The sequence below is a fragment of the Bactrocera dorsalis genome, chromosome 3 (assembly GCF_023373825.1).
Source record: "Bactrocera dorsalis isolate Fly_Bdor chromosome 3, ASM2337382v1, whole genome shotgun sequence".
In the NCBI taxonomy this organism is placed as follows: Eukaryota; Metazoa; Arthropoda; class Insecta; order Diptera; family Tephritidae; genus Bactrocera; species Bactrocera dorsalis.
Genome location: NC_064305.1, coordinates 73409076 through 73481164, shown reverse-complemented (window position 1 = coordinate 73481164; position 72089 = coordinate 73409076). Strand labels below are relative to the sequence as shown.

The 72089-nt window shown below is 33.4% G+C and overlaps 1 long non-coding RNA gene across 2 annotated transcripts; it reads left to right on the top strand.

The window, feature by feature from the left end:
- Positions 1–25009: 25009 nt before the first annotated feature.
- On the top strand, positions 25010–71519 carry LOC125777320 (uncharacterized). Of its 2 annotated transcripts, XR_007422241.1 has the most exons (4): positions 25010–26349; positions 29636–29727; positions 60045–60178; positions 71277–71519. It is a non-coding gene; the product is annotated as an uncharacterized LOC125777320 (long non-coding RNA). The 2 variants fall into 2 exon arrangements; XR_007422240.1 differs by lacking the exon at positions 71277–71519 and having other exon boundaries at positions 25018–26349; positions 60045–60354.
- The last annotated feature ends 570 nt before the right edge of the window (positions 71520–72089 follow it).

Here is a 72089-nt window from a genome sequence, read left to right as displayed (position 1 = left end):
AGGATTGCTGAAACTGAACACTAAAATCGGGCTTATGTCAGAAATAAACTAACTGTTTTCAAATTTTCCATTCTTTTTTTCAAATATATATATTTTTTTTATCTCATAATTTGTTCAAAGAAAATTCTAAACTCGAACTTCCGGCAGGAATAAACAGGACCTGTTTCAAACATATTTTTGTACTTAAACACTAAATTCGAGTTTATGTCAGAAACAGACTCTTTAACCAGTTGGAGCACTTGGTGATCAAAAAAATAATTCTCTCTGAAGAAATTCAAAAATTATTTGAATGTGAACTTATGAATATTTTTAAATATTTCGGATTAAGCGATACTTTTGAGCGTTCAGTACATTTGTTCTGACTTATCTTGGAAGGAATTAGGCAAAACTTAATAAATCACCATTTCTTAATCAAAAAAATGTATAGTATATTAACCTAATTTATACTAGTTCTTCATAAAGATTTTTTTCGTTTCCAAAGTTGTCAGAATTATCGACCTTTCGTTACTGAAAGATTGCCGTTAAATAACATAATATCGCTCATTTGCTGCAAGACCGGCATAAGTCAAAAAAATCGATTCTCCAAAAAACGCGTTTAAAGTTTTCAACTGACTCCAGCCTTACACCTCTTCTCAAGCGGAGCATATAAGAGGTATTCATATGAATTTTTCACTCAACATGAAGTATGATATAACGAACAATTCTGCAGCATTAACTTCAAAATCACGTTTTTTGAATTATGCCGGTCTTGCAGCAAATGAGCGATATGCTTGATTTCAGATGTGGTCCCATAGATATATAATAGAACAGTGTTGCATTCAAAGGTGCGAGACATGGAAACAAGCATCATAGCACCAAATTCCTTCGAATTTCCTCAGAAAATCACTCATCGAGCGATTTGTGCCATATTCCAAAAATTTTTGCTTAACAAAAAACTTAATAATGTGCATGAAACGTGCGAGTCAAACACAAAGCTTTAAAAAAATTGGAATTTCCAACTTTGTCACACAAAACCACTTTTGATTGCATTAATTTTCCAAATGAACTGGTTCCGGCTTTTTAAATGGCATTTTCATATCGCTTGATTTGCCAACTAAAATACAAACGGAAAAGCGCACTAATACACATGCAAAGCCGTACATGTGTAGGTATTAAGTGGGATTTGTACATGCTTCATACGCATACATATAAAAGTACATACACAGATAAAAGCTTACAAATACATATACATAGATATCGAATTGGGGCAGGATATCGATACAAGCGACGCTGAGTGCTCGCAACCTGGCACAAATGTAGCAACGGCATGCTGCCAGCCAAAATCCACACAACTGCTTATGTGTGTTTGTATGTATATAGTTCTGCTTGTATAGGTAACTCCTATCGCCAACATTTCGTTGCATATTGATACATTTGTTTGTGGCACATCGGTTATTATCCTTGCGTAGCGGTTTGGCAAATGTTTTGCGCTGTAAAGTGCTTAGCGTTGAGGGATTTATGCGAACAACACAATGTATGAGTGAGCGGTGAGTGGTGAGCGCGGAGTGTTTAAATGGCTTTGAGGTTATTTGTAGCAACCAGCTGCTAACTGCAGCTAAATCATTGTTATTGTTGTTTTTTTCTAAATCACTGCTTGCATTAGTCACAAACGATTTGATTTGAGTGGAGGAGTTTTGGTGTTGAAAAAGGCTGCACTAAAAGTTGCCATTCTTCAAATTGAAAATATTCAATTTGTGTGTTCTGGTTGATCTAGATGACTGATTAGTTGTACATGTGACTGTATGTGTGTGTGTGTGTCACTGGCAGCGGTTTTGTTGTTGTTGCTTGCTGCTTACAATCTTTGCTTTGATTTTGCAACTTACTCATTGTTTGCTGTTTTTGACAGCTGACTTCAACTCTATGACATTGCGTTCTGTGAAGTTACTCATACGCCACGGCGTCCAGCTGCTTTGAGCGACAGCTACTGCTAAAGTACGGAATTTGTTGTTCTTATATATTTTATGGAAATTAATTTTACTATAAATTATTAAATCGAAATTTGTTTAGCTTGTACTTTGTCAGTGTGTGACGATTGTTTTGAATAACGCCTTAAAGTATGCTACAATTGGCTCTTGAATTTAGAAAATTCGAAAATCTTGACGTTTTAATTTAAATTCCTGCGCAGTATTGTTTAATTTGTAAATTTTTATGTGAATTTTGTGGCTTTGAGTGCCTAAATAATCGTATTTTTCTGTTATTTTGCTTTTATTAAACGCAATACTGCTTTGCTATTGCTACTAATAATATAAGTTAAGCAATTAAAGTAGCCTAAAATTAATTTTATGCAAAAATTGTTTTTATTTTGAATGATTATATTTATTTTTAGTTTTTATATTTGCTAAACCCTTAAAAATTAACAGAATTAAACTTCTAGTAAACTCCATTACGTTTGAGTAGTTGATATTATACAAAAAATTTATTATCTATAAAGATAAGACTGACTTCGTGTATTCTTTTTCTACGATTGTACTCTTCTGCTTGTTTCAAGCAAACTTTAAGCTGTTTCTTAAGGGGTTGTATCCAGTCAAGATAGAAAAAATATGATTTATTATCAAAAACTTTGGATTCCCTGATCTCGTAGTCGATTTGCAGGAGGTCCTTCAAGACAAGGTGTCTGGCGATGAGCAAGATTTTCGTGCCTACAATTTTCTGATAGCCAAAAGTGATTATTATTATAAGTGAATATAGGTAATAATCGAAGTACCAGTCAAAATCGGTTTTTTTTTTTTTATAATTTGTGGAAAACTTTATATTTCAAAGTTGCTTAAAAATTCTAAATTATTATCAAAAATCATCTTTCTTCGATTATTACCCGAAAAATATATCTAAGAATGTGGTTGAGACTTTCAAACCGTTTGCGGTCGGTAAACACGTTTCGGAAAAAATTTCGTCACCGATTCTGAAAACCGACCGCCGAAAAACGCGTTCAATGTTTCGAGAGCCAATTACATTACGTTAGAGATCCCTAAAATAAACGCTAGATAGATAAGCGAAGATTGCACCGCGACCTTAGGTCTATTGTGTCCAATTATACGCTAAATGTCACCGAAACTCTTTTCCAGATAAACTTGAAATTTGTGGGGAATATGCTGAAATATGTGCTTGTTAGCAAATAGATCTATATGACTAATCAAATCTAATTATGTTCTCTTGGCGACAGTTTCAGATAAATGGATTGTGTAATCTCTCTAGCAATTACCCCTTACTTTCGCTGTAGTTTGTCTATGTAAACTTAGTGGCAACGCTCTCTGACTGCCCAAAATATTTATTTCTTCTCTTTATTAACTTACGAGTATTATATTACTCACATACGAGTAGATATCAATGGAAATACTTTCAATCAAGTGGCAATAGCAAATATTTCGCAGTCATCCATTTATGAAAACTTGCAGCTTTTGGATCTCAGACGCGTAGAAATGTAGTCTTAAATTGGAAATTAATGTTTTTATTCTTGAACGCCGCGTAATGATCGATCAGCCCCAAACCGCGTTGAGAGCATCGAAAGCTTGCTTGGTCTTCTTTATACGGTCATTTAAGACAATCCTCCATTTACACATATAACACTGTCCAAATCACAAAAGGATTTAACATTTTCGCATACTATATTATCGACTTGAAAGTTTTGTGTGTACAGTCGGTGTTGATTTTTTGTGTGTTGACGATTTTGATTCTGAGACGATGTAGTTTCTTGTACAATAGCTATTTTTTTTTGCATTGTCAACGAAGACGTATGTCATATAAACACATATCGTCTGCATAGTCGAGGTATTCGTGCGGTCTATTTAGACGATCTCTCTGGTTTCATCCATAGCCTTTTTCTTTGCTATATCCAATATGATGTTAAACACGGCCTTGACGGACGCCCATCGCAGCTTTTATTTCGATTACAAAAATTATCTTATTATTATTAGCTATAATCAGTTTTTTGCTAACTTTTGGTTTAAGCTTACGAAAAAAATAAAAATAGGTGGCAACACTGAATAAATTGCTTTTCAAGTCAGATCACTGAACTCATAAGACCATGCATTTCCACGTTTTGTTGCAAAATTGTATTATTTAACAAATAATTTCGTAAGGTGGCAACCCCAAAACATATACATAGTTAAAAAACTAACTTTTAATGCAATCACATTCCTGAACACACATATTGCCCAATTTTAAACAATATTTGCGTTATTTAAAATTTGATGGGAAAATATGTACATGTGGCAACACTTTTACCATTCTTCCTAGTAAAACTTCTACAGCGTGAAAACTTCAAATTAAACCGAAAAGTCAAAACAATAGGTTATAATTGTTTAAGTTCAAAAGCATACCTTAATGAAAAAAAAAAAAATCTGGTGGCAACTCCAAAAAGTATATTTTTGAAAAAATAAATGTTTACATATAATAACATTCTTGACCACACTTATTGTGCAATTGTATGAAATATTTGTGCAATTTAATATTCAGTAGTAAATTACATGTGGCAACACTCTATATTATTCTTCCTAATAAACCTTCTACAGCGCTGAAATTTCAAATTAAACCAAAAAGTCAAAACAAAAGGTAATAATTGTTAAAGTTCAAAGACATAAATTATACTATTTTATATTATATACATATTTTTATGTATAAATACACCAAATATTTTTTTATATACAAAATTTAAGTTTAATCTTGAAATTATATATAGAAATTATTTTTCTGCCAAATTGAAAATTTTATTTACGAAAGTCTTGCCCGACGCACGTAATACACCAACACACACACACACATCCACATATGCACACTACCACCAGCATAGTAAATAATTTCAACATTTTTATCGCATCTGTTTTTATTGAAATTTTCATTTGCAACTTGAAAATCGTTTTATTTGCCACTAAATAGCCATTTATCTTCTGCAAACACGCAAGCACTCGGTCTTTTTTTCGCACGCAGCCCTCCCTCCGCTCAGCCGCCAGCGAAATTTTCGATTTTGCGCCAAATTATTACATTTTCGGCCACAAAACGGCAACTTTGCCGCCACATTTTCACGTGCTATAAAATATATTTGGCTTCAAAACATTTCTTGCTTTTCACTTTTTGTATGCTTTAACGTGCAGCATGCTGTGGCACATACTCTGGCCTCAGCTAGAGCTCGTATATCAAATTTTTTATCAACTCAATTGGTTTGCGCTTTGTGTTCTACCAGCTTTATTTCGCTTATTTGCTATGTTTTAAAGTTGCTCTTGTCACCGCGGGGATTGCCAGGAGCGCTATCACACCCGCTCTCGCTCTCTCTTTCACTCGTGCCGTGCAACCTTTGGTTAAATGCTTTTTCAACACCAAAAACAGCGTGAAACGTTATTGATTAGGCTTTGCTGGCGCCCGCAGCCAAACGAACGCACACACACACACACGCACATATAGAAAAGTACATACATACGTTGAAAAAGCAAAATATACACCGTTGTGACATTAGCACAGCTGCCGCCGCCCCAAACACCCGCTTTACATTTGTTTTTTATAAATTTTTTTCTGCTTCTTCTTTGCTGCTGCTACTAAATTGTTATTCATGTTGTTGTCGCTGTTGTTGCTTTTGGCAGCCAACTGGCAGCTGTTGCCAATATCAGTGGCGCGGCGTCAGCACCCACTCTACGCGCCAGCGGCACTCTAACTCACGCTCTATGTATATATCGCCGTCTGTCTGTTTATCTGTCTGGCAAGCGCGCCGCTACTGCTGTTGCTGCCATCACCGCCAACGCGTTTACGCCGTCAAACGTTTCATTCGAATCTGTCAGCTAACGAATTGATTTAGCTTTGATTTCGCCCGCAGCTGTGCCACGCTGCCTTCACCTCACCGTCCTCTCGCCCTTCGTTCTTCTATGCGGCGCACTTTTTACATGCAAAATATGCGCGTTGTTGTTGCTGTTGTTTTGTATTTCGCATAATGACTAAATTGAATTTTTAGAAAGGCTTTCGTGCGCACAGCGATTTTTATATTAAACTCCGTGCCTCTTTCTCCCTATCGCACCCAGTTCGCCTTCATTTCCGGCTTTTTCGCTGCAAAAATTAAAAGGAGCAAAATAAAATTAGAGTGCAAACATATGGCAATGTGGCACTACATTTTACTTTATTGACACATTTGTTGAGTTTTTTCGTTATCCATTAAAAAGTTTTTAAGTTTTTTGCTTAAATGCTGGCTGAAGCGGTCAATTTGCTTTTCATTAGGCGTTTTAAGCGATCCCAAGTAATTGAGTGATTGATTGCCGAATATTTATAAAGCAATAGGCTGTTAGTGTTTTGCGAGTTTTTGTTGTTGTGTTTGATATGTTACGAAATGACATTTTTCATAGAAAAATACAATATATTAAGAAATATATATTAATTACATTTTTGTTTAGGTAAGGTTAGCATTGAACAGTGTTGGTTAGGTTAAAATTTATCTGATAAAAACTATTACAGAGGATTACACCAGTAAGAGTTAGTTCAGCTCATTTATTAGACTGTCGAAAAGCCATCCTTATAAGAAATAGCCAAGACACTACTAGACACTTCAGAGGATGGAACCATTCAGATAGCATGACCAAGCCAGCGGAGCCGCTGTCTCTTAATTCGTTCAACCATGTCAATGTTGTCGAATAACTCATATACCTCATCGTTTCAACGACTGCGGCATTCGCGCAAAATGCGCAAAGAATCATACATCTTCCGCAGAACCTTTCTCTCAAAAGATCGTAACTTTGATTCATCAGATGTCATTGTCTTTGTCTGTGTCCATATAGCAAGATGAGGATAATGAGTGACTTATAGAGTTTGTTCTTTGTTCGTCGAGAGAGAACTTTACTTCTCAATTGCCTACTCAGTCCGAAGAAGCAACTGTTGGCAGTAATAATTCTGCGTTGGATTTCAAGGCTGACATTGTTTTTGGTGTTATCTTGTTATCTTAGCACCTTTTTGTCATTAATTTTATGATTTTTTAAACAAAACGCATATATGTATGTATATAAGGTTATGGCCAAGAGTTTAGTTTTAGTAATGATTTTGAGCAAGTGACTGCCACCGGTGATTCGAATATCGAGAGATAGTTCAGCAATAATGCGCCGAATATTCTCTTGCCAGGCATCAGTCGTCTCGAGCTTATCTGCGGCGAAAAAAGACTTCTCATAACATTACAAAAAACAGTCCAAAGCTATTAAATTGCACTATCTTGGAGGCCACACTTTCAATCAGTTGATTGTTTCGTTGGCTGAATGACATGTAGTACGACCTTGTTGGAACCATTTACAGTACCGAAAAAATCTTTAATATAGCTCTATAGCGATTCCCATTGACTGACTATAATATTATAAATGGCTGCATTTTTAATAAATATACACCAATGAAACCTTCTGTCTATAGGGCACGCCAAACAGTAACTATTTTTTAAATTTTATAGGGTCTTCACAAATGCATATGAATAATCTTTGCTCCAAATATACAGGTGTGTTTCTTAAAGCTCATCTAAAGGTGACCTTCATTGCTGGACAAATTTTTCTTCTGAAAATCAGTAACGGTGGCTATCTCGTTATAGGTCCATTCTTCGAAGTGCGACCCACTTGATGAAAAGCACTAATTATGGAGAAAGTATTGCCTCATTGAAAACCACACGTCTAAAAAAGGCAACCGCTTTAATGTGCTGAAAAGAGTCTTGCAGTTATTTTTATTCCTGAATATTCATTACTTCAAATGTCTTCGGAGTTCAAGTTGGCGCATAGTTCCAAAAATATCTTAACTTATCAACTAAAGCTATTTGATATTTCTCTGTACCCACACTTGCGGGTAAATACAGGTATGATGGTCTTTATTCTAGGTCTTGCACATACAGCAACGGTATTCAATAAAGCCTTTGTAGATTGTGCTATTCTTTGTTGTGGTAGAAGTAATTTAACTTCATCTACTCTAGGCATTATAATCTGTTTCTTATTATTTTATTTTATTATATTTATTCTAAAATTTTGTAATTTTTCAATAGAAAAATATATAATTCAAGTTCCAGATGCAAAATAATTGTACTATAGTAATACTTGGAGAGATGTTTTTAGATAATTTTTATGCCATAACATATACGTATAAAGAATTCTCGAAATAAGCAACATGCAATACTTACTTTGATACGGATGTGTGGAATAGTACCGGGTATTTCTGACAAGCTCAAACCGCTTCGTCGATCTATTAGAGTCTTATAATCCACTATATAGCAGTTTATAGGTACCATGAAGGGCCGTCGTTCTAAGCTGTACAAATGGGATTCTGCTAAGGATTGATCTTTTAACCTAACCGCGTCTTAAAATATTTAATATGTGGGAAATGAGTTCCAACTTTTCACTGCTGACACTTAAACTGAACAAACGCTGTATTAGAATTGAATGAAAATATACATCTGACAGATATGTTTACACTGCAATATTTACAGTTAATAAAATCACCATACTAAAGACTAGTGTGTTCTCAAAAAATTTACAGAATCTAAGTATCGAGTACGTACTGTAACAGAACTTCTTGGTAAGCAAAATAGTCACGGAAATTTTTTTAGGAGCATTGATTTTTACTTATGGAATTCTCTACTCGAAGAAACCCATGTTTGACCAGAAGCAAAGAGCATTTAAAAAAGACAGGAATTTACTTCAAGATGATCTATGATCTCGACCAGAACACTTCAGAAATTATTAAGAAAATATTAAGCGAACGGTAGAAGCAGATAATAAGCGTATTGCTTAAAAATCTTTCTTATGAGATTCATGATAATTTAAGCACTAGATGGATGTCGAGAGTCTCCATATTGTCATAGCACTTAAACCACTCTCCTTATTTAGGATTTGGGTTTTGGTAACGTGGACCATTCTCTTCATTCAGGACTTAGATTTCAATACTCTTGATCTTACTGCCTACAGTTTGGATATAGTTCCAAATGTTTTCCAAAAGATAAAAAGCAAATTTAATGGAATATATTTTCAATTTATTGTCCGAAAATGAAAATCTTTTCGTTCCATAGGGCACACAATAAATCTTTCGTACTCCCGTTAGCGATCATTAGAGGCTGGTGTGCGTAATACTTGACAGTTTTTAAGAATCAAAACTTTAAAAGTAGTTGCTCAGTCATTGATTTTCATAGATTTTTCTTAAGATGATAGTACTTATCGGTTTTTGATTAAAAATACCATAAAAAAAAAATCCTCCAACACAACTTCCGATTTCCATTAAAATATACTACAAGCAAATACACATATACTATATGCCTCAATACTCAAACTGTAAGCACATAATACCTCCCAGTTACACTGAGAAAAAAGACAGCGGCAAAAAATGCAAACCAAATTGACTCAAGCGCAACTAACGAGCAAAAATCACTGAGCCGCATTGCACACCCTAACACAGTTGCCATTGTGGCTGCGCGTTGCGGGAACAACTTTTCGACAAAAGTGAAAATAAATCATCGCTGAGCTAAAGAATCGCAAAAAAAACCACAAAAAAAAGAATGCACCGCACAAAAACAAATATATGATCAAGACACAAATTTAGCACAAAAGTTGCTCGGTTTTTAAGTTGAATGGTAAATATTTCATAGCAGCGGAAAGGAAACGCATAAACGTACCGTTAGATGGTGTGCGTGCATGTATGCGCCTGAAGTTGAGCTACCCGTAAGCGTATGACTTCATAGAAAACACAAGCAGAGCAGCAAAAAACAACAAAAAAACATAACAATGAAATGCAAAATAAGTGCAGTAAGGCACAACAAAAGCATGGCAACATGCGGGTGGCTGTCAACAACAACAATCACCACACAAAAATAAGTATGAAGTAGGAATATGTAGTCAGGATGCTGCTATCAGTGTTAGCAACAAGCCGCCGTGTCGTTGACTGGGTAAAGAAGTCACTGAGTCAAGCGACTAGCACGTAAATTCACGCTGACTCCGTTGTTACCCAAGGAGACACATGACTGGGGGACAGGCGGGTTGACTAAAGCTGCAAAGAAGCACATTTTTGTGGCAAAAGTAAGGAATTTTTGTAGAAGCAAGGCGTCTGGCAAAATATGTGGAAAGCATGGAGAATTAAGAGAGCGAAAAAAATATTTAAGAAATGCACAGTGGGTCATAAGCTGAAAATTTGTGGTTAAAATTTGGTTGAAATATTTTTTTTTTATTTTTTTGAATTCAAAAAAATTATATATATTTGAAAAAAATGTAAAAAAGTACAGTGGGTCAATCGCAGAAAATTTGTGGTTAAAAATTAGTTTAAATATTTTTTTTTTGGATTTTTTTGAATTGAAAAAAAATTATATTTGAAAAAATTATAATTTCTTTTAAAAATTATTACATCATCTCCCAATTCAAAGAACAAAAAAATAACGAAAAATTAAGAAAATATTAAGGATTTTTTTTTGTGGAAGCAAAGCGGATAGAAAAATATTTTGGAGAATTGGAGGAATAAAAAAGTGAAAAAATATTTAATAAATTTGCGGGCATTTAGTTGCCAGATGTTGGCAAAATTTAGTTAAAATATTTTTTTTCTTTTATTGAACTCAAAAAATATATTTGAAAAAAAAAAAATAAAATAAATAGATTATATCTTGTAGAAATAATAGGTTCAGGTCTCAATACAAAAAAAAATTTAAAAATTAAGAAAAAAGTCTCTGTTATCAATTTATGATGACATATGACAATATAACAAAAAATTTTCTTTAATCAAGTTTCTGCATAATTTTTTATACTAAAAAATGAATAATAATTTTTCAGTTAAATTGGATGTGAACATCATTAAATTTACTTCATATTTTCAAGTGACAAGCCCACTATGCACCCATTTGTACTTGGCGCCAACAAGCTGCATTTATCCCAAGAAAAGTGGGCAAAAAGCTAACAGCGGCTAACCTCCCACCGAAGAATGCAAATAGAAATGCAAGCAATTTTCTTGACGCGTCCTACCCAGTCCTTTACGCACATCGACCCTATTAAGAGCATTTTTGCACTTCATATTGCAAACAGTTGCTTGCCACCTCGTTGAGTGCGGCATTGTGCGTCGCGTCGGTGTTGCATATGAATAGAAAATATGTACAGCTGTCGCCATTCAAGCGGAGGTGCTTTATTTCTTCCAAGAAACCCATATGCAAGTAACTACATATATGACGCAGAAAAGTTGAAAAACAAGTAATTTATGCAAAAGTTATTCTTATTTAACCTTCGTTGCTATAGAAACCTATACAGGTTGTGGCAAATATGCATTTATCGTAAGGAATTAATTTCTATATAGTAATATATATTATACATATGTTTTTGTTTGCTTCGCATTACCTTTTTACCTGATTTTTTTCTCCACACAACCTTAAAAATTCACCAAAAATATTTTTTAATCACCTCATTATTCTCATGGAATTTTAAGCATATTCTCAACATGCTTTATAGGTTTTGTCAACGTTTATAAGAGAAAAAGGTCTAGTTCTAATATACACTGAAACACTAGGTGAGATTAGTTTATATGGCGAATTTCCAAGAAGAGCAAACGAATCTGAAAAAATCTTTGTTCTTTGGTCTGGTGCCTTGTACAATCAGCTTCACACTCACGGTAAACAGACCGGCAATGTTTCACGTAGTATTTTTTAGGCTCACATGGAATTATTTTCATCGTTAACTTCCAACATAGGTTAGGTTAGGTCAAAGGGTTGATTCAAAAACGATGCATCACACTTGTGTAGATATCTTTTGTGTTACGCATAAACTCTTAGAGCTGAATTACCTGATCCTCTTAGATGGACGAAGCGGTTTTAGCTTGACATAATTTTTTCCTAAAACTGTTAATAATCCAAACAATCCCAGTCACTGCGCTCTCGGTCAGAAGAAAGTCGCTTAAGTTCTAATTGTTGACCTGTACTTGTTGAGCTTCCAGGAGGTCCAAGGAACCAACGCCGACTCGCTTTAAACGGCTGAGACAGGGTTCCTGTTTAAGTTGAAAGAAGCTTGAAGCTATTGAAAATGAGGCCAGGCACTCTTTGATTAGTTTTGAGCGCACAATCAGCAAGTTAAAAACCCTTATAGCTTCTCGGCTAACGGAGTAAATGCACACCTCTCTGAAGATAGCAACACTTCGGAGCAGTACATCTATCGTTCCTTGATGGCAGCCATCTCCGCTCGAAAAATAGAAACTAGAGGTTATGGAGAGCTCTCAGCAGAAGACGTCACCCTTCCCCACTTTCCCTTTTAATTTTGATTCTTCTGTGAAAAAGCTTACTATACCCCTTCTCGCACAGTTTTGCCCCGCACACAAATATCTTGCAATTGTGTAAGCTGGGAAGGCACCGCCAGGCTATTGTTCGGCGATGCAGTGATCTATTTTGTAAGGAATGCAATTGGAGAATTTCAATGTGTTCCTGGGCGAGACTGTTCGTAAATCCGACTTCCCTAAATCCAAAAGCAGCCTTTGCCTACCCTACTGCCGGTCGTCACTCCCAAATACTCAGATGAGGGAATATCTCAGCCCTAAGTTGAACCAAATCCAAAAAAAAGAGCTTCGGTCCTGAAATCATAGCGCAAGTCTCAAGTGAGGTCGGGTCCGTAAGAAGTTTTCTCAGGTCGTAAATACCGCAACTCCTTTAGCATTACCCAATATAAATCAGATATAAATCACGAGAACCTTCCTTACTTCCCAAACCTGGTACAACTATCAATTACCAATACTTCTGTATATACCATAACTGAAACGATCATACTTCGAGTTTAAAGTTGGGTTAGATTGTTATATCATTGGATTTGCAGCGCACATAGTATAGTATTTATGTTAATACTCTTTTCCAGAATATTTTTATACATCTTGCAAATACCAACGTATAGAAATATTCAATGGAGAGGAAAATTCTAAGAGGTCTGTATCAGAGCCTTCGAAATATCTTCATTTTCATCACTTTTCTGCTAGCTGAACCTCTCTTGTGGATCTTTATTTACTACTTGCTATACTGTCTTAACTTAATTATGCCAGTTTATTGCATTTATACCAGTTGTTTGTTCGATTCATCAAATCAATTTCGAAGGTGATACAAATGGAGAGTAGCTAAAAATGGTGGGGTAATTGTATGATGCTGACTTTTATGAAATATTTTCACTAAAAAGAAATTATTTTTACTTAAAAAATAATAATTTTACTTCAAAAAAATATTATTTTACTAAGATTTCAATATATTTTGAAACTATCAAAAACAACAAATACTAATTACTTTAAAATCGATTTGGCCTCTTAGGCACATTCTATCAACCATTTTAAGCATTACCTAAGCACAGATCAGATTAAAAATTGAAAGCTTCTCACTTTCTTGAGTAAACATTTCATTAAAAGGGATGTCACGTGACAGAAACAGGCACATGCAACAGCGAAATGCCGTGAAATCTTCTTAATTTTCAAGCGCTTAGGGGCAAAACGCGAGTTGTTGCCACAGAACTTTGACGGAAAGACAAACAAAGAAAAATCAAAAAGAGAGAAACAAAAACACTTTTCAAACAAATTAGAGTTTGTGGAAGGAGAAAGAGTTAGGGTAGAGTGAAGTGATGGCACACCTAAAGCTTACAAAATGATGAGTTTTTATCATTTCTGAAATATGTGAAGCTTTGTAAATATTTACATACATAAATGCTTAAGCATGGATTAGTTTATCAAAATTGACATATGAATATGTACGTATTATATGTATGTATGTATATATGGTATATACGGTACATATACTTGTATGCATGTAGGTGTAAATATATGAAAATCCTTCCGAAATACAGCTCAAGGCAACTGAGTAAGCCTAAAATATGAACGCGAGTCAAAAGTGTAACTGTGTGACTGTATACTTAGTGCAAAATATGAATTATGTGCATAATGCATGCACAAAAGACAATGCGAATGAGGCCAGTGGCGTAGGCAGCTGAAGGCGACGACAATCAAACCCACTGCTTACATATGTACAAGGCCTGCCTCGGCTGGCCACAAGGACCACGCTCTCTGCCATTTAAATTGTGATCCCTTTCTTATGTCGTTTGCTGCTGTTTACGTCTTCAAGTCGCGTTGAAAGTGAAGTGCTCTTAGGCCGCTATGTGTGCGCTTTCTTCGCGCTGATGTCCTTTTTGCGAATTCAGATGCTTTTTGGTATCCGTGTGTGTATGTGTGTGACCATATGGGCATATATAATAAGCATATACATTTTTAAAACACGCTGTTGCTGATCAAATGACTATCAGCACAAAACTCAAGTATTTGCCTTTGGCTTTTCGTGGCTGCTTTTGTTGTTTCGCCCAGCAGATATATATTTTTGTATTTTTTGAACTTTTTTTTATTTATGTACAGTGTAAATGTGTTATATTCGTTTGTGAATCAAAGGCAAATAAATACAGTTGTATGTGTCTACAAAATCACGACCGGTTTAGCTGATTTTTTTTGTAGTTTTCCATTCTCTTTAGCAACTCATACTCAATGTTAGCCTGTTTGTGTGTCGTTGTGTGTGTGATAAAGACAAAAGCACTCTTGTGCTGCTTGTGAAGTCCTTCAATGTGCTCTTGGGCAAACAATATACGACGACATGTAGACAAGCCAAAAAAGAAATAACAACAACACAAATCCTACACAATAGCAATGAAGAGGCTTTTGTTTTAGCGAAGGCAAAAAGTAAAAATAAAAAATATGTAAAAAAAAGCTGCGAAAAGAAATCATAAAAAAGTGCAAAAATGGGACAGATGTTTAATTATTGTTGTAGTTGTGGCGCAGTGATGCAATTTTTGCCAAAAAATAAATACTTTTTTTAGCAAAACAAAATATTTTATTCTAAATTGCAATAAATTAAAATAATTAACTTCTACGTTTTTGCAAAAAAAGTAAAATAGTTTTAATATTAATTTCAAAAATAAATTACTTTTGAAATAAATTTTTTTAATAAAAAAAAAATTAAAAAAAATATATTTTGCAAAAAAATAATTTTTATTTGATAAAATAAAAAAATAAAATTAATAACTCATAAAATTAAGATAATTGAAATATTAATTAAATTCAAAAAATTTTAATATACTTTTTTTTAATTTTAAAAATAAAACTGAAAAAAAAAAATTTTGAAAAAAATAATTTTTATTTCATAAAAGAACGCAAAATCTTACCCAAATACAATTTAATTTTAAAAACAAAATTAAAATACTTTATATCATTTTCCTTCAAAAGTTTTTCTACGAAATAAATACCTACTTTACATATATTTAATAAAGAAATATAAAATGTTTTTTTTTATTTTTTTTTTAATAAAATAAATAGTTTTCAGAATCGTATTTTCCATGAAAACAAAACCAAAAGCATTTAATGTTTTTTTTTTTGAAAAACTAAAAACAAAATAATTTTTTTTTAAATTTTTTTTTAAGTTTTTTCATTAAATCAAACAAAATAATTTATTTGCAAAAAAAAAATATATTATATTGAAAAAAAAAAATTCTTAAAAAAATTTAATTTGTAAGAAAAAAAATAGATTTCTATTTCATAAAAAAAAAATCAATTAAACCCAAGTAATATACATTTTACTATTATAAACGCTTTAAAGCACGCTTTTCAAACTCAAACACCGCACCTTAGCCTACTTTAAGGCGCGCTATAGGCGAATTTCACTGCTAGTCACAAGCACATACACATACATATACATATATTAAACACAGCGCTCAGCCAGACACATGCCCAATGCATGCAACCTTGTTTGCCGTCGCTTGTCCTTGCGTTCCATTTCTTTCCAGTCCACTGCACATGCACAGCGCGTATCCTCCCAGCGTACGTCGGCCGTCCCGCCAGGCAGGCCAACCAGCCAGCTAGGCTGCGTCACAGTGCACGCTCGTTAGCCGAACAGCGTCGCTTTGGTTCGCTGACTTGGCACTTCGCTTAAATGCAATAGAACAAATATCGCGCAAAAAACGGTAATAATAATGGGAAAAAACTGCGCGAAAAGAGGACGGTTGACAGCTCAATGACGTTGAAGGACTTCATCGCTTAAAGGGCCGCTTTGCTAAAATGCTGCGTTAGCACAAATGATTATCGCGACTGCAGTCGGTTTATTAATGCATTTCGTGAAACGCATTCAGCACCGACTGCCACAGAACAACAATGCAAACGCATATCGAATGAAAAAAAAAAAAATAAATGAAAAAAAATTAAGGCAAAAAAACAATGAAAAAAGAGAAAATGTGCAATAAAAAGCCAGCGTATCAATAAAAAGGCATAACCGCGAAAGTCATGCTACCCTTATCACCAACAACAACTAGGCAGCTCGTTGCCGATGGTCCCATCCCTTTTAATTTCTTCTTTCGCTTTGGCTTTGCAATCTGCTCCTTCTTGTCCGCGCCTTACTTCTTGCTGTGGCTTCACTCGCATCCTTCTTTCATTGTTTTATTTTATGAGAATGTCTCGGTGTGTGTGTGTATGCTCAAAAAATTAATTATCGCATAATTTCATGGTTGATACGCATCTCGGGTGTTACGCCTCATTTGGCGGGCTTTTGTGTTCGCCTTGCACTCACTACTCAGTCCGGCGCAATTACTTTGCTGAAAAGGGTTCGCCGTCCTTTTTTATAAGAGATTTATGGTACGTTATTATTGTTATTTGAATTATATTCAATTGCTGCTTCTCCTAATCTGGGTTTGCTGTAGTTTTTTGCAATTTTCAAAAAAAATTCTTAGAACTGTTTAAATGATAGTCAGTGACTTGTATCGCTGTGTTTTTAGAGCAATCAGGTGATATTCTCTTGGTGATATTCTCTCGGCTTCAATTATACAAAACACCTTTCGCTCATCTAGAGCATGTTCACCAAAATGTTCCATGAAGATACGATAATTTTCGGCTCAGATTTTCTTCATATTAAAGTGAAGAAGAACTCTACTCTTGTATGCACAATATTCTTTACATTTTAGGGTCAACAAATCTATTTTGTTTATACTTCAGATGAATGGAATATACTGTAAAATGTGCACAAGAAGAATAGCTTTCCAACACATGTTCAGAAAATTGCAAAACTGGAAAAATTATCAAGTTACGCTATCACTGTCCAATCCGAGCGAATATAGTAATAGACTAACAATAAACATTTATTATATAAAGGGTGATTTTTTAAGAGCTTGATAACTTTTTTAAAAAAAAAAACGCATAAAATTTGCAAAATCTCATCGGTTCTTTATTTGAAACGTTAGATTGGTTCATGACATTTACTTTTTGAAGATAATTTCATTTAAATGTTGACCGCGGCTGCGTCTTAGGTGGTCCATTCGGAAAGTCCAATTTTGGGCAACTTTTTCGAGCATTTCGGCCGGAATAGCCCGAATTTCTTCGGAAATGTTGTCTTCCAAAGCTGGAATAGTTGCTGGCTTATTTCTGTAGACTTTAGACTTGACGTAGCCCCACAAAAAATAGTCTAAAGGCGTTAAATCGCATGATCTTGGTGGCCAACTTACGGGTCCATTTCTTGAGATGAATTGTTGTCCGAAGTTTTCCCTCAAAATGGCCATAGAATCGCGAGCTGTGTGGCATGTAGCGCCATCTTGTTGAAACCACATGTCAACCAAGTTCAGTTCTTCCATTTTTGGCAACAAAAAGTTTGTTAGCATCGAACGATAGCGATCGCCATTCACCGTAACGTTGCGTCCAACAGCATCTTTGAAAAAATACGGTCCAATGATTCCACCAGCGTACAAACCACACCAAACAGTGCATTTTTCGGGATGCATGGGCAGTTCTTGAACGGCTTCTGGTTGCTCTTCACCCCAAATGCGGCAATTTTGCTTATTTACGTAGCCATTCAACCAGAAATGAGCCTCATCGCTGAACAAAATTTGTCAGCGAAACACATTTCGAACCGAACACTGATTTTGGTAATAAAATTCAATGATTTGCAAGCGTTGCTCGTTAGTAAGTCTATTCATGATGAAATGTCAAAGCATACTGAGCATCTTTCTCTTTGACACCATGTCTGAAATCCCACGTGATCTGTCAAATACTAATGCATGAAAATCCTAACCTCAAAAAAATCACCCGTTACATAAAAACATTTATACGTAAATGATTTGAAGTTATCATACTAATAGTCCAATTTTATCTTTTCAGATTTGTTGAACCAACTGGCAACCCAGGTAAGCTGAAAAAATATTTATTTACAACAACTCGATTACTCACATAATTTGAACTTATTTCTATATTTTATATATGAGTATATTCTATTTGTAGTGTTTTTTTTACGTACATCTTTTTTGAGATCCGTCAACACTATTTTCATTAGCTTATTTAAAAGTGATATTTGCATATGACAGGTCTATTGATAAGTCCCGGCCTACCACAGTAAATCACAATTTTTGGCAAAACTATTTTTGCTTACTTAACATGGTTTTCTTCAAGTCTGATACACTGATTATATCCGCCAGCTTTTCGACAAAACTTTTTTGTAGTACGATTTGTCCTCTGTTTCAGCGATCACCTCTTCATTTGAGGAAAATGTCTTCTCAGCGAGCATTCTTTTGAGATATGAGAACAGGAAATACTCGTTGTGAGACAGATTTGGAGAATATGGAATGGAACCGGAAGCAATTTGAGGGCCAATTCATCGATATGAAGTGACTTGTGATACGGTACATTACCTTGGTGAAACCGCACCTTCTTTTTCTTCAAATGCTACCATTTTCGGTGATTTCGTGCCTCAAACGGTCCAATAACGTTATGTAATATTCGCTGTTAATGATCCTTCCTTCTTTAAAGCAATAAAAAAAATTATTGCATTCAATAAAAAATACTCCATGCGCATTCCAAAATACAGACTCCATAATCCCATCCGACTGTTACGTTTTTCCACACTTTGGAGTGGATTCATCGTGTGCCGTCCACTCGTATGACTGTCGGTTGGACTTCAGTAGGAACTGATGGAACCATATTCCACTGTCACATAACGACGCTTGAACATCTCCAAACACTGTTCCGAATTATTAACTCGTCATTGCTTTTGATCAAAGGTGAGCTCGCTCAGCACCCACTTAGAACAAAGCTCTTTCATATCCAAATATTCGTGAATAATAGAATATGATGTACACGTTCAGTTGATATCTCTAGAGTATCTTCTATCTCGAACAACTTCACTTTTTTGTCATGCAAAATTATTTTGTGGACTTCTGTTATGTTTCTCTCGCTGACAAACTCTTTTGGGCGTCCACTGTATTCACCGTCTTTGGTGCTCATTTCACCACGTTTGGACTTAACATACCAATCCTTGATGACTGATTTTCTTGGATGAATGTCCGGAAGCCTGTCATCAAGGAAAGTTTTTCAACTGTATCTTTTCCAAAAATCTAACTTTTCTCAACATGCGAAATTCCTTTTTATCCATTTTTTGGCAATAACCAAAGTTGCTATATGTAATTCACAAACTAATGATCCGACAGCTGCCAATTTCAAGTGACCTGTTAAATATTTAGTTAAGAGAATCACAGCAAGCATTGTTGATAGACTAGATAGTCCTGACCTGTGAAGATATTAATTGAGAGAAGGAGGGAAGCCAAAACAGAACATTTACTGAAACTAATTAATTATGCTTAATTGACTGTGTTTGAGCACAAATAGTATAAGTTAATTTACATCGAGTTTCTTAAGTTAAATACAACAATGTTCGCTAATTGTTCTTAATTCAAAATACACAGAGGGATTTTCTAATTATGCAACTGGCACTTAAAGGGTTACAAGGGTTTATGGGTTTCAAAAAATCGATTTTTTTACTTTCTTATTAAACTCTACAACAACTCTAGAATATTGTCCTAAATTTTCAATTTAATCCGTGTGATAGTTTCGGCGATACAACCTTGAGAACTTGTGCGCTCGAGGCTAGTTAGGCAAAAGGCGCTGTCTTTAAACGTGTTCTGCTCGAAACTGTGTTTTTGAAGTTGGTCAGCTGTCAAATACTATTAGTTTACGCTTAATTGAGTATGTTTGAACATCAATTAGGATGAGTCAATAAATAACTTAATTGCTTTCGAGAATTTACTACATAAATTTAGCCTCACTTAATGTACACATTCGTATTTGTGGAAGGCATGGAGAATAATAGTATGTTAATCGACTATATTTAAGAGCTGTCTCAAACGACTGAAATAAATGAGAGCAAAAATGCTTTTGAACAGTTCTTATTTATTGATCTTACACATATAAGCATTTTAATTTTAATGTAAACAATGTTTTATAGTATTAAAATTAATAAATTCGGATTTTTTTACTTTTGCATCTCGATGTACATATTTAAGTACATGTGTATGTACATAAGCGCTTTTGTGTTTACAAGTAAGCAAATATTTTCGGAAAAACTTTAAAACAGCAAATAATGTTTAATCCAATGTCTCTTCATGTGTATATTTGCAAATTTATCTGTGTACATACATATGTACATACATACGCATAAGTATTTGTGTTCACTGTCAGCACAATTGTTAACTCAATTTATATCAATTTTTAATTACTTTCTCAGCAATTACGAAATTGACGTTTGAATTCCAAAATAAATATGAATGTATGTACATATGTAAGTAAATATAGATTGTCCTTACTAACACAACAGAAGCACAGAAAATCGTATGTATGTACATATGTACATATACGCATTTGCTTGCGGTAAGCTAAAACGATTTGAGAGACCACATGATTGCTAACGGGAAATGAAAAAGCACATTTTAAGATTTTATTAAATCTTCGAGTTAAGCAACAATTAAATTAAACACTCCCAAGGATAAGCTGGTATTTGACTCAAGTTGCAGTTTAATCATTACATATGTATGTATGTAAGAATGTATGTTTGAAAGCATGTTTGTTTGTATTTGTGCTACGCATGAGTATAAACAGATATTTATTTGTCAACATGTGTGAGAATTATGTGCGAAACTGATTGCCGTAACTAAGATGCATAGATACATACATACATATGTACATATATACATATACATATGTATATATTTATAGATATTTCACAAATCAAGTGTGTGACAGCGCCAACAGCAGGAGCAAAAACATTTGGACAGCACATGTTGCTGACGTGCTGTTGTTGTAATGCTAATGGTGGAACGTGTATGTGTGCATATGTACATATGTATCTATGCATTTGTATACTGTATGTTGACCATAAAAGCAGCTAATAGTTAAATTTACGCAACATGCCAATTACCTGGCAGCGAAATTTAACAAACCCATTACGTAGGGTACTAGTTTGTAACTAGAATATTTTTGGCCAAAATCGTACCACTCAGAAGAGAAAGAGAACCAGAGCGGGTTTTTGAAAAGTTTCTGCAGAAAGAGAGCATTGTTACGGTGGCGAATAAGTATTTTCTCAGAAAAACATAGAGGACCTGAACAAAAACACAGATTAGAGCAGTTCTTAAGTGAACGTATTGAACAAGACTCTTATGAATCCAATGAGCAGAATCGGCTTTAGATCAGTATGAAACAAACCAAGTAATCCCCCATGGTCAAAATACACTTGTGCCAACGTTTTTTCTACTCCTCGGAACAGTTGTTAAAGTCAATTTCCGAAAAAGTTTTCAAGGCAAGTTGCTATTCATGTCTAATGTCTTCCATTGACTCAAAACGGTTTCCCCAATTACGGTGGTTGCGGCACGATACTTGTTGAAAATTTGGCGAAAAACTCACGAGGAATCAACACAGTAATCGACGGTGCATTATCGCGGTGCAAAACCGAGACTTATCGGACCAAAATTCTGGCTTTTTTAGAATATCTTCGCGCAAACGACGCATAACACTCCAATAGTATTCTTTGTTGACAGTTTGGCCGGTCGGAAGGAAGGCGGAGTGCACCAAACCTCGATAATCCAAGAAATCTGTCAATACAACCTTGATTTTTGGCTTTTTTTGCCGTGGTCTTTTCGGTTTCTGCTCACCTTTGCCACAATATTCGGCCGAACGACCGTGTGTTTCCGGTTCGTAAGCTTAGGTCCAAGATTCACCGTCAGTAATAATACGTTCCATGACTGCTTTTCAGACGGGAAGCTTTGTTTCACAGACATTAACCGGACGCTGTTTTTTGAAAAAATTTAGTGATTTTGAAACCAATCGTGTTTTTATATTTCTTAGACCCAATTTCTCTCAATTGGATTTTCATTGATTCTTCCCATATTCCATCGATGCCAGTAAGATCCCTGATTGTTAATCGTTGATTCTCAAGCACCAATTCTTAATTTTATTAACGTGTTGATCACCAATAAGTAAAAACACCAGTTTCTTGGATTGAAAAAATAAAATAAATATTTGCTGGTACCAGTTCCGCTTGTGATTCTTACTAGTTCTAAAGTAGTTTGTAACTAGTTGATATCACTGCAGGGTAAAAACATATGTTTATACCCTTACGTATATGATATCTAATATTGGTTTTTTCTGTCATGTTTTGAGATTGTTTAGCTGAATTTGCAATACGAAATTGGGTATAGCTTATCTTTGAGGAAAAACCCATAAAACCAAAAATATATTTGCATAACTCATGGGAAGACCGAAATACACAAAAATAATTTTATAAACCAATATGTACATACATACATATGTACATTTATGATATAATAATTGGCATGAATGGTGCATACGAGGGCGGTCCGATAGGTACATAGCGTTAGGGGTCGAGAAAAACTAATATCATACTCTCATAAAAGGCTACTATCAGAATTTCAGCCGATTGTAAGTGATAGTGTTGTTTTGAACGCGTTTGGAACAGGACGTATACGTAGATTAATGGAAAAAGTGCATTATTGGTCGGGCTTACGAATATTTTTTTATGCATACAATGACGCCTCTCCTTTGATGGTGACTATCAAAACATGATTTAACGAGTTTCTACGTAATCGCATGCCGGTTTTTGATAAACCAAACCCATGCCCCAAATTGGTAGTTGAGGATGACAAAAGTCCACTATCACGTCTTAGTAGACCGCCGATTACAGATGCACAAGATAGCTGGGACACTAGGCATCTTAAAAGACCCCCGTAAGTAATTGACGGCATGAAATAAAGCGCACGGTAAAGCTATCGGTGCAATTGGTGCCACCTTTGCTCGTTTCAGACGGGAAGGCTTATCATGAGATTAAGATATTTAAGCGGATTCCGAAAGAGATTTTCCAACTTTTCGTGACCATCAATGAAGCATGGATCTATTAGGCCCGAAAATAAATCAAGAAACGATCTGTACGGTAGACTTCACCCCGCGAAACTGCTCCGAAAAAGGAGAAGACTGTTTTATAGTCCGAACAAGTCATACATAGCTATCTAAAATTTTTTTGGAAAAACACTGCATCTCATATGATCGGCTTATTTATTACTCAAATTTTCCAAAGAAAATTTAAATATATGTATGCCCTTACGTAGCTTTCTGAAATGCAAATGAAAGATCGAGTTTATACACTTAGGGTGGTCCTTAAAAGTCAAATTAAATATTTTTTCCATCTTAGATGAACCTAAATTAATCTCCCTTTTGTATATGAGGCAATTATTTATTTATTTACTTGAAATTTCCTGTACATTGGTTGACAGTATGACTTAAACGTTGAGGTTTAGAACATTCAATTTCAAACTGTTCTGGAACATTAAGAACCACCCTAACGGACAAAAATGCCTTTTAGAATAATTGCAGAAAAATTACCGCAGATCAGTTGCAGTTGCAATGAAGCTCAAATGCTGTTGATTTCAAAGCAAAAATATTTCAGAAATTTATTAAACACACATACATACATAAATACATACATACACATGTATGTGCATATGTGCATACAAAACTAGTACAAACTTATATCCGCATATAATATAAGTAAGTACATATGTAAGTAAGTACATAGATACTTAGATAGATACTAACATACACATGCATCTACATACATACATACATACTTATGTAAGCACTCCAATCATGAAAAAACATGAATCGACAAAAGCCGTTGCAAATAAATCAAATTCATACACAGGAAGAAATGTTAAGAATGCATAAACGTAATGAAAACTCAGCCAAGAAGAAGGGCAGACATAAACGACAAACAAATAAAGAAAACAAAAACAACGTAAGACATGAAGCAACAAGCGAATCGACCGTTGGCAGTGGCGTAACCGAAGCATTGCGATTCGCTGCCGAGTAACGCAGCAGCGACGGCGACGTCAGCGCGCGATAACGACAACGCTGGCAGTGACACGCTGCGTCGTTTGTGCGTTTTCAATTTGAATGCCCATAGCGCACACACGCGCAAAGCAACCACAATCCAATCGCATATTCATACAGAACACTCGTACTCGCCCTGCACGAACGGAACAAAGAAGCGCAATAGTGAATGAGAATCGGAAACGAACATGACACGAATGGATAGTGGAAGATTCAGTGTGATGGCCCAGTAGGAAATGGGATGAAAAGTTGGTACTCAGGTTTCTTAGCAAACAAATTTATTACTATTATTTATTTTAATAAATCTAGGCTAGGCTAATTCCATTTTTTAAGCAGACTAGAGGAAAAGTGTATGTTTGTAATAATATTAGGGTCATAACGAGAATTTGTCAAAAATTTCACCACTTGACGAAAAATAAAACTATCCCTTGCCTTATTAGTCTTTCTACGTTTCTTATTTAAAGTCTCTGGTTTACCTGTATAGCGACCTCATAAAAGATGTGAAGAATCCTTCGATCTGTGAGGATACACAAGCCGACTGAGACGGATAATGGACTGATCAAAAGTTTCCTTCAATAAATTGATTGTGCCTATATGTAGCATATACTTCATGGAACCAAATATCGTCCACATCAACATCTCTCCTTCTTCCCATAAAGGTATGCTTTTCTCAGTGCCCTTTGTATGACGTCTCTAATTATACACATTAACGTGGTGTGAAACGAATCGATGGTTGTTCAAATTACCGAATCTGCTGAGCGCTTATATCCACCGAATATTGGACGCAGCGCGCTACGCGTCGCGCAAACGGAGTCATTATTTTGATAATCAATTTGCATCATTTTCAAAAGTTATTCCGGTATAAGTCTCTTATTATGAAATGCCAAATCAAACTGAGTATAAATCAAGTAATAACTGCCAAAAGAACAACTCCAAAAAAGGATTGCATTGGAAAACCCACTCTTCTAAAAGATCATTGATAATTTTATATAAATTTCACAAGTCATTCAACTTTTACATTAGTAACCTTGAACTTTAAATTTGAGATCCAAAAATACATAAATAGTTCCAGGCTGAAAATTTCAAGAAACACTTTCCGCTTAGTCATCAAATTTGACCAATTCATAGCGAAAAACGAAATAGAAATCAATTTGAATATTTCGACTTTTAACTCGTTAATTTTTATTAGGGAAAACTAGGGTTTTCCATTTGTCGTTTTCAGAGTAATACGACAAGTTTTAAGATTATTTAGCTGATGATCATATCCATTGTGAATAGCACACCCTATTGTTATTGCAATTCTCACTGGGTTCGTTGCGCTCGCACTTCGCAACGCCAGCGATAAAGGCAATCGCAACGCTGACTCCGACCGCGCCAGCGACGATGACGACGACACTATCGTTGCGTTCTGCGATAGCGAATAATGAGCTAAATTTTTCTCTGTACTTGTACTTTTGTTATTGTATTATTTTTGTGGATCACGGCTTTCCTTTGTGAATGAGAAAATAAAAGAGGAGTTTTTGTTTTTCGCTTGCGTTTCGAGTGCCAGCCACGAATTCTGTGGACAGTCGTGCGCGTGCAGCGGTGGCGAAAGGAATAATAAGTGCAATACTGTGAGCGTGGCGAGTGAATCACAACGAGAAATAATTTTGACATTGGCAAATGCCATTTGGGTTTTCGTGTGCCGCCGAAGGGAGGACATACATACATAAATAAATGCGCGATTAGTGTATAAAATGGGTGTTGAAATATTACAAAAACGAACATTAATTTTGTAGTGAAAATAAACACAGGCGTGTAAAATGCAACAACAACACTGATAAGCGTTTTCTGACGCGAGTGAGTAAAATTGTTGGAAAATAATCTAAAATGCAAAGCGATTGTGCAAAATATAGTAACAAATAACAAACAATGAAATCACACACGTGTGGGTATGTAAGCATGTATGTAGTTGTGTCTATTGTATGTTGGGGGAAAGGACAACCACGAAGGATATTCGCATATGTGCGCCTTGACACGCAAGCAACAGCAAAGTTCAAAATCAGTGGATACATGTATGTATGTTTACAAATATACACGCCCTTGACGACGACGACGACGGCGTTGACTTCGCAGGCTTCGTCATCGATAGCGCAACAGTGCGTCATGCAAGTAACGGTAATTAAAAAATCCTCAATGTATATTCCTAGCTGTAGTGTAGCAACAAACATATGTATGTATAGGTCATACACATATGTACATATCTATCCATACATACATATGCACAGGCGCTGCAGCCTGGCATCTTTAGTTGGCTGCGTGTGTCGGTTTAACGGTTACTCTGCGACATGCAGATACATGTGGCGCGCTACTACTGTGCCTGCTAAAAGTTCACGTACATGCATACTTGTATATCTGTATATATGTACATAAGCATGTATCGCATTCAAATTGTTGCCGCCGGCTGAGGTATCTGCGAGATACTTTTAATTGTCTTCAATAGAATTTAATTGAAAGGCGAGCGTGCTTGTACGCCGCCACATTCCAAATTTCCGCGACGAACTGTTGCTTTTCACAACATACAAGCATTCATATGTACCATACATATGTACATTACAACAACACAAGTGCTCAACCCGTATGATTACAGTTCTTTTCTCGCCGCGCCACTGTTTGGCGTTGACAACGTTCAAATGAAATTCAAATTGATTCCGAAATCGTTAAACGAATAAATTCATTTGCGTTGGCTTATGATGGCGAGGAGACGAGACTCGCTTTTTACACTTGCATGTACATACGTACAAATTAAACGAGTATATGTACATATACATGTTTGTGCCGTCGAGCGCTTGGCGAAAAAGGGGTTGCCTATTCCTCGCATTCGGTTTGTCGTTTTTGGTACAATTTTTATTATTTATCACAATTTCTATTTATCTATATTAACACATTTGTACTTCTAGTTGGCAGTATGTGCGTGTGTAAGTGTGCTTGTGTGCGTGCTTGCCCTAAATTGAAATGAATTGAAAAATTGTGAATTTTTGGCGGCTAACGTAATTGCCGCCGCTGAGCTATTTGATCACATTTGATTGTTTTGCTGGCATTTCATTTGGAAATGATAGATTTTTATTAACTAAATGAAAGTGTGAAAAACTGTTTGGCCAACGAACAGTTAATATTGTCATAGAAATTAATAGGGTGGTGAGAGATGATTGGGTGTTGGAGGGCATGTATTTTATGTACATACATAAGTACATATGTATATGTGTGAATAGTAGAAAATATTTTGGAAATATTATATTTTTAATTATTAAAAAGCAAATTAACTAGATTTAATAGAACAGCGCAAAAAAAAAATAAAATTAATAATTTCATAGTATGCATATTGGAAGCCATCGGAAACGAAAGCTAAAAGAACAAACATTGAGGGAAAAATAATTTACGGCCGATCTATGTTAGGAAAAAGGAGCCGGAGTGGCGTGGTTAAATTTTTAAGAGTTAAAAATTTTTTTGTAATTTGACATTTTGACTCGAAGATTTTTTATGTGAATTTTTCACATAAATTTTAAGGTTATGTGAAAGAAGTTTCTAAACAGAAGTTATAAATATTTTCATTATCTACAATTTTTTCATATAACCACTTTCCGTAGGACTCTTATTTTCGCCTGAAATTGAAATAAAGCGTTCCTAACCCTTAAAAATTTCGCCACGCCCATCTCCTTCCTATTGAAATCGCCTTGCCTGAAACCTCGTTTGGAATCGAACGGCTCAAAGAGGTTCTTTTCGATCCTGACGGAGCTTTTGGTATTCTCATAGTCAGTTTACATTACCGTATTAGTTTTTTGGAGATATCAAACTCAGAAAAAAAGCTACATAAATTCGTGCTGTCAAAAGCAGGTCTTCATTTTTATAGTTTGAGCTGAGCACACTTAAATTCCAATCGTCGGGCCTACCTTCGTCTGACCATATTCTACAAAGAAGTTGATGTTTGCTCCTTATCAGTTATTCGCTGCCATATTTGAATAGCTCGGCTCCCGCCGCTTTGTTGTTCTTTAGTCGGCTGATTGCTATTCAAACTTCTTCATGGTCGGGCAGTGGAACGTCTGCTCCCTCGTCATCGATTAGGGAATAGGGTTCGTCATCTCCTGGTGTCATGCTTTCACTGCCATTCAGCGGGTTTGAGAAGTTTTCCCTCCATAACTTCAGTATGTTTTGGGTATCAGTGACCATATCACCTCTGGGGGATCTACAAGAGTACGCTCCGCTCATGAAACCTTATTAAATTACACGTAGAAATTAAGAAGGGTTAATCAAAAATTTTACATGACTTCAAATAAAATTTTTACCAGGCTTTTATTTACTAAATTTTGAAATATCTGTCCAAAATGTTTTCTGAATTAATATTTTCTGCATTTTTGTCCACTGAAATTAAATTTTCTAACGATGACTTTGCTGGTATTACATAATTAACATTACTAGGGGACTCACAACTTCTCATAACGCATCGAACAATCATAAGCTCTTACATTTTTCCTTTGTTAAAAAAAATAATTATTTTAAATAGAATTTTTTCCAAATAGAAAACATTAATTTTTTTGTACAATAAAAAAATAAAAAATTATATATGTGTGTAATAAACCAAAAATTTATTTGTATGTATATAAGTTATATATATAAATAAAAAATCTATGTACATAACACCACATCTCAATTTCTTTGAAAATATTTCTTCAAATAAATACTTTCATTCTCATTAGAACGGATATTTGCGGTTATGCGCCCTGTAAAGCGATAACTAAATATTTCCATATCAATGCAAACGTTTGTATTTTCATAACATAAATTCTTTTTATAATTTCACGAAAGCTGAAACTGGCACATAAACTCCTAGCGTTCCACATTCGAAAATGTCGGTTCATTCAACGGCAGCTGGCCTTATCTATTTTATATTTGTACGCTCCACACCGCATTCGCTGATAAGACTTCAAACACAAAAAAAAAGCAAAAACAAAAGGGAAATGAAAAACGGTTAAACTTAACCTTTCGAATTGAATGCGTGACCATTTATAGTATACTTTGCTGGCGAAAAATGTGGAAGCGTGAAATAATTAAAGTCATTATAAATAAAATATATAAAGACGAGCTATTGAGGCTGGAAAGAATTTGTAGATGATTTTGTGGTTATTTTTAAAGATTTCGTTTGAATTATCTTTTCCGTAGAATATTTGCAAAATAACTATAAAAGAACTTATTTAAATAAAAAAAAAAATAATTATGAAATGTGATTACTTTTAAATTTCAAATGTTACATTATTTAATATACAATCATAAATAATAATTAATTATTTTCAAATTATAGTTACTTTTACTATTGTATACTATATAGTATATTCATTATTATTTACACTCTCTTACCCATACCCATAACTTAATTACAATCTGGTTTCTTTTCTGCATTCATTTTCAGCTCAATTGACTTGCTGCCCTGTTGCTACAAATAATCCTCATACATACATACTTACTATTATGTCAATATGTATGTAAGCTCGAACATATCATGTAAGTTTACACCATATACCTCGATTTAATCCTTTATTTGCATGAAATACCCTTTGGTGTATCCCTTTTTAATTAGTTGTAATTTATGTGTGAGCACTTTTGGCAAACAAACATTTTGTAAAAGAGACACGTCCACTGTATAAGGACAATGATTTAAGGCCATCAAAAACAAAAAGGGTGACAATGTTTGTATATATTTTTTTCTGTTCAGAGCAGCATTAATGATAAAACAGGTCATAAATAGTGCAAAACAGCGTTTAAAACATTTCACTAGGTCTCCAGCGGCAGTAAGTAGCCGGATATTTTATACTTTCCGAAGAAAAGCTGAGCTTTTGCGCCTGAGTAGAGCTTTCATACATGAATAAAGCTTCCATTGGTGGATCTTTAGTGCGTTACTGCCTCATTCGCTACTCCCTCAATTAATTTGTTGTATACAGTCTTCTACGATTATTATCAATTTTGCTCGATCTACGCATTTACCTCAGATTACTTAATATTACCTTTTTTAGCCGCCCAGTAAAATTCGAACAAGCATTTTTTCTTCTTTTCTCTTCCTCTTTCAACAAGCGTTTAAGCAAATAAAAATTGTTGAGAATCTAACTTAATTACCTCTGTAGATAAATCATGCATCGCTTTTGCAAGCTTGACCAGAAAAAGTCAAAACTTATTAATGTTTTTATTGTCAAATATGATTTTAAGTTTTTACCCTAGTTTATAGGAATTTTCTAAGAAAATGAGGTGGTCGGCGAAGTCATAAGGATCTGTCATTGTACGACGTTCGAGATAATACGGGTCAAACCTGATAAAGTCTTCAATCAAAACTATGTTTTCTTGTGTATTTATCTTACAACTTTCGATAATTCTTTAGCCTCTTGAACTGTGAAGCTTCTAGATATCTAAGACTTGTTTTATGTAAAGATGGACAGAATCATAGGAAGCGTTCCAACGTCCTTGTAATGGCTTCTTTGAACTTTTTGCATGTATCGTCGTTACTTATGCCTATCAGGTTCGCATGAAATACAAATAAATTGTGACCTTTCTTTAGGCTAACAATCGACCTGAGGCTTTTTAATATAATCTTGGCGATCAAAGGCTTTTAGTTACATATTTAATTCCTATGCTGGTTCGATAGCGACGCGGATAGCGGTTTTGGCAATCTCATCAGCAATGTCGTTTCTCTTACGTAATGCGATCTGAGATTATAATCTCAATTATCGCCTAGCTACGACGTATATATTGATCTTCTTCAAGTTTTTTCCCGAGTTGTTAGCTATCTCGGCCGCTTTCCTAACAGAAAAAACTTTTGCCTGAAAGATACTGCAATATTCGGAAAGCTTGTAGGGTCACCTCCAGCTACGAGCAATAGTTGTCGGCTTCCACTTCGTTAGCCATTTTGATACGTCTGTATAGACGTTGCAAGTTTTGCTGACAAAACGCATGCTTCTGCCAACCACCGTATTTCAGTGTGGCCTGAAACCTTCTCTCACAAATAAATCGTGAGGTTATGTAGTCTACTTTATCCACCAATCAAGAATACAGTATCAACATAGAATTACAAACCGACAACAAACTTGTCTTCCTACATTATAGAACCAGCCTACGCTACATATACAACAATTTAGTTACAAGTTCATATTCATTAGCTGGTCCCATCTACATATGAGTACAGCTCCCATGTGTGCCTTCGCAACCAAGGTCTTATCGCTCGACTTCGGTGACTCTCCTGTGTGTATGAGAAATTTCATGTGTGATTATATTGCCAATAACCCACAACATTTTACATGGTGTTGTTATTGTTGTTCTCTAACATAGTTTTTTTTTGCAACTCGGTGTTGTTTTCCATATCTCGGTTGAGTTTGCCGCAATGTGTATGGCGGTGCTTGTGCTTCTGCGTTGGTTTCTTACACATTTTTTGAATTTTTTGTCGACGTTGCAAAGACGCTCTGCCGTTTTGTTGTTTGGCGAGTGCATTAATTTTCATTTCATGCTTTTTGAAATACAAAAACGATATTCCCAGAGTAGCCAGGCATTAAATACATACTTTAATTCTTACTCATAACGCTATGGTAAATAACACTGTGTGTACATAAATACATATGTATGAGTATGTTTGTAAAATATGCGCAGCTATGTGTTATGCTGTGTTACGCTATGTGCCCTGTGTTCCTTCCTGTCTTTTGTGCTTAATGAAAATGCGATTCCATATGGTGGATTTTTGGGTGAGATTTTTGCTTGATTTGCGAAACCATGTGTTCGCTGTTTGCCATATGGTATCTATTCTCTTTTAATTACAAATAGCATACACTGAGAAAAATTTATGTGGAAACATTTTCAAATCTGTCACACGTCCTTTTTTGCCAAGAAGTTGCTTATTTGTAGGAAAAATCCGATATCGGACCGACATAGCATATATGTACATATGTCTGTAGATGTCATACAAACTGACCGATCAAACTCATGTCCTTATATGGAAAACTTGTTTATTTGACAAGATATCGGCAGGAAAGTTGGCAGAAATTATTTCCTAAGGCAAGACTACAAATTTTGAGAAACTTTTTCAAAACGGCTTACTAGAGCATATACTTGCTATACAAACTGACCGATTAGAAATAAGTTCTTGCATAGAAAAATTGTTTATATGACTAGATTTCTTTATGAAATTTGGTATGTATTATTTTTTTATGCAATACTATCGATTTCGAAAAAATTTTTCAAATTGGATTACTATATCATATAGTTGCCATACAAACTGAACGATCATGCTCATGTCCTTATATGGAAAACTTTTTTATTTAAGAAGATATCTTTACAAAATTTGGCATATATTATTTTCTGAGGCAGCACTACAAATTTCGAAAAAAATTTCCAAATCGGAATACTATAGCACATACTTGCCATACAAACTGAACGATCAGAATCAAGCTCTTCTGTGGAAAACTTTTTTATTTTACGAGATATCGTCACGAAAATTGGCATGTATAATTTTCGAAGATACCACTACAAATTTCAAAAAAACTTTGCCAAATCGGATAACTATATCATATGGTTGTCATATAAACAAAACTGACTGGCTGCTATACTCCGAATTAAAAAAAGTACCAAAATTTTTACATTTTCACATTAACTAGCATTTAAACATAAACTTTTATATAACAAAAAAATTAAATTAAAAAAAAAATTTCTATAAAAAAAAAATCTTCCAAAAATTTTTCTCAGTGTACTTGCCTATCTTGATGCACACTTTCGCCAAAGCGAGCTCAAAAAGCTACAAAGGCAATAAAACACGCTTTTAGACAAAAATGACAACAAATGCGCACACACACTTGTATAATATACACAAACACACACATACAACCAGCCATGGGTATGTAAATGTGCGCAATCAACAACAAAACAGCAACAATTATAAATACCAATAAAGCGCCCAGCAACAGTGACAACAAAATCTTCTTCGCTAGCATGCAGTCAGCAAACTAAGGCAGCAATAGCAATAATAACAATAACAACAGCAACAATAATAAAAACAACAATGCCAACAACACCTTCATTGCGTACAACACACATAATAGTTAATTTATTCCAATTAAGGGATTTTCCTGTTGCATGTGCGCCACAGACACTGTCATCCTGCCACACGGCGGTTATCTGTTTCTGTATTGGTATTTTTGTGTGTGTGTGCGCTCGAAAGTGCTCTTTGCATATCTCGCCCCTTGTCAAGCTGTTTGCGCGCGGTTCGCTGTCTTCCAACTGGGTTTCTGTGGCTTCATGGTGCTCTAGTAGACACTCATACATACATACACACACACACACATTCACATGCTAGAGAAATGCTATTTAAATGGCGATGTCAACGCGCTTGCCAATTCCGCCGCTTACCAACTTGCTAGGTATCCTGCCTTATATTACACACATATGTATATATATCCCATCCAACTGTATGTGTGTGTGTTTTTAGCCAGCTGTTGTCTGGCTCAGCTGCTGTTGCTATTTGGTTGCTGTTGCGCTTAAGCTTCAGCTCACTTGCAACACCAACTCGGGCGTCAGGCGTCTCTGGTTGGCGACAAATTTTCGGTGTTTTACAAACAACACAAAACTGCCGCAACTAGCGTAAGCATAGTCATTTGGTTTGCACTGTAAATGTCGTTCATTTGTATGTGTATGTGTGTTGGTGTGCGCTCGCACAGGTTTTCGTAAATTTTCTGCGCGCGCTTTTAATCCTTTTGTGGATTTTGTTAGCTTTACTCACCGTCACTTCCTCAAAATGATGTATTGCTTGTGTTTAAGCTTTTGTTTCATTTACCGCGTTGCCAAGACTATTTGACTGCCAACAGTTGCTTGAGGTGCTTATGATTTGGTGTTGGTGTGTGTGCATAATTTTGTGGCAGTCAAAACTATCAAACGGAATTAATTGACTAAACAAAAAGTTTATTGGCGGGTTGAAGTTAGTTTGCTTGTGGGTTTGAAATATAAGAGTCTTTCGTGGTTTTGTCAATAGCAGAAGCTGCCTTGAAGTTGTTTGTAAGTAATTTTTTAGGTAAAGTGATTTGAGCCCATAACTTTCAAATTTCTGCATTACTTAAATATTTAATTTTCTGATATGTTTAGGCTTTTAAGCATACCATAGTACGCTCTCTTGAAGTTTTTAAGCTCTTGCCAAACTTTTGTTAGCTATTTTTTGTGACCTTAAGTACTGTAAAGGTGAACTTATGTCGAAAATTTGTCACTAATTTTTACAGTGTCATATTTTCATAATTATGATAGTAAAAATATGAATGGGGCTTCGGGTCTTTCAGTAAGAGCACTACAACCTTTTCTTAATAAAAAAAAAAACGTTTTGGAATATCAAAGACATTCTTTATTCCCGTGAAAGCACATTCGTTGCCATTATGTACGGAACTCGATTTATTTTGCATGACCACCACGCTTGCAGAAATCCTGTCGTCGAACCCAATTTTCGACGGTTTTCAAGCATAAGTCGGCCGATACTGCAGCAATTTCACGTTCGATATTCGTACAAAGTTCATCAACCGTCGCTGGCTTGTTGACATGGACCAATGAGTTGACACAGCCCTACATGAAGACTTACTAAACGGCATCAAATCGACGACCGAGGCGGCCTATTGACTGAGTCATTTTGTGTGTATAACACATTCACCAAATTTGGTTTTCAATAAATCGATTGTGACATTCGGTGTGTGGCTTTGTCCTGTTGGAACCATATATTGTCCATGTCCATATCAACCAATTTGGACCAAAAATATTCGGTCATCATTAAGCGATAGCGATTCCCATGCACAGCAATGTGATTTCTGTCCATTTTTATATCAATTTTGAGTTTTGAAGTTTATGACCTAGTTTCAGATAATTACAATAATTTCAGATTTTGCATAGGCGGTAACCCTATTAACACTTTTCTCACAAATTTTTTTATAAAATATGCAAATTACGTTCTGCAGGCCCATAATTTTGTGCAAGACTGTATACATAGCTCATTGAAAAACAATAGTAAGCCAGGGATCCCCAATCTGTAAACGTATGAATTGCTTCCAATAGAAATATTACTGTGCAGAGATCTCTTTAAGCCTCTGCTTATGATGAAGCTTAATTTACAATTAAAAAAAATATTTGTTTCAAGGAATAACTTTGTGTTTTCATTGTAGGTAATACTGGTTTATTTAAAAGAATAATATTTATCTGCCTTATATTTTACAAACATATACTTATACATACAAGGTCTGTCGCAAAAGAAACAGGACTGTTAAAAAAAAACAACGAAAAATTAATATTTTTCAAAAGTTATATTTTTTTATCCAAAGTAGTTTCCTTGTACTTCGATACAGCATTTAGCCCGGTCAATTAGAAATCCAAATGAGTGTCTAAGGTCATTTTTCAGAATGCTCTCAAGAATATCGGTCGTCGCCTTTTAGATAGCTAAAATGTCCTAAAACCAATGAAGTTTTCCAAATAGGTAAAAATCACAGGGTGTCAGATCAGGTGAGTAGGGTGAGTGATTAACGGTTAATATGGAGTTTTTTGTCAAAAAATCAGTGCCAAGCGTCGACCGATGACACGGCGCATTATCGTGCAACAGGCGCCAGGACCCTGCCTCACGGTATTGTGGTCGAGCACGACGAATGCGTGACAAAATACGCTTCATAACACTAAGATAAAACACAGCATTAATCGTTTGGCCAGGTGGGACGAACTCTAGGTGTACAATACCCTCGGAATCGTAAAAACAAATCAGCATTGTCTTTATATGCATTTATATGCATTTTATGACCGCTGACCAAAAGCTGCTGTCACTTTTTGGTCGATAAAATCGATTTTAGTTATCCAACTGTCTTAAAATTTTTACGAAATGTCAACAAGAGATCAAGCTTTTTATTTCATATACCCAGGTGGCGCCACCAGAAACAGTTATATTTAATAAGTCCTGTTTCTTTTGCGACAGACCTTGTATGTACGTTCATAATTTTCTTTGGAAATAATTTTTCATTTCGATTTTTTTTTTGTATATTTTTCGTATTTTTGTGTAAAACATATTTACGAATTATAAACAAATCAAACTAAATACAAAAGACAGCTATCAATCTTGCATATCCTCACTAATATACACCTACAAAGTATCTATACCATACGCCTACGTGTACAAATAAACAAATCAAATTGTTATATACTTAATTACAACTATACATGTGTATGTATATACATACATACGTACAAATACATTTAAGGAAATATACTGTTTTTCAGGTCCCATTATAACCATAAAAGTAGTGAACATTTATACGTGATCAGGCGGCTAAGAATTGTGTTCGATTGATAGTGGCGCGGTTCCGCATATTATGTACGCATATGAACATACATATGTACATATGTGTAGAAACATAGAAACATATATTTATATGTAGGTTACATACATACATATGTAATCACAACTTAACGCCAAAAACTTAACTTTAAAACTGATTGTGATATATTTTTACGCGTATAACCGTTTGCACTAGGTTATAATTATTATTTGTGCATAATCCACAACAACACTAACAACAGCCGTAAAGCAAAAAATCATAATTTTATTGATAGACATTCGAAAGTACTTCCACTTAAGGCAGTAAAATGACGGAAAGAGAATAAATTTGTGGTAAGTCATAGCATACGAGCATATACATACATACATATGTACTAGATACACATACATACACACACCCAAGCATTTTTAAGTAAGCTAGTACACTCTCTATGCCGCTAAAATGCTAATTGGAATTGAAATTCTAACTCAAAGGCACTGCGTTGAGCAACACTGTTTAAGAAAATAGCTACATACATACATACATATGTACATACAATGTGTGTACTATGTACATAAATGTTGACCGATATGGCAAAATAGCACTTCAATTTATGTATGTACATATGTATTTAAGTACTTATATTTATTGCATATTTTAAAGTATTAGAGCTGTGTATTCTCTATCCATGCCTGTCAAAGTCTAATCAGCCACACATATACATACATACACTCATAAACTACAACACACATACTTATCTACACTTTGTGTTTATATTTAATTCAGCGATCTATTACTTATGCGGGCCATCGTCGTCAGGAAGTGAACAGTTAAAGTCGACACACATACGCGACACCGCAATCATGCTTCCATTTTTAGCGGGGCCAACGCCAGTGACCTCACTTGCTGGACACATAAATTTGTATAGTTAAATACAAAAACATACAATATACGTACATATACACATATGATTACCGTTTGGGCGCATAGCTGCATATAATTATATACATACATACTTACATATGTATATGTTATATAGGAACCCTTATGGTGTCAACTGTTGCTGGTGTACGTATGTATAAGTATGTATATCTGTGTGTCAACAGTATTCATTATGAAAAATAGTTTATGGAAATCAAAGCAAAGATGAAAAGACAATTTTTCTTTACTATACATGGGTATTTTCCCCTGTATCTTCAGAGCCAATGACAATTTTTGGAAAGTTAAGGCAATCCCAACCACAAATTTATTGCTCAATATATTCTCTATGGACTTTAAGCTACTTTCTGATGAGTCGTATTTTTTATCTAGCAAAATCAGTCGCCATAGCATACATACATAAGTACATACGTGCATGTATACATTTCTGGTGATTTTGGCTTTAGTTATATCTTATAGTTAAAACTATTAAGATATGTTTCCCAGCCTTTGAAAAAATATTTCAATAACTGAAATTAAGCCATCTAAAATCCTCTTTCCACATTGTAATCATTAAAAGCTTATCTTCCATTCACCAGTTAATGGCGAATCGAACAATTGGTATTGGTATAAATCACATACATTGGCATAATCGGTCTCAAAACTACATATAGTGTAGAATCGAACAAAAAAAGCAAAATACTGCACTAAATTCACACAGCATTTTAATTTTCTACCTTCGTAGAGCAAGAAAATGTAAAATCAGCTGGTGTAAAACCTATAAACTGGTAAAAAATTATAAAGCTGATATACATATCACAAATTATATTAATAATATAAATTGGTACAAATCTAATAAAATATTATACATTTCATAAACTGGTATAAAAATCAAAAACTGGTATAAAAGTCATAAATTGACATTAATACCGTAAAACGATATAAATTTCAAAAATTATAATAATATTAAACTGGTATAAATTCAATAAACTGGTATAAATCTGATAAACTCGAATAATCGAATACACATATGTTGGAAAACGGTTCTTACGCCAAAAAAGCAAACAAATAAGTTGGCAAGCCGTAAACGGCTTATAATATAACTTGCCTTTTCTTTAATTTTTATGTGAATTTAATTCAATAATAAGCAATTATTTAGTTTTTTGTTTAAAATTGAAGTGCTTATGCCTTTAATTCTTCTTTTTAAAAATTTGCTGGCGAACCTACCAGAGTTGCACATATGAAACTACATATATACCATATACATACATACATACATACATTTGTATATGAATTTCCACATTTCCATAAAAGTATGTGCTAATATATGCCACTGCTTTGCTGGCACTGTTTTGATGCCTCCTGGCATATTTATGCCGCACTTGCAACATTAAACTCGATTGACAGACGCGCAACAGTTGGTTGCTTGATTGGCGGCTCACAGCCCAACCAAGCGACACACACACACACACACACACACACACAGACACTTACTTTACAGTCTATTAGCCAGCTCATTTGCCTCTCCGGCTGTCTTGCAGCTCCAGCAATTGCTCGTGGCCTCTCTTGCATTTATTTATTTTGTGTCCGCCTTTCGCTGGCAGCACACACGCCGCCACTGGCTATTTGCAGCACGTTTCCGCGCAGCACTTCAATGTTGCCTCCAGCAACGTCACTGCGGCTAGAATATCGTATGAGTGTCCATATCGTATACCATATGTGCCCCTTCGTATATTACTTAATAGCTCTGCAATGTTTATTTGCTGCTGCCTTTGTTTGCAATTATCGCCGTCACTTTTCAATTGCTCGTTGCCCCCCACCTACTTCTACACCCCCAGTCTGCTCCGCTGCGTTCGTGATACTTTGTAGCCACATCATATTTGATTGTTTACTTTACGTATTTTTATTAATATTTGTTTTTTTTTGTTCTTCGTAAATTTATGCATTATTTTTACTCACACATACATACACAAACATATGGGTTGTTGGGATTTCAAGTGATTCCACTTGGAAGCTGTGAACAATTGCGGTTGGTTTTATGGTTCGCCTTTGATGTGGCATTTTCAATTGTGAAGAATTTATAGCCGTTTCATACCGTAATGAATTTAATTAGTTCAATATGCCCTGAGTTGATGGATGAGGGGTAATATTTCAAAGTGTTGAAGTGAAAAAGTTTTGTTTAAAAATATTTTTTCAAATAATTAAAAGTAATGTTTGTTATTTACATTTTTGAAGGCTAGTTATTTGTGAAATATTTTTGGATTTGAAGGAGAAACATGTAGTATATTGGAAACTATTTATTTTTAGTTTTATATTTTTGAAATTATAATAAATTTAGGCATTACTCATACAGACAGTTAGGAGTTAAATGAATTGATTGTAAATCATTTGAGAACTGGGAGGAACTGCGAATTCCATTAATAACTAGTAGTTTGTACATGTAAAGAATTAGTATTCCTATTTAGAGATTTTTGACTATTATTAGCCATCCTCGATTTATTTCTACTCTACTCGTTTATCTTTAACCTACTTTCTCTTTATAAATGTAATTAATGCATTTCAAAGTAACAACAGTGTTGCTCAGTTGAATTAAATATAAGGAATTATAAGAATACTCCACAAAAGTAAAAACATGGCTTAATTTACTATGTAAATTTATTTATGCCAGCTTATGTGATTTATACCAGTTAACTGTTCGATTGGCAAAAACTTTGAAAATAGTACTTTTCGGTTCATGAGTCTTAAACAAGTTGCTTTTTCGATTTCGTGAACAACTAATCGAACAAGAAACTGGTATTAGTTTCATAAACTGCAATAAATAAAAAAAAATGAATCAATCATATTTCGGGGCAAATACACCGGTCAGAAGAATCAAAAATTAATCGAACTGAAAACTGGTATAAGTCTCATAAACTGGTATAAATTTAACAAATATATCAATCACATTTCGGGTAAAATATACCGGTCAGAAAAATCAAAAATGAATCGGACAAGCAACTGGTATAAAACTGGCATAAATCAAAAAATACTACTCCATTGAACTGGCATAAATAAAAAAGTGAAATCGCCTTTATTTCGGGTAAAATTTAACAGTCAGCAAAATTAACTCTTTTTTTCGAGAAACTTTAGTTTTTATTTGGTGCAACAAAAAGCTCGACTTACATATGTACATACATACACACAAGCAGGTGAAGGGTTTATAACTACAAGTAATTTTTTCTTATAATTATAATTTTCGTTTGCAATACTCTTCTACAATATTATCATGTGAGAAGCTAACCCCCCGAATTAAATTTATTTTCTGCATCACCCTCATAAAGAGTAGCTATATCGTATATACTCTAGAAAAAAATGTGAAATTTTTATAAATAGACGCTGAGTTCTCTATACACTTTTTGAGAATCAATTTAGCTATTTTCTTTCAACAAACTACTAAATTAAACGAATAAAGGCAGGCGCTTATTTTGTTCACATTTTTGAAGAATATTTCTTTGTACTAAAACATTCTCTATATCTGTAGTCGATACTAAAATGTTAAAAATTCCGATAAAATTCTCCAATTTAGTGAAAATTTGGAAATTTGACAATTTTGATTTATGCGTCTTTTGGTTTTGTATGAGTCATTCTAAAAACAATGCAACCAAATTTATATCAATAAATAAATTTGAAAAAAACCCATATATGTACATATTCGTAAATTTGTGTAAATTTATGAAGTTAATATTGCCACTGAAGCCTCTGCAAATTTCCATTTATCGTGCGCAGATAAATATGCTATCTTATCTACCCAAACATATGGTGTCAGTAAATGGATACTCAAGGCATTAATTTTATCAAACAAACAGACTATTATTCACACATAATTCATTTCTCTATAATTCGAAAAAAATTATTCACTATAGAGAATTTTGACAAAGTCCAACTCTCACTATCAGCCTAAAGAACCGATATTACGCTTAAGCAACCTTTGAGACCTTAGCTCACAAAAAAAAAAAAAATAAATTTTGTAGCATTATTTCTTCATATACATATTTCTATTTTCTTTATTTATATATATGTACATATGTATATAAATCTACATAACACATTATCGCCGTTTACATCACAACTACAGCTTGGCACATAACAACAGCACAAAAAACAAATCGGCTTTGTCTAATGACAAAGTGACAAAGAACGCTCATCAAAGTTCAAACATCAAAAAAAAAATATATATATAAATGTAAATGTTTGCGTGCATGCGTATGTTGGTATGTGTGTGTCTGCAAGTAATCGACATAACAATCAAGTAAATATTTCCTTATCTTATCTGCGAAAGGAAATCACAAACAAACAGAGAAAAAAATTTACATTGAGATTAGGGCACACATGAGTTGATATATACTTTATATGTATGTACATACATACATACATATATACATGAATAAATTTTCAAATACTCAGGATTACTTACATAAATATGTTTTGTATCAGTAGTGAAGTAAATGTACATATTTGTATATATTAGGGTGTGTCGGTTTTTTCTAAAAAAAAAAAACATTTTGCATAGAAACAGTTAAACAGTTGCAGAACGTTCTTGCAGCTGAAAAAGAGAGAAAGGGAGTGAGAGAAAAATTGTATGAAAGATGCGTCCATTCATCTCAGATCATTTGGAAGGTAGTTGTGATATTAGAGAACATTTACTAATAACTTTTGAGCTTTAAAAAGATTCTAGTGTTCGAGTTATATACACGAAGGCACCATTCAAATACTTTTTGCCCGTTCTCAAACCACAACAGAATGGTAAAATGGAAAAAAATGGTGTAAAGCCTTCGGTTACATCTTGGTAGAATAACAAGAATGGAATATGACCAAGAAAATGGATTTTGATGAAAATATATTAAAGACCCAAGATCACCTTGATTTACTTATATTTTATTTTTTTTCTTCATCAAAATTTCCTGGCTGGCTGCATGATTTCGAGTCTCAAAGGTCACTCTCTTTTCTTTATGTGTTTTGAGTTCATCTGTTACGCGGCATTTGGGATCTCAGTAAGGTTAGATTGGATTAATTAAGTCTGATAGGTTTATCAGCCACACATTTGGCCCACAGCGTTACCAGACATAGTGCCGTTACGTAGTTTTTGAGTAAAAGTCATCCTTTAGGATGCCTGCCTTTGCTTGACTTGAATTCCCACAGACTCTGTGGCTTCACTTACGAAACCTTTTCCTGTGTCTCATACTATGGGACACTGCGTGCCTTGACAATACGGAATAAATGCATAAGATATGCTTCATGGTTTCCCCGATGATTTGCACTTGACATTTTCAGCAGTCTTCTAGATCTGTTAGCCTCATTTTGCAGGCGTGAGCCCCTACTAGACTACGAGTAAGAGTTCCAAACATGTTTCTACAGTTCCTTCCATCGAGTGCCAGTAAGAACTTTGTACTTTTAACCACATTAAACTCTCAGTTACTACTAATTTAAGCAACTCTAACAGAGTATTATATACATATGTAAGTAAAATTCCAACAGCTTCTCATTACATGCTGCCATCTCTTAACATCTCTCCTATGACGCTACAATTAAAATGTTGGTCAATCCAATGAGGCTTTACATTGTGAGCGGCTATTTTAAATTGACCCTGTTTTCGAACAAAACAAGAAAGCAATTAGTGTAATGGTATCGGTTGCTATGAAGATAAGTTTCGAAAATTACATAATCTGCTCTCAAATTGCCAAACCGAGCACAGCCGCAATTCGACTATCATTAAAGGCAATTAATCAAATTGGGCGCTGCTGCCGATATACAAGTACATACCTTTTACAACACACCCTCGATGAGGCGCTCGTTCTCATATGCTCTTACTTATACTAGAGCCACCGCGCGCCAATCAACCACTAAATCTTTAATTTCTACGAAGAATTTTATTTCGCATGCAACATTATGTGGCACAGACACATCTTCTAAGTGGCGTATCGACTTGGTACTGCAGTGACTTAATGACGCTGTACTTTACTAGTTGTTGTTGCATGCAACCACTCATTAAATAGTTGCTATGTGTGTGTGTGGCTTGTTGAGTTACGCAAAATGCCATGTAATTCATCAAATTATGCATGCAAAGCAGCGCGGCAGAGAATCAAAGACACATATTTATCTATAGAATATATTGATATATACACACATACATATATATACACCTAAGCACGCACTTCTGCTACTCGAAAACCACTTTCTTGTAAACAATGTTGTCAAATGACCATTGAAAATGACAATGGAGCACGTTGGAATGACGTCGTACTTACACAACGACTTGCCGCAACCAACAACAAAAATATTCATTGAACAAAAACAGCAATAAAAGGACGAATTCGGTAATAGTCACCGATTGCCAATCGACTGCGAAGAGGGCAATAAGCGCACACTGCCCCCTAGCAGCAGCTCCACCGTTATTTGTATATTCTTAATTTTACCTCCAAGACCTTCGTTGGCAGCGCTATTGAGCAGCTCATCAATTAGGCGTGTAAGAACCTGTGGAGATACGAATTTCATGCAACTTGCTCGTAGCTTTGCAGCTCCTTCCGATGTGCTTTTACTTAATTTATGTGCTTGCATAAGCCGTGGCAGTGCACAGTGGTGTGATTTGGGGGCAAAAATTTAAGCTTGAAGTTGAAAAATAATTATGATACGAAAAAAAAATTTAAAATCACAAGGCGATAATAACAAAAACTTAACTCATTCATAATGTCAGAGATCCTATGAAAGCCATATATAAATGCACAGCTTGAGGAGCTGAGTCGATTAGTCATACTCGTATCAGTTTAAGAGATATTGAACTGAAATTTTGCACGCATTATTTTATCCCAAAGAAGCTGTTCATTTGTTGAAATTGCTGTTATCGAACCACTATAGCATAAACTTGCCATACAAACTGACCGATCGAAATCAAGTTCTTGTAAAGAAAACTTTTTTTTTCACAAGATATCTTCACAAAATTTGGTAAAATTAAGTTTTTGCATTGAAAACTTTTTCATTTGACAAAGTATCGTTGTGAAATTTGGCATTGATAATTGCTAAGTGCAATGGTACTATCTACGAACAAATTATTCAGATTGTATTACGCACTATAGCATATAGCTACCATACAAACTGACCGATAAAAATCAAGATAAAGATTTTTTTTAAACAATTTTTTGCTATAAGAAATAAATCCGTGTAGGGTATACCTTTCTTTTGTTTCTGCCCAATTTTATAATATATTTTTGGTTTAAGTATTAAAAAATTGTCCAGAAAGGTGGCACAATTCTCTCGTTACTCTTTAATATTCGAATCTGTCAGCCTCCTACCTATCCTATTATCCTATATTCCTTTCCATCATCTACCATGATATAGAAGGCATTAGTTTTGCTATCTGGCTTGACACTATAGAATGAATTTTGCTATAAAAAATACCACAAAAAGTCAAAAAAAAAAATTTTATTTTTTTTTTAAATTTTTCTTTAATATTATTTTTTGTTTCATTCTGTAACTTATAACATTTTTATTTCAACTCAAAAATCCAACAATTTCATTAGAAATTATTATTTTTTTTTTTAATTTTTGTGCAAAAGCACACCACTGTACATCGACTTGCATGCGTCAATTGCAGCTTCTGTTGCCGACTTCCGGGCGCTTCGATGCCAAGCACGTCCCAGCTGTAACATTTGAGCAACATGAAATTGCGTTGCCGAGCAGCATGATTAATTAGACTCTCATTGCTGTGGGTAGTGGGGTGTGGGACCCACTATTAGATGGTAATGGCATGCTAAGGCTTACTTGCGGCATGATCGTACTTACGAAAAGTAATACTGCCATATATCTATTGCAACCATTTCAAGCAGCGCACTCGCCTTCGCATTGCATTCGTATGTGTGTAAATACGAACCACCAACGCCGTTAGTATCTATAGGCACACAAAGTCACCCGCAACCAGCCATCTGATACACGCTGTCAATCTCCCAGCATGCCAACTACCACTTGCGCTGTTGTTGTTATTGTGCTGCTGCTGCTGCTGCGAAAGTGTCCACTTGAATAGCTGACAATTCTCGATGGATAAGAAACATTTCCGAGTGATTGCGCGACTTGAGTGTATATGAGTAATTATCATTGTATTGTCAGTGATGTTTTAAGTGCTTGCTTTTGCTTTTGTTGTTGCTATACTCTTCTGGCTTCCTGCTGTAATCACACAGCCTTCGTTCGTGTAGCCGAAAAATTAAAACAATCAAGTTCCTGCCGCCGAGCACTGAGTGACTGGCTATTGCCTATTGGCGTAATAACAATTTGAGCGACAGTTACGAGTGTTGCTCGGCCTGGCATGATAGCAGCTGCAATTAACGCAAGTAATATTGGTGTGATAGCAACTAACAGGCCTCGGTATATGATATAGTGACAGGCGCCGATAAAATGTCAGCTATCCATGTGCCAATTATTTGGGTATTCAATACAAGTCATTACACTCGGTCTGTACGGTTTCCATTCGTTTTCGATCACAAATTGTTGTCATGTGTGTGTGTGATTTACTATGTGAATATGTGTTTTAATTGGTTTGTGTTTATATTAGAAGTTAAGGTTGGAGTAATGAATTGCTCAAACAATTTTTTTTTGTGGAAACTATTTTATAGACTTAAATGTCTGCTAAATGAGGCATTTGGGAAAAATCCCGACGAAAACTGTGTTGTGCTTAATATACCATTTTCGAGTGAAACCCCTGCCAGTCAAAACAATTGAAAAATGATCAACTTACTCATGACTCGGTAATATTTTTGGACAGAACTCAGTTATCATATTCGCATGACCAAGGAAATAGGCGACTTAAATATTGTATTACAAAATAAAAAGAGGGCACCACACTAAATGTCATAATAATGTTGGACATTATCATAATTGACTATAAATTTTTTATAAAAAAATAATTATATAATTATTTATAATATATATCATTTATTTATTATTATTTTTTTTTATAAAAAGTTGAGAGTTGCCATATTTTTATCGCATTTTATTTAATTAAATTTTTTTATTTTATTTTATTTTAATAGATAAATGGAATATATTTTATTTTTTTGTTGTATCTAAAATGGTTTGGAAATGTTAAATATAATTTAATAAAAATCGTTAGTCAAAAAAAAATAAAAATTGTCAGATTTTTATCTCATTTTTTTTTATTAAATATTGATTTGAAAATGTTAAAAATAATTTAATAAAAATCATTAATAAAAATAAAATTAGCAGTTGTCGGATTTTTTATTTTTAATAAAAAAATTGAGAGTTGCCAGATTTTTATTAGTATATTTTATTATTTTATAACAAATTTTAAAATTTAAGCTTATTTATATTAAAATATTGTATTAAAATAAAATTAAGTAAATTAAAAAATTAATTATAATTAACTGTATATTAAGTAATTAATTATTTTACAATTATTTTAATTAATTTTCATTTATAACTAATGTTAATAATTAACTTTTTAATTTACCTAATTTTATTTTGGAATTTAAAAATTAATCCAAAAACACATTTTTCAAATAATAAAATTTATATTTATCTATATCCTGAACAAGTTAAGGTTATTGGTTTTAAAATACCAAAAATGATTGTTTTCGTATTTATTCATAAAAATATTTTTATTAAAGAAATTTTGATAATTATGTATGTTTGTATACAATTTATTATTTTCTGGCCCAAGAAAAATTTCAAAATTTCATTTTAAGGCTTGTGTTTCGATCTTTTTTTTTAATATTATGTAAAAAAAATTTACTAAAATTCATGTTTTCAAAAAAAATTTTGTGTTGCAATTTTTGAAAAAAATTATGGTATTAAAAATCAAAGAAAATTATAATTTTTTTATTAAAAAATTATTTCCAATTAAAATTTTGTGTTGTAATTTTAGAAAAAAATTTGGTTTTGAAAATTAAAAAAAAAATAATTTTTATCAATAAAAATTTTGTGTTGTAATTTTTGATACAATTTTGTGTTTAAAAACCTATAAACAAATTAATTTTTTATATAAAAATTATGTTTTGTAATTTTGAATTTCGAAAATCAAAAATAAATTATTTTTTTTATAAAAATTTTGTGTTGTAATTTTTGAAAAAATTTAATGTTTTAAAATTCAATTAAAAAAATTTATTTTTTCAAAAAACATTTTGTCTTGTAATATTTGAAAAATTTCGAAGTTTTTTTCATTATAAAGTTAATTACATAAAAAATTATTAAATTAATTTCAAATAAAATTAATTTTTGTTCTCATTATTAATTTTTCATTTTCATCTTATTTTTCGGATTTCAATAAATTAAAAAAAAATGCAGTTTAATTTTGGAAGACTTTATTTTTCTGATAAATATTAATTATTATTCTTTACAATTTAATGTTGTCAAAAAATTTTGTAATTTTTCATATTTGTGCATTGAAAAATTTTTTTTACAAATTTTTAACTGTTAAATCGGGAGAAAAAAAATTTCTCATTTTAGGCTTCCTCTTTGACTCTAGGTGCATAAAGAGCATAAAAAATTTAAACATTTTTATGTTTTTAATTTCTTTCATATTTTAAGCAATATATGTACTCTATTTGTAATACATTTCAAATTTGTATGGTTTTCAATTACTTTGAATATGCAAATTAGCTGTTACTTTCGCTGTTTTCCTAAACAAATATGTACATAAATTATATTATTTATTTACATTTTCATGCTCTTTCTCGATTTTATGGCAGTTGAACTGACCTAATATCCCGTTAGCGCAAATATGATTGCCAAACACATGTGTGTTTTGTGAATGTGTGTGTGTGCATATGGAAATTTCAGCGCACCTGGACAAACTGATTTGGCGCTCAAATCAATGCAAATAGGCGAGTGACAAACATGTGTAGATATAAAATTGACAATGTATGTATGTATGTGTGTGAGTATATATCTGCGTGTTTTTTAAATGTATAAGTTTGTCTGCAAACTGAACTGCATAAATACATGCATGAAGATTATGCAGATCACACGTACATACATATGTAAAGTCGCTATTTGTCTGGCTATAGTGCGCAACATATGTATGAGTATATCTCTTTATACGCCGAGGTATCGAGTTATTATACATTGAAAAGCGTTTCAATGGTTTTAAGCAATTTTCAACTTCATTTGAAATTCCAACTATGGAAATTTCACAAACAAAATCTGTTAAAATCGTCCAATACGAAAAGCATTTCTGCCCGAATGCGTGTGCGATGCCAAACGAACGTGTGTATAAGCTGCGAAGTGTGTACATATACATTTGTATAGATATGATTGCCTCTACACTTAATGCTCACTTTTTCGTACATACACAGACACACATGGAAATTTGCCTTTGTCCACCCGACAGGATGACAGCAATATGAATTTGCCTTCAATTTCCACGCAGCCAAACTGCATGGCTGTCTGTGCACACACACATACGTACAAATGTTTTATACATACATACATATGCACTTTATACCAGTGCAAACACGCCGCCGTCTGTCGTCGTTGGCTTGAATGCAATGTTTGCTTTAGAATTCAACTTCAATGCCTCGACTTATTGCTGACTTTCGTGTGACGTTCATTGGTTTTGAATGCTAAATTTATAAATTTATTTGTACGTCTGCATGTATGTGTGAATACATATGCAAAATGGCGCATATGCGAAGTGACATGGCGTTGTGCGATAAGGTTAATATGCAGACAGTTGGCGAGTGAGCATGGCAACCCAGTAAAATATTTTTGCATATTTTTACTTTCAATTTCTATTAAAGAGTGTTCTTTCCGGTGGATTTCAAATTTTTGAGAACCTGTTGGGTATTTTTTTACACCTAAGCAAAACAAAATTAGATGCGTGATATTAAATGTCTAAACTTTAACCCTTTTCTTTTAAGAGATGTAAGATCCGAACTTTTGTCAAGAAATATCCATAAATATAAACAAAGTCTTTGCGAATTCTTAGCAATTGCTATCCGAAGCGCCAAATGTTGGAGAGTAGTGAAACGAACAGACAGCGCTTAGTTGGTGACGCCTTGAACCATTAAGCACATCCCTACATGAAGTTAGCTTTCTTTTTTAACAGAGAAATTCTTACTTCTGGTCCAAAGAAAATTTCAAAATTTCATTTCAAGGCTCGTGTTTCGATATTTTTTTTAATATTATGGAAAAAAATTTTATTAAAATTCATGTTTTCAAAAAAAAATTTGTGTTGCAATTTTTGAATAATTAGTGTATCAAAAATTAAAGAAAATTATAATTTTTTCATTAAAAATGTTGAAATAATAAACATAATAAAAATAACTTTTTCATTTAATTAAAAAATAATTACATATTTCCAATAAAAATTTTGTGTGGTAATTTTAGAAAAAAATTTTGTTTTGAAAATTAAAAAAAAAATAATTTTTATCAATACAAATTTTGTGTTGTAATTTTTGAAAAAATTTTGAGTTTTAAAAATCTATAAACAAATTAATGTTTTTTCTATAAAAATTTTGTGTTGTAATTTTGAGTTTTGAAAATCAAAAAAAAAAAATTATTTTTTTCTATAAAAAGTATGTGTTGTAATTTTTAAAAAAATTTAATGTGTGAAAATTCATTTAAAAAGATTTATGTTTTCAATACAAATTTTGTGTTGTAATATTTGAAAAAATTTAGTGTTTCAAAAATTATTGCAACAAATGCATTTTCCAAAAAAAAAGTTGGGTGGTAATTTTTGAAAAAATTTAGTCAATAGAAAAATTCATTTTTTTTAAATAAAAATTTTGTGTTGTAATTTTATTCATAATTTGTGTTTTAAAAATCAACAAAAAAAAATGATTTTTTTCTATAAAAATTTTGTGTGTTGATTTTTGAAATCTCTTTGGCATTGAGCCACTGACAGTAGCAAAAATTGTTATAAAGCTGAAAAACCACTTCGGCAGCTTTGAAGAAACAACTTGGATGAGGTATTCACCTGCTCTCTAACAATCCCACTCAGCTCGCCAAGTTTGATTTGTCGCTTACATGTAAACTTTTCAACAATAGAGCAGCGCCCACTTCTAGCGAGCAGCCAAATGGCGAATCGAAGACTTTTAATATAAATATTTCTGTAAAGTAAACTTAAAGACGAAGTAAAATAAATATATATTTTTTGAAGTGAACAGGAATGAAAGCAGAAAATACAAAAAATAGAAAAAATATTGAAAACATCTTTAGCGCTCCTTTTATATATTCTTAATCAAAATGTATATATTAAATGCGTATATGGCCACAAAAGTAGGAAAAAGTGAATGCGAACTCCTTTGCAAACTTACCTTCCAAACATCATATGTATGTGTACATACGAGTATGTACATACATATATCTACTTTGTGCATATCTCTCTATTTTACTCGAGTTCACAACACTCACCCTTTGTCAGCTCAAAATTTCATCGCAATTTTGAAATTTCTCGTTTCCTCCTTGTACTCATACGTCCACTTTGCATTGATCTGTCGCTTATTCACTCATATTCCTTTGGCATTGCTACATACTTATCTCTGTTGCCTTGCATATTTCTCCGGCACATTTGCAATCCCAACTGACCCATGGCATGAACTATGACTGGCTGTAATGTTGGCTTCGTTTCGGATTTCGATTATCTATTTGTGTGGTTATTTGTATTTCATTTATTGGGCGTAGCAAAACTCAAAGATAGAGATTACTCTAAGCTGCCAGCGTGCGCACATACAACAATACAACGCTTTGCTCGAAGTTCCCCGAGTGCTCTGCATTTGGAAATAATTGGGCTGAGCGCTGGCGGACAAGCGTTGAGGAAATTAACAGTAACAGGCATTTGGGATTTCATTGGAGCCAAAGCAGTGTCAAGTGATTCAATATAGCACTTGTGGGTATATATGTACATACATATACATATATACATAGAAGTGCAACTGAAAGTTGAATATATTCGTTATAAAAAGCATTTCTCATCATTATGCGTTTTTCTAATTGTAGCTGTCTTCGATTCGCTACTTCTCTGCGCGCTGGTCTCTTGCCAAAGTCCATCTGGTGTATATAGGCCTTGATCAAGCCATCTAAAATTTAAGTAAATCGATCCCTACTCTTTGGTTTCTTGGTTAAGATCTCGGCTTTATACTCGAATTCAAACTTGATTCTACTAATTTTATATTTTTACAAGGAACATTAAAAAAAATCCTCTCTTAAAATTACTGCGCAATTTCACTATTTTGCATTCCTACAATTATCATGATTGCTTTTTCATTTTTCTTATTAGCACTAAATAAACCAAAAGCCCACTTGTCTTATTTAAATGTATACTTTTATTTGAGTTTCTGTGAATTTTTTTATCAAAAGCCATTGTTCGAAAATAAAAATCATCATCAAAAATCATTTCTCCGAATTTATCTAAATATTGTTTAACCTTTTACCAACCGTAAGCAGCTTTCGTACTTCGAGAATATGCCACTTTAGAAATTTTCTCTGAAAATAAATTTTAGTTAATCGCCAATGCAAATATTATATTCGCAGTAAAATCTTATCACATTTAGTTTGCAAAAATATGTAGATAATTAACATTAAAGCAGTATTTAGTAGGCCCTAACTAGAAGCTGACTGACTAATCGTGGTGATAAAAACGGGCTACCTGGAAATCTCATAAATATTAAAAAGGTTTAACTGGAATTCTCACAAATAAAGTCAACTAAACACAAAACGATTATTTCCGAAAAATTTTGCGAATTTGGAAAATAAGTGTGTGTAGCAAGTGCCAAAAGCAGGTCACACAGTTTTAATATGCTATACTACTACTTAATATGCTACACAACACCACACAAACACAATGACAAACTTACGTATATCTGAAAAATAAAACAATGATGGATTCTTTAATAAATAGACTGATTAGAACTTGGGATAATGTGGCAAATGCATCGAAAAAAGTAGTTTCTAGAGCATCGCAGTCCTCCCATCACCGTGATCGTCGCCCGTTAAACTGGTCCAATTGCCACGACACTAACACGGTTATAACTTCGAAAGTAATTTGAATTTTGATAAATCCTTTTTGGGAGCTATTTTTGAATATCTTAACTATCAAATTATGCCAAAAATTGGATTTTTTGAAACCTAGAATAACCCCTTAAGACTCATGAAATATATATTTTTAACTTAAAAATTTTTAAGTTAAAAGTGAAATAAAAAATCAAAACAAAAACAGGCCATTTACATTTTTAACGTTACATTCCATACATATGGGGCATTTCACGGTAACGGACGCAAACATTCGTACGCTTTTAAGTGCGTCCAAAAACAAAGAAGACAAAGGAAAAGTTTATATATATTGACATTATTTTGAAGAGCTGACACAGTACTAGATTTTAATAATACAGGAAGGTTCTACTACAAATAAGTACGTAGTTATAAGCAATTATAAAGTGATACGGACGCGACAAAAAATAGAAGTTTTTTTGAGGCGCATCAGAAATATACAAAATTCAGCAAATTAAGGATTTATATATATAAAAATATATATATTAATAAATGCGAACAGATGACTGTTATTCGTAGGTTTATGAAATATGTTAATTTTCCCTTAGTTTTTTTTTAATTGAGTATAGAAGAAATACGGACGCGACATAACGGACGCGACAAAATCTTCCATGAACAAAGAAAATACAATTTTTTCATTATAACGCTTCAATTTTATTGAAAATTAAGCAAAACAATAACGTAAATTAAAAATTCAAGTAACATTATAGTTAAAAATGACTTAAAAAATTAAAAAGAAAGTTATTAGTTTTAGTATGGTCTATTTTTAATTATTTTCTTAATGAATAGGCGGTCCGAGCAACTTCAATAAATTTACTGTCGAAATATGAAAACCAATGCAAACTCTTAACTCCTTTGATATTTGGAATATTTTGCCATAACTCTGACAGTTGATTACAAAAACTATCAATTTGTGTTCCAGAGATATACAAAATGTTAACTCCATGAATGTTGTTCTTAGCACATTCATAGAAGCATGAAGCATCACGAGAACAAATTTCTTGCTTTAACGATTTGCCAGACTTTTCGTTTAACTACGGCACCTATTCCGTCTACAGCACCTTTGCCATGTGAAGTGGCAGAAAAATTCCACTCTAAGATTCCGAAGTTAAATTCAGCTGCAAGTCTTGGAATACTAGAAAGAATAAATTTATTTTTGAATTGGGAAGTGCTTCCATCAGAGAAAATATAAATGCTGGTAACTCCTTTGTACTGGTTTTGTAATATATTGATAATTTTGGAAATAAAGCAATGAACGTCGAATTTATTGTGGGTCAATCTATCACTGATAACAGCAAAAGACTTGGTTTCACCAAGAACGCAAGCTACGCACGTAAACACTGTGACTTGGCTATAACTAAAGTGGGCATCTTGAACTTCGTTTTGGAATGTCAAGCGATAATTTTCAGCAAAATCAACTTGCATAACAATTTCATTAGCTGCTCCATTTTTTTTTTTTAGTTTCAAAGTAATTTTGTTGGTGACGTTTAACAAAACAATGCATTTTAAAAGCTGGTAGCTGAATCTCTATATCATGAATTAAGTCGATTAATGGACCAATAGTGTAGTTTAAAGTTATGCGATCATCTACTTTTCTCCACTGTTTCCATTTGATTCGCGTATTAAATTTATTAATAAACTGTATTGGAACTAGATCGTCTTTAATATCGCGTACACAGCTGACACAATTATTAGCCATGCACTTTTCATTCATAACGTCGCAGCAAACTGATGTAAGAAATAATTCAGCTTTGGCAGGATTCTGCGGTATAATCTTTGCACAGCCTTCTAGTAGAAAAATAAAATTTGCATGGTACTTACAGACACACATATTGTGTCGTAAATTATTGATTAACTGAATGTAAGTTGGCTTAGAACGAATAAAAATAGTTTTGCAGACTTTTTCTTCGGTATATTCGGCTTTGAAAAGTTGATATGCTTCTGTTAAGGTCATAAGCATAAAACGTTTTGAGACTACTTTCTCATTGATTATCATTGTATCCTTTCTCCCAGGAGCTTGAACGCTGATTCCATCTTGCAAAAAGAATTGTTCAATTAATTTTTCGCGCATCTGGTTGTATTTTCATTCATCGTTTCTGTTGGTTTAATATATTTATTGCCATAAAGATTTCAGGATTAGCTATTTTTCTATTCAGGTTTTTAGGTAGCGCAGCCTCAACTTTTTTAATTGCTTTTTCCCATCGTTTGTTTACATCTGTAAATTTCGCAATTCAAATTGTCAATATTATTTATGCTCTTTTTTTGCCGCAAAAACTTGCTGCCTAACACGGTCCTTTTCTTTCTTCTTTTCTAATAAATTGCTATCACTTTCATTTTTTGCGATAATCTTTTTCGGTACTCTTGCTTTCGTCTTGCTTCTTTCTTCTTGTATTCCTGCCATTTCTCGACGTTTTCTTTCATTTCTCTCTATACTTCATTGTTATTTCTTTTCTTGTTTCTTTTGCCGTTTTTGCCATCAATAAAATTTTAATTTTATGCAATTTCTACGACTTTATTTAATATTTAAGGTTTACGGTAACGGACGCGACGAATTTCAAACACCAATAAATTTTTTTAATCGTTTTCGCCGAGAGCCAATTATTACTTTTTTAAGTGCAATGATGTATCTGCTTTTAGTCTGGAAGCAATTTACACTTCAACACTTTGTTCACTAATGAGACCAATAAATGATGTTTTTCGGTAACGGACGCGACATACGAATATAAGCAGAAGCAAACACCAAAAACTACCGTTATTCGATGTCCACTCAGTCTGTCTGCTTGTTGAACATTATGTTTACTATCAGCAGAAGATTTTTAAATTATAAAAACATCTATAGTATTACTTTGAATTAGGGAATATAACAAGGAAAAAAACGTTGGTATATTGGTCAAAAGAGTTAGATTTTTGTAAATTTTGTGTATTCGTTGTATATTTCGGCTCAAAATTAGAAGAAAATAAAAATTCCTTTATATTTATAAAATAACACATTTGAGATTTATTATTCATCAACAAAAAGTTTTCAGGAACTGTTTGAATTTTGCACCTGTGGTGGACCTTTTTGTGAAAACGCCCATATGTATAAAGTTGAAGCTGTAAGCCTAAGCCCTTCACACCAATTTCGTATTTTATGAAGGTCACGATTTTGGTTAGAAAACACCTAACAGTCCTCAAAGCAAGTTTCAACATTATTAACTTTAAAGTTATTATTTTAATTTTTGCTAACAAACCCGAAACTGTTTCGTCAAAGTTTTAACGGCTAAAGTAAACTTACTCAACTTTCTCATATACATATGTACATATGTATGTGTATCACTCTGAAATTTTGCATACGCCCTCTTCTTTCCTACAATCTACACGTTTCTTGCACTCCTGACATCGTAGCGCTATATAATTCAGCAATTTGACAATACATCTTCACGAAAATTTGTATAGAATATTGTCCGAAACAACGTTTCAATTTCCGAATATTGCTCAGAGCAAACCACTATAGCATAAAGCTGTGAGCAAGTTGACCGATGAAAATAAATATATTTTTTCCTTAGTATGCAACCCGAATTCGACTTGAAAGTTCTTTATATCAAACAACGTGACTACAAAAATATAGCAAAATATTTTCCATTGGATGCCAACCGTTGACCTTTTGCGATTTCGGATTTAGTTATACTTAAGTACATATATATAATACTCGTAGTTGGTATCAGAAATGTACCTTTGATGGGCATTATTCCACCTTGCCATCGCATACCTTTACAGCACGTTGTCTCTTTGTAATCTGAAATATTAATTATGTTTTAAGCATAAATTGCGCAAATTCACGCTTTACGCATTTAACTGTTAGCCTAATATATGCGTAAACAGGGTTAGACGCATAGTGCTTGGGTTCGAAATATGTTAATCTATGCTTGCCCGCATTTCTGCTTACGCAGGTTAACTCATACAAACAGCTTTGTATATGTATGTGTTTGTATATATGAATTAGCAAGTAAATATTTTAGTAACTGTCAACGTATTTGGGTAATTATTTAGATATCTACCCATAAATATATATGTATAAAGTGTATGCGCCCACTTACATACTTATATACATGTTTTTGTAAATGTATTTCATGCATATCAATTTAGGCTTCCCTTTTGTTTGGCTATTATATTAGCATTAATATTAGCAGTTTTGGTTAATTAAATTTGCGCAAACAAAAGCATTGCAGCGCGTCAACAAGCAGCCAGCAGTGACTATAAATAAGAACACAGCATACATGCATAGTTATGTACTTGTATGTACTTATATGGCCATGCAAATATATTTTCTTGTGTGCTCTTATATATATGTATGCATATGTACTTATGTTTAGTGCAAACAAATGTTTATCCTCAAATGTCCAGTTTGTGCCTGGAAGATGACTAACAAGCAGCAACAACAACGTAACGAATTCATTAAAGCTCATCCTTTTAGTAGCTGAACTTACTTCGCTGACTTGGCTCTCTTATATGTCTATATACATATATATATACATACATATATGTACATAAGGGTACAAATTTGCACTAAATCCGTCATAAGAGTGATATAGGCGAACGACAGCCATGAAAATATCTGCCAGTTGGTATTCTCATGTGAGTATGTATAAGTATGTAGTATAGTATAAGTTAGTGAAAATGGTTATGGTGTAGATTTAATGGATATCCTGACGACATATAAGTACATTTTATATACATTAGGGTGGTTCCACAAAAAAAAATATTGGTTCCTTATCGCTTCGTACTCTAAAAAGTTGGTTTTGTAGACCCTTCTTAGAAAGGATGTCCAAGTATGAGCGCTTAATTCTAATGGAAAGATCCCTGGACTAATGGTTTTTTATTTTTTTCCCATCATCGGATAGAAAAATTTGTATATCGCTTCCAAATACTTGTAAAAGTATTTCGTTTCATAGATTTTATAGGAAAATTAATTCTATACCAAAAGGTCTCCTGCTTGTTTTTTTCGGAAACTTAACCATTTCGAAGATATTAATGGTTGCAATTTGATTATTTTAAGATACATTTGTTCATACTTGCTTGGAAAGCCTTTCTTTGAGGTGTTTATCAACCAATTTTTGAGACTACGAAGAGAAAAAAAACATTCGCTCCTTTTGAGCCACTCTAATGTACGTATATATCTTCGAGTGTATATACATATGTAAAACTCTACACATGCATACATATGTCTAAGTCCTGCCACATGTTCGACCTTTTAACTTAGCTGTCATCTGTGGTAGTTTGTTATGTTGGCGTAGTATGTTTGTTTGTTTCCACTTTTTACTTTCGTACAATAATTTTGTTTCATTCTGAGCCTCTGGAACATTTGCCAGCAGACTGTTTTGATTTCACCAAATTGACATTGTCAAAGGCCTCTTCTTAATTTCCTTAGTCTGTCAAGCTATTACTGAAAAGCATTTTAGCTGTTAATTTTTAAATTTTCAACTCATAATTCCCTTGATCATATAATATAAATCAAATATAATTCATAAAATTTTTTGGAAATATGAAAAAATTAAAAATTACTCAAAAACTCTCTTCGACGAGCGCATTGTGGTGAGCCGAAAATTTTAGCGAGTGACCAATCGAACAAACAATTGGTATATTTAATATAAATTTTAAGTTTTGGCCTTTTAGATCCCCTAATCAGATAATAGGAGTTAATTATTAAATGAGTTAAATGCATTTGAGATCAAATGTAATCGAAAAAGCTTTTAGAAATGTGGAAAGAGATACTGGTACTAGACTAAAGAGTGTTTATACTAATTTAATGAGCATATACTATATAGTTTATAGTATATACTGATATATGTTGAATTCAGTTGGAAAACCTTAGGGTTATTTTTGCGAGTCATTCCTTTTCAAGGGAATAGAGCTTAAACAAAGCAATCTGTGAAGTAGCGAAGAGAGGACGGATTCTGGAAATTACAAGCATATAGCTGATCAAAATTGCGAATGTTTTAATCGGAGCATCGCCTAGATGTAGGCAACAGTTTTTAAGATTCTTCAAAAAATTAAAACTGATAAAATTTAAAAAAAGGTTCAGAACGATTTCAAATTATTTTTTTGTGTAAAAAAGAATTTTAATCACAAATTTCATAAAAATTAAAAAGCCGTAACTAATAAAAAATACAAATGTCTTTAAACCCTACCTCACATAAAAAACTTTAACATACAGTTGTTGCTATTGTTATTGTAAGCGTTATGTAGCCACCGTTAGAGTAGTAAGGTTAACATAAGTTGTCATCGAGGTCATTCAACGGTAGACTCAGAAAATGTGTTGTTTCGATGGGTGCGACCATAGGTAGAAGGGTATCAGATATCAAGGGTTAGCTGGAGATTGGAAAAGGTGGTTAGAATCAAGCGGGGACTCGACATATATTTGGTATGTTAGGGTCGATTCTGGATAAGAAGGAGCTTAATCAACTACAGTATCCAGAACGAAGCCGCGCATTGAATATTCTCGATTCTAGCGACAATCGAGACGACGTGCTAGTCTGCAATCAATGGTGGTTTGACTTCAAGTACGTCAGTCACTGAAATACAGTCGGTGAAGGTATTTATGGCTTCATTGTGAATGGCCGAAGTCTGGTCGGCGTATTTTCGACGATGTAGTAAAAAAATACCTCATGATGGTCCTAGGAGGCGGTTGCGCTTCAAGTAGGAGACTTCCGGAATAGTTTGTACGAAAACACCCTAACAGAAACTGCTTGGAGAGTAGTTCATTACATTCCTTAGCTGGAAGCATATAAGCCGCACTAGATGTTTGATCGGAGTCATCAAGAGATAACATACAGTAAACAAATATAGTAAATCTTGAAAAAATGTTGTAAAAATCAAGAACAATTGAACTAAATTGTTGTTATGGTAGGACTCTTTAGAGTTATAATCTAGTTCTCTATCGTCTTTAATTCCGTTTACTGCCACATAGTAAAATAGTCTACACAAATATTTTCAAGGTTTCCATTTTGTATGTAAATCCGCTCTATGACTAATGTTTTGGCGGAAAAATATTTATAATATATGTACATAATATTCCTAATATGCATAGTACATAGATACATATTAATACATATGTGTATGTATATTCTCATATTTTCAAATCTGTTTATTTGGAACGCGCGCCCTGCGAAAATATATTTCTCTAAATAACATTCGTCTCAGCGCCGAGTGTCATAAATCTGTTGATTGTGCACATTCTTCAGCCGAGCAATGTCACGAATAGTCCATAAAAAGCAAAAATAATGCAAAATATTATTGTAACTTATATGCTAATAGACTACCACTGCTTATATCCGTCTATATCCATATATAGTTATATATATATATATGTATTGTATATGTTATATATGCTTGCCTTTAACGCCAACTCATTGCCTGACATTCGCATGAAACGGCAAGTCTTTCGTACGCCGTCGCGTGTTTGGCGTTAACATAATTTCTCCCCTCCACCTGCCCGCATGTCAACAAATTGCCACATTTTGTATTTGTAAACTAATTACCGTAATTTATTTATTTTCTAATAATATTTTTGTTTGTCTTCGTCTTTTGCATTTGCAGATTTCTTTTTTGGCTGTGTGCTGATTTCATTCATAAATGCCGTTCGGCAAATATTTGTTTTGCGACGACGACGAGAGAAAAGAAGAGCCCAAATATGTGCTAAAAGCAGAACTGAGAATTGCAGAAATAACAAAGTGAGTAACATAGAAAAATTGGCGGAAGAAGACTAATTAAAAATTATTTATGTTGTTTCCTACATTGCAATTTTCTTTGGCAGTGGAAGAAATATTATTGAGAAATAATATTGAGAAAATTAGTTCGAAGCTTTTACTTGAATTCCAAGTTTGTTTGGGATAATACATTACATTTGAAGGCGTTCTGCAAATATTTTTTCTCTCTTGTTTAATTTGATTGGAGAGTAAAACTCGTCGAAGAGTAAAAAATACTAAAGGTATCTGTTCAAAAAACTATTACTATTTGAAAAGTTTTGTTTCAAAATTTCGTTGGAAATTAAAATTTTTCTGCAAAATTGTCGAAAAATATTTTAATATATGTTATCTACAAATATTTCTGAATACTAAATTCACTATATAACTATAACTAATTTCACAAAATATTCTCTCTTATGAGCTCTTTAATCTACCACCATCAAATAGCTGAATAGATTGCGCTCAAACATTATATACGGTCTCAAATATACTTTGCTCTATGCTATCAAGATCCTTATAGTATAATTTGTGTATCTCTGACTGACCCCAGAACACCTGTTTTTGGATTGCTCAGCGATTTGCAGAAGCAAGCTAAAGGCTCTAGGTTCCATCTACGTGGGCAGAGATCACATCACCTCGGTCACGCCCAGCAGGCTCCTGGATATCTTTACTATCTATCTGCCTATCTCTGACTGACACCTTTTATTCTTGAACAAGATCTAATCAGTTTCCACACAAATTTATGACGCAATGCTTTCTTGGATTTTCTGTGGAGTTGACTACATATCCTCTCATTTTTAAAATTTTCTTAAATTTTCATATTTCTTGATTACAAAGTAAATCTACAAGTCCTGTTTTTATCCTCAAATGCTTATAAGGGTCTTAAAACAATTCTTCACATATTAGATATCCAATTTTGGGGTTAAAATGGTTTGCCGCGTAGTGATTTTGGATTCTTATTTGAAATTCTGAACCCAACGATCAGGTGTACCATATATAGTAGTTGGTTACTTTGATTCCTAAATTATTGTAAGCTTTTTTCCATTCAGCATTTGTTTGCTCGCTTAGTTACAGCTCTGCTCTCTTATCAAAATCTTCACTTATGAAAGTAACAGCGAAGTTTTCCGGTTGAACTCAAAATAATATGGATATTTGTAAGCTTCAGTAAATCGGTAATAACAACTAGTTATTCAATCTCTAATAAATTATGGCGATCTATTGCTTTTGTAGTAATTCTGCGTTCGTTTCGCCACTGTCTTAACTCTGGCGAATTGAATGCCGCCATTATTTGGAAGCGAGTTTCAAAAGACTAATAGGCCGTTCATCTCGTTTATTGGAAGTATACATATCTGCGATAGGCGATAGGGAATCAATATGCAGCTTACACCCTGTTCTCTCCAATTGCAAGCTCAAATTCATTCCATATATAAATAGAACACCGAGTTTTTTTTTAATTCATAAGTGAAAACAACCCCTTAAACAATAAATTAGCTGAGTCATATGTTTTTTCACATGCCCATCTTAATTTCTTTGTATGTTGTCAAAATCGTGAACAGCTGGGCCTTCGGATGGCAACACTTAACTTCAAAGCAAACAAATTAAAATTGCTGTGCGTTTGCCAAGTGCTAAAATGCTAAAATTGCTCAAGGTGTTGACATATTTATATACATAGCTGGCAATGAAGTGACTAATTTTCACTTAGTCACCTCTTTATTCATTGATTTACCATAAAAAATTGGCCTTGCAAACCGACTTGGGTCTGAAATGAAAATAAAAATAAGAGAATTATTAACTTCGGTTGCACAAAGGCTACAATATACATGACGAGCGCAAACAATTTCATACAAAAGTTTTATTTGAACTTTCCTTTGTATGATAACTATATAACAATGGTCCGATATCGGCGGTTCCGACAGATGAACATCTTTTTTAAGGAAACAAGCAGTACATACCTCAAAAGATGAGGGACTAGTTTGTGTATATACAGATAACCTGTCTATGTCTGTTGGGACTGAATTGACTCAGGTCATCAAATGATCACTTATGTATATATAAACAGTTCCAGGTCTGCCATAGTAAAATACATTTTTTTGTCAATAGTCTTTTTTTTATTCAACATGATTCCCTTCAAGGCTAATACACTGATCACTTCTTCATTCGACGAAAAATTCTTCCCAGCAAGCATTCTTTTGGGAGGACGGAGCCATGTGTAGAAGTTCACACAAGTGAGGAAAGCTCTCTGAGCGCCATACACTTGGAAGTGTGGTCAGAAACGATTCCTTTACATATGACTCAAACAGCTCACGACTTCCAGTCTTAGACCAAGTATCCTTTGGGTAGCCATAAAACATCCAATTGATGGTGAGCTAAAGTCAGAAGGCGAATCATCAGTTTTTGCTGGTTTTCTCGCTTAGTATTATTTCGAATTTTATTCCTTAAACATTTTAAACTTTTTTTGCTGACCACACCAAAAATGTGCCACTATTTATCTGCTTTATTAACTTTAATATCACTTACTTATACACACACACACATAAACATGCATTTACGTGAATATAATTTCAATGTCCAACCGATATGCTAATAGTGTTAACAACCTTATAATCACCGCTATAAATGACCGTTGTGCAACGTAAATGCTATTAAGTGGCAACACTGGTGCTTATCGCTATCGCGCTGCTAACAATAAACCTTTTAAAATTTCACACGATAATGGCGTTTTGTATGCATTTACGAAGAGCAGAGAATACAACTATGTGAGGCTGTGTGTACGTGTGTGTGTGTGTGTGTAAATGTGTCAACACAATCTCTCCGCCATTTTTTTCTAGCCAAAAACCGCTCACCTAGCTGGCTGTGTGCTTGTTTTGGGATATCGCTTAAATGCGTTGCTGCTTTTTGTTGTAACTACAACTACTACTTTATGGCCTTTGTTGTTTGCAAATACAGTCATACACACATACACAAAGCCACATCTACACTGGCGCATTTCAAAAAACATAACCGTTAGTTCGATAGTCCGGCCACCAGCGACAGGAATAATTTTAGCAACGCCATTTACGTAACTGTACATGTTTTGTGGTTGTTGTTATTGCTGTTTAAATGTACCATCGGGTATACAATGGCACCTGGTGGACCGACGACAGGCAGACAAGCAAACAAACACTTCGATAAGGCTTCGATGCAAAGCACAAAAGGCGTGCAAAAACTTGCCTGGTGCAAATGGCGTGTTATACTAACGGTATAATGCATGTTTGTATGGCTGTGTGTGTGTTGATTGGGGCTTTCTACGCTGGCGTTACTTTAAAGTAGCCATTTGAATATTTTGTTTGGTCATTACTTTCATTTGGCCATAAAAGCGTCACAATGTTGTTGTTTGTTTGCCGGCTGGCGTTTGTCGGGCGCGTTTTGGGCGCGGCTGTGCCGGCCGACATTGAGGCTCACCAAAAATTGCGGTTTGCGGCTGGACTATGTATGCTCCTCCATATTTAGTATACATATGTGTATATCGTGGTTACATATTGTTTTTATTATTGATAAAGTGTAGTTATGCGAAATTTTACGATAAAAGCTTTGCACACTTAGGCGCTTAACGGTAAAAAAATGTGTGAGCCTGTGTGGACTTTAAAAAATTTGAAATTTGCATGCATATTGTCTTCTATATAAAAATCATATGTAGTACATTGCGCTTATAGTATACAATTTGTTACTGATTTAGTTTCACAAAAGTCTAGAGAGTGGCGAATCGAACACAAAATTGGTATAAATCTATATATTGTCTCCTCTATAAAACCACATGCATTGCGCTCATACTATAAATTTTTTTACAGTAAAAAATTATCTGACTTAAATTTACAAACGTTTAGAGAGTGTCGAATCGAACACAAAATTGGTATAAATCTTTTTATTGACTCCTCTATAAAATCACATATATTGCGCTCATACTATACTTTTTTTTACCGTAAAGAATGACCTGACTTTAAAAACATTTTAGAGAGTGTCGAATCGAACACAAAATTGGTATAAGTCATATAGACTGGCATAAATTAATTAATATAGCAGATCTTGTAATTATTTGTTATATTTTTTCTCTTTATCATAGCTGAGTAGTTATTTCAACTCCACTGCATCAATTTTAAATCTTAAAATCTAAGAGGATGTTGCCATACTTATCTAAAAAATTAACATTATTTAAACATACAATCTTACATTTTAAAATACATGAATATACTCGTAAGTTAAGAAGCTATGAAGAAAGAATTTATTTTGTAAATTTTAATAAAAAAGTAATGTAGAGCTGCCACATGACTTGAAATTATAAAAAATTTAAAACCAAAAAGTACTAATTTTATAAAAGTTGCATTTTTTTATCAAGTATTGATATCAAATGCTTTTTCTAAGATACAATATAAGTTCAGAGTTGCCACCCTTACTAAATTTTTAAATTGGCGTTTTTCAAAATATATAAAAATCACCATAGTGATAAAAATAGAACGTATTAAAAAAGTAGTTAATTTTCAAAATATATACAACTTACGGCGTTGCCACTTAATCTGAAATATAAAAGTTAATAATATAATTTTTTAAAATGAGTTACAAGTAATCTAAATTTGTCTTCTACGCGCTATCACCAATTCAAGAGTTTTGGTGATAAAGAATTTTCATTTACAGAAGTTCGAGTAATAGATGTTCAACTGTATTTGAGCTAATAGAGACTAAAATAAGAGATCAAAAACTAACATGTGAAACGAACAAGTGTTCTGCAGTTTAATTCAGCATAAAATAGCTATTTAAGACCTCTTTAAAGTTTTATAAACACTTTGTTATTCTTTTTGTATATTATATTATACCAATTTATGCGATTTATACCAGTTGTTGTTCGATTAATCACTAACGAAGATTATCATTTGATGAATGGACAGCAGCTGGAGTATAGATGTGTGAAATAAGTTTATACCAGTTTTACAATTTATACCAGTTATTGTTCGATTCACCACTAACGAAGACTATTGTTTGACATATCAGTGACAGCTTGTCTATAGATGTACGATATAAAATTATACTAGTTTTAGCATCTATACTAGTTGCTGTTCGATTTGCAATTTTCCGTAATTTGAATTTCTCTGATCTTGGCTGGTTTGAGCTTTGAGACAGCATATTTAGAATGTAATCTCCCAAAGTAAAATAATATAGTAACATACTTAAATATAGTAAAATACTTAATCTTACTTAATATACTCTTTTGTTCCTCTTAAGTTCCGCACTGTTTTCAACTGATATACTTAACATAAATTTTTGATGGTCTAAAGGTAAAGCAGCGACTATGTTCATATGAGCATATCTATGCTACTCGAAATGCCGGAAACCCCAAAAATATTATGACGGAAATTCACTTAACCTCCGCTCATGTACACAAAAAAATAAAAGAAAAAAAAAAAAAAACAACGACAACGAGAGAAATACCTCAAACCAATCATTGGCAGCGCTACGAGCAAAAATCTCTACACGCTTGGCGTTCTGCCCGGCGCTTTGTTGTTTATTCTATGCATGTTTCGTTTGCTGTTTCTCGCCTGGACAATACTTTTGCGATATTTTTTTTTTTATCATTTCCCTCATTTTTCGCAAATCCATTCGCTCGCAGAGGGAGCAATCTTTCACTTCCGCCACCGGAAGAATTTATAAACAATGAGTTAGTGAGTTTGTTAGCTATCACTTTTCCTTTAGTTCAGCTTTTTTATCCTTTATACCTTTGCTTTTTGTGCAGACTGTTGTTTTCATGTGACCACTTTGCTCATGTGTGCAATTGTGCAGATGTGTAGTTGTTGTATTTGTTTTAGAGTTCACTTCCGGCTGACCCTTAAAGCCCAGCTAAAGTGGAAAAGACTAACACATGTGTTCAAAACTATTTATACTCCCTATAGTCTCCGAGCGACAGCGAAAAAATTTCCATGGGAAAATGCAGTTTGCGCCATATATTTTGAGACTATCTGGCTTCAGTAGCATGCTCCGTTAGTTATGAGACAATTGTAAAGGCTAAGTGTACATTAGGATGAGCCAAAACTTGTATATGGAAGTCATAAGCGGTTCAATGATGTTTTAAATGAAACCATATTTATTTTAGTCTTTATATGGTATTCTTTCAATGCTTACATGACACCCTTTAACATTAAGCTAAAAATTTTTTCTTTGGGAGATTTTATTCTCCGTATACACAGTGTTTCATTTTAACCCTTGAATTGGTTAGTTTAGTTTTTTGCTCACCCTAATGTAAATATATGTATATATGTATATATTTTTGCTTGTGCGCTCCCAGGTTTCGAGTGTACGTCCACATATATAAATATATATAAATATCACATCACAAGTCAGATTAAAAACATGTGTCCGCCGCATAAAAGAATTATGACCCTAGTAGTGCAAAGTCTGTGAAAAAATCTGCATCACAAAGTCGCTGCCAAGGAAATGGCGACAAAATTGGCGCAAAATATTCAGCAAAGTATCAATATAGCAACAGCATAAATTTACATAACTGTATAGTTATATATTATACTCGATACAGTCGTATGGTTAGTGGCATTACCACGTCCACGACAACATTTATACTTACATATGTATATGAATATAAAATGGGTCAGGCTGCAGATAAGTTGTTGATATTTTTACGTTTGTGGCTCGTTTTTTATTGAAAAACAAAATAAATAAATAAAATTATACTCATATGGAAGCTGCGGTTACAATGAAAACCATGAGCAAAATATAGTGCTGAGTTTCCACATTTTATTTTGGCACCCACAAAATTTTTATGAGAGGAAAAGAGTGAGATGCTATGCTATAATTTATTTCATACTATTTACCAAGTTTTTTGAAAGTGCCAAATCGAACATAAAACTGGTATAAGTAACATAGATCTCTATAATCAAAAACAGCTAGCATAGCAAGTATTTACATGACTTTAAAAAGGTATACGCTTATTATTTCGAACATAGCGAATCAAACATACAACTGGTATAAATAGCATAAATTGGTATAATTAAAAAACCAGCAATAACGCGCCGTTATATAATTTTAAGGAGGTGTACGCTTACTATTTTGAGCATAGCGTATCGAAATTAGAACTGGTATAAATCATATAAACTGGTATAATCAAAAACAGCTGGCATATGAAAAGATAACTTCATTTCTACGAGGTATATGCTTACTATTTAGAGAATCGGACGTATAACTGGTATAAAAGTCATTGACCGACATAACTGTTTTAATCGGTTATACTAGTTTAATAAGTTATATACGTCTTCCTCTTATTCCCTTAGAATGCATTAGACTCACTAAATTTTTTGTGGAAGACACTGATTGAAGAGTTTAAAATAAAAACACCCTACCATTATATTCCTAGTAGTACCACCGATACTAATTTATATATAAAAATGAGTAAAATCAAACGAATGTTCTTCTCAACCACTTATTTAAAATACTTCTCAATTTGGTTATATCAACTAGTCCGCTTCAAATTTGATCTTGCATGTAAATCAAAATTATTTGAATTTCCAGACAGGTTGAACATTTTTTTGCCCAAAATATCAAGCTATCGGTGTCTCGATAATTTTTGCTCATATACAAGTTCTGCACATGCGAATTGACTTTTGGGATATGCGACTATGTGCGCTCATATGTTCGTATGCAAGTATATAACGGCATTTTATGCCGCAAAGATACACTTTTGGTGTAAATTCATGATTTATTGCGACAAAATTTAGAATCACTTTGCGATACATTCTCCGTCATATTCATGCCACAATTTTGTTATTTTTTTGTGCTTCGGAAGGAAATTAAATTTTTTTGGTCTTCCAAGTGAAAAAGAAATTTATTATCTATTAAAAGTGGAGCTGAGTTATACAATTTCACAGTTTACTTAGAAAAATATGTATTTAATATTATGGAGAGAGGTAGAGAGTAACATTTTAATTTTCTGAGTTCCTGTTTGTGCATTCAAAATAAATCATCTCCAGATACAGTACACTCATATTAAGCATAAATTTGTGTAGATCTCTCTACATATCTATACAAATTACCTCAAAATCGCAATTTTTTTCTGGCATAATTTTTTTTTCGTTTTTTCAAATCATTTTCATATCTACTTCTTCATTACAAATATGCATTCACAAGCGTTTACATTAAATTCTAAGCAATTGTTGAGTTCTTTGTTCGAATTCGATGCTAATCTGCATCACGCATGCGCATGAACGAACGTAGACAACTGCAATATAGTACAAAAGAAAACGGGAATAATATGATTAAAATTAAATCAGTAAAATACATTTTCATACATATACTATTATTATATATAAATGTGTATGGCAACAGCGCACACGTAAGCACTTGAATTCACAGCAAGGCACGTCTGCGCAGTTCAATTGTTTTCGCATATTTTGAAAGTAAGTACAGTTGAGTTAGAGGTGCATACAACTAAAGATATCTGCAATCAATGAACTGAAGATTATAAAGAGCCTCGCTGTATATGTATGTAGCGAAACTGCAGTAGAGGGAGGGTGCCTTAGAGTGTTATTGGCTTATTTCACAACTGTATGTCTGTTAACTGGATTATTTCAGATACTAGTGATTTTGGTGATATTAGGTTTATTTTGAAATTAAACCAAAGAATTTGCAGTTCGAATTCCTACCCGAACAAACATACATACATATCCACTTTATAAATTTACTGAGAAGAAAATGGTTCTATAGTTGTTCAAAGACTAATGTTTTTCTCACTAGTTGGATTACAGATCATATATACAAAAAGTCTATAAAAACAGCTGTGTTCAAATTAATATTATTCACTGTTCACTGGTATTTCATGGAACTAAAATTTTACGTCTAAAACGTATCGAGTTCATGAACCCGAAATCCAGTCTGTTTCGAATTTTTGTCCTGTAAGATGTCAACGGAACATGCAACTTGGAATAAAATGTTCTAAAAGTTCAAGGTTTGAGGTTGTATGTATATTATATCGGATCGTTCGTCTTAACAACTGTATTTGTAAAACCGTTTTACAGCATTACGTTCCGAAAACCTTGTTTAATGATCACGACAGTATATTGGAAATTTCCTCTTAAGTGGATGAAAAAGGTTCATTTTAGAACTAACTGACACAAGCTTATCAATCAAAATCCGGTTCTTGTATGGAAAACCTATTAGTTTCACGACATACCTTTACGAAATTGGATAAGGCTTCTTATTCAAGGCAACGGTCTCAGGAAATTGTTCTAATCGGACCAAAATAAATCAAACTAAATATATTTGCATAAAATTTTCTGCTATAAGAATTATAACTGTAGGAAATCATAGATTCAGGGCAGCCGAAATTAACGCTTTTTCTCTTTTTTCTATGTTACAATATATGATTTCATATTTTGGTCGAATATTTTCTTAGACTGCTGAAGGCAGAATTCCTATTCAACATAGAATTTTATGTTCCTTGAACTAGTCGATATTAGTATATTTATAAATATTATAAGTATATACTACATAACGATATGGAGATAATTTTTCAAGTAGTTGGAAGCGAGATTTGAATTTTTCTTGCTGATAATAAGAAAAAAAATAGAAAACTGTAATTTGAGGGCCTTCCAGTTACAAACAAGAGCTCATACTTGGAGCGACTCTCTTAGAGGTGTCTAAGAAACTATTTCTCAGAGTACCAAGCGAAAAAGACATTGGTTTTTTTAACCCACCCTAATATGTGCACATATATGTATACCTACACATCACCCTCAAATATATTTTACAATTCAAATTTCTTTGCAACTGGAAAAAGAAATAAAAATAAAAAGCGAAAACACGAATAATGAGCATGAAAAAAATATGCATACATATATATGTATATGTATATGTGTATAAAGAAATCTCAAAACACAAAGGCATTACGTAATCACTTGAACAAATACATTTTAATAATGGCAGCACAAAGACTACAAAAAATAAAGAAGTAAGAAACAAAAAGAGACGCTTCACATTGCCGCCGAAGTGGTTGTGGAACGCTGCACTACATGGTGGCACAATCATATCCAGAAAAGGAACCGAAACTGCGATCTCGTATTGCCACAAAATAATTTGTATTTCCATGCTTGCGCCCAGAGCTAATAAAGAGAAGAAATCACAAAATTTAGTTGCCTCAATATTGCAGCAGCCAAAGACTAGTCGCCTGTTGAGCGCTCATATTACACGTACACATACACAGACATACATAAATGTATGTATGGAAATATTTCTTTGCCATGCATTTGAAGTGCAAGCGTGGGCGTTACAGCTCGGATTTTTATATAATTATATAGATGCGTTCAGCAAATATCGGCATGCACTTGAAGTATGTATGTACATATGTATGTTTATATTAAAAAAATACAGATTTTTTCTGCCATCCGCGCCGCTGCGGCGCCTTTGTGTGTCGGACAATCGTCCACATTTTTGTTGTTGTTTCGCTGGCTGCCGTCTTTAACATTTCCTACTTTAGTCATGTCTGCATTGCTATCATTATCATATTTCTTACACTTCGTTTGCATAAATTCCTGCGTGCATTTGCAATGTGAAACCTTTTATTGCCCCTGTGCATATGCAATGAAATTCAAAACGCGTATTATTGCTGGTGAAGTGTTGGTGCTTAGGGGGCGGAGATTTTTTCATACAATATTGAATGCCAAAATAAAATATTTTTTAAAGTGAATTGACTTTTGAGTACTTTTATGAAGTGGTATTACTTTTTTTTTAATATTTTTGCATATTTCAAAAAATGCTACGGAAATTTCTTGGCAATTTTTTGATAACGAATTTTATAGTTTTCAAGTAATAAATTTTATGTATTAATTTTAAATAATTTTAAATAAATACAATTTGCAATTTTAATTTTTAATTATACTTTTCTATATATTATTTGATATAAATAGTAAAATATTTCATCAAATAATATATAAAAAATTATAATTTTTGCTTAACTAAAATCTTTTTATATAATGTTATGTAATACCTATTTCTTTCATATTTTAATATATATTTATTGTTCCGTTACTTATTTATAATTATTTATTTTTTTCAGATGGATGATTTACCATTCAGTTTTGCGCTGTAAAATGCCCCATATACATATGTATGTACATATACATTTGTACATACATACATATTTTGGATACGGAAGACAACTTAATTCAGCAAACTTACGGTGTCAAAAGTTCTTGTGAGTACTTGATCAGCATTTAAATTATATTTACGTATTTATTATTAAAAAGCAATGTCCTAAAGAAAAAAACTTCTGAAATTAAAAAAAAAAAATCCGAAAAGATTTTTTTCCCCAATTTTTTTTTTCAAATTTCCAAATTTTTTTTTTTTTAATTTTTAAGTAATTGAAATAATATTAATAAAAATCAACATCCTAAAGAAAAAAGAAATCAAAAAAAAAATTCCAAAATACCCATTTTTTTTCCTAAATTTTTAACATATATTTAAATTTTTTTTTTTTTTAATAAATTTTTTAAGTCATTGAAATACTAAGAGCTTCTGCTAAAATAATTTTAACCAACTATTACTAAAAGTATTTATTAAGAAAAAAAGTAATGCTTAATTTGAAATATTTCCTTTATACTGCGATTTATACCAGTTGTTCATTCGATATGCAGATTTTTATTAAAAATTATATATATTTATACTGCTTATACACATATATTCTATGTATACTGATCTAAAAGATCTTCGACTTCAACAATCACTTCTCTTTGTTATTTTATACGAGTATTATCAGCTCAGCTTTCCAGTCCAACGAATTATACTAGTACATGAACACAACAATAAAGTTCCCTAGTTAAATTTTATAAAAGAAACCTAGAGAATATTTCATAAAAGTAGTATAAATGAT